This window comes from Condylura cristata, unplaced genomic scaffold (genome assembly GCF_000260355.1).
Source record: "Condylura cristata isolate star-nosed mole 26May11 unplaced genomic scaffold, ConCri1.0 scaffold00011, whole genome shotgun sequence".
NCBI lineage: Eukaryota > Metazoa > Chordata > Mammalia > Eulipotyphla > Talpidae > Condylura > Condylura cristata.
Genome location: NW_004567112.1, coordinates 42517036 through 42589124, shown reverse-complemented (window position 1 = coordinate 42589124; position 72089 = coordinate 42517036).

The window sequence follows — 72089 nt, the reverse complement described above, 5'->3', positions numbered from 1 at the left end:
CCCCAAATCTGCCCTCCCTTCCTAATTCCTTTGAATTCTGTCAAGCAGGATGTATGAATGCTACCTCCATGCCTTGAGGGGTCCTGGTCTCTGAACAGACTATAATAGTGAAGGTTCATGTTTGTAGAAATACAGTGACATATATGTGTGTGCCGAACAATTGAAGATTATTTCAGAAGCAGAATATAATCTATTTAAAGTTCCCTGAGAAGTTTAGTTCATGATAGAAGGAACTGGAAAGTTGGCTGGTTGGAGAGACTTTCTAGCCTAGGTACATCCTAGCAAAGATATTCATATATGGTTTAAACAATATGTCAGAAAGTTCTGAATTTGAGGGTAAGATCGGGGAGTTGAAAGAGATGGAGACAAAAAAAAAAATAAAGGAAATGGATAACAGTTTTATAAATAGCAAATTGGCAAATCGAAAGTAAAGCAGTTCGAAAAATAGTATGTTCTTGAATTGTGAGAATCCAGGATATTAATCTTGGTGCTTTATTTCCTTGCTGTATAAACAGATTCAAATGTTAGCAGCTAATGTCTGTAAGCCTTGGCTTTCTTATCTGTAAAGTGGATACAGTATCAGGTAGCAATGACCTGGATCTGTTGTAGAAATTAGTGTGATAATGCTCTAGGGTATGACCTAGAACAAAAACTCAATATATGCTAGCAATAATCCTCCTTATTGTCTGGCAGCCAGATGCTGATTGCATTGGGCTGGGCAGAGTGACCTTCTTTCTAAGCCCTTTCAAGGTATTCCAAATTAAATGGGCTCTGACTCATTTTATGACGTTTATTGCTTTTTCCTTAAACTTTAAGATGTTTTCTTTCTGTTGAAAGGTTTCTACTTACAGACAGTAGAAGCAAGGTGATTCTATATTTTAAAGCTTCTGAAGGCATTTTGTGTGTGTGTTGGGGGTAGGAGGGGGTTGTGGGTGTGGGTGTTTGAAATGATCTATTATAATAATCTTCTTGGGAAGGCAATTGGCTGTTAGGCAACAGCATTTCAAAATGAGTTTGTACACAAGTTATTACCCACTATACCTAGAATATTTTTAAACTTATTTCCAAAGATAGAATGGGTTTCCATTTTATATCTCAGCTGCTGCTGATTTTTGCCTCGGTAAATCATCCTGCAGTATTCATGTTAAATATTACCTCATTATATCTGCCAATCTCCCCAAGCTTGTCATTCAGCCATTAAGATCTCCCCTGTTTTCTTTTTTCTTGTTTAGAATTATCTTTACATTTCATTAAGGTTATATTTACATCACCTGATGATTCACAGGGATATTTTGTGTGGAAATTACTCTTTCACCAGTTCTAAAACTATACTAGTTATAAATGTTTGCAATTCATAAAAGTTGATTTTAATGCGTACTGCTTTTCCTATGCATGGCAGTTTATTCAAATAAAACTTTTTTATTATTTCTAATTTTTCCTATAGAGAAAATCTGAAAGTCTCATTCACTCATTCACTCTTCATTACTCATTATAAATCAGGCACTTTGCTAGATTCTGGAAACAGAGTTCCTCTTTTTAAACACTAGCATTTTAGTGAGAAAGTAAGACCAGTAACAAATAATAGAATGCAGTGTGATTAGTGAAATTAGTGACTAATTTTTGTATAAACCTCAAGAAGGCAGACATTATCTTCTTACTTAATTTGAAAATGAATTTTAAGAGGTGAAAGAGGATGGGAAGAATTATTTCCATAGCCTGTAATGACATACATCATTCTGTATTGTATACAATATTGTATATTGTAATGTTTTGGCATTACCTAATACATATCTGAACAAGTAAAATTTCAGCCTCCCCTCTTATGTTGTAGTTGAGTGGATTTTCGTCTCTTGGTATATGAGGGCTTATGCACACATCTGTTTGCAGAGACAGAAGATAAATGACAAATTATACAGTCCACAGCACTAGTCTGCAGCTAAGACTCACACAATGTTTTCACTCATCACATTCTTCATTAAGGTCACACCTTGAAGTATTTGCGACATTGCATTGTTATAGATGCATTGTACTAAGCCATTGCTTTCTCGTTTTAGAAAGCAGATGTTTCCTTAATTTAACCTCTGTGTATCGTATCCTATAGTTGCATTTTTAATGGTTCTCTCTTCTCTTTATATTTGACAAATACTCTATGCTCTTCTCCTGAAGCAGTCTCTTATCTCTAGGCAGGAAACACACACACACCTTTCTCCTTTTCGACACTTAATAAGTTACAATGGGACTTTGTCCTCAGTTTATTGAGGTTCTTTGGTACCTAAGCTGTCTCTAGTGTATAGGTTAGACTTATTTCAAAGATCCTAAAGTAGCATGTATATAAATAACTCTATTTTTATGACAATGAATTAATAACTAAAAGATAATATTTAAAATAACATCATTATATGAGGCATAATTGGAATTTAATGATGTGCATGTTAAACTCCACAATGTGTTGATTTGATACAGTGATATATTGCAATATGGTACTATCTTAGTGTTAACTAATGCTGCTATCCATTACATAATTATTGCTTTTTGTGGTGTAAACATTTAAAATATAGTCTCTTGTCAATTTTCAGATATATGACAGTGCTATTGACTGCAAACAATAGATCTTTAGGGCTTATTTATCTTTTAAACTACTGAACCCAACCCCTGATAATCTCTATAATCTCTTTTTCTGAATTGGACTCTTAGATTGCACATATAAGTAAGATCAGACATACTTGTCTTTCTCTGGCTTCTATGTTTCCATAGTCCATCCATGGAATTTCCTTTTTATCTTTATAGCTGAAAAATAAATATATATATATATGTGTGTACAAATATATTAAGTATATTTTATGTGTGTGTATTATACACACATTTTCTTAATGCATTGATATATAGATAAACATTCTAATTTCTATAACATGACTTTTATGAATAGGGTTGCATTAATCATGGACATGTAGCTATCTCTTCAATGTCCTGTTTTAATTTCTTTTGAATGTATACCCAGAAGTAGGATTGCTAGATAATTTGGTAGTTCTTTATTTATTTATTTATTTTTGAGAAACCTCTATGCTGTTTTCTGTAGTGTCTTAACCAGTTAACATTCTCACAATCTGTGAAAAAGTTCCCTTTTCTCTAATCCTGGCTTTTACTATCTCCTATTTTTGATAATAGCCATTCTTATAGGTATGTGAGGTATGTGGTTTTGATTTGCATTTCCTTGATATTTAGTGATGTTGAGTGTCTTTTCTTATATTCAATGGCCACATGTGTATTTTCTTTGGGAAAATATTTACTTTTGCCTGTGTTCATTAAAAAAAATCAGTTTGTGTTTACTGTATCAAATTGATAAGTTACTTATATATTTTGGATATTAACCACTGATAATGTATATTATTTGCAGACATTTTCTTTCATTTGTAGTTGCTTTTTTATTTTGTTGATTGAACTTTTATTATTATTATTATTTTTGCTGTGCTGAAGCCTCTTAGTTTGAAATAGTCCCACTTCTTGTATTTGTATTATCTATGTCATATCCAATTTTTTTTTCCCTAAAGGCCAAATCCAAGAAAATTGTTCCACCATGTTTTTCTCTAGAAATTTTATGGCTTCAGGTTTTATATTTAAAATGTTAATCTATTTCAAGTTAATATTTGTGAGTGGTATGAAATATTCAATTTCATTTTTCTCTTATGGTTATCCATTTTCCAGATTTCCTATTGAAGAGACTATCCTTGCATCACTAAGTTGCACTGACTCCCTTGTCAAATATTAGCACATTTAAAAATCTCATATGCATAACAAAATTTATGAAAGAATTATGTTGACCCCTTGGTTATATGTCTGACTGATAGTATAGATCATGTTAGAATAGTCTCTTAGGTGGAGAAAAGGATAGCACTAAGAACTCTATTTCAAAAATATTAATTTGAGGTATCTAGAAGACATTCCGGTAGTGTCAGATTTCTTTCTTTCATCATTTCTTGACAAATTAAGACATTGTCACAAATAGCCTGGCATCAACATTGGGTTTTCAGAGTAAATCCTGGACCTGCTATTCTTTAGCCGATATCTTCTGTCATATTTTAGTTAATCTCTCAGTCTTGGTTTCATTAGCCACAAAGTATGAATAATAATGCATTAGGTATAGCTACAAAGGAGGAATAATAGTGTATTATGTATAGGGTTGTTTATGGGAATTAATGGACAACCATATGTATTAAATTTTATAAAATACCTGGAATCTGATATCAGTTTAATATTACTGTTCTTGCCCTCCCTTGTCAATATACAAAGACAAAAGAAATTTGGACAGAATTTCAGATATTCTTTTTTTTTTTACTTTTGCTCCCAAAATTGCAATATTTGAAATATTCAAATTAGTAAAAGAAAGTGCTAGCATTGACATAATACAAAAGTACATATTGGGAAAATTAATTTTTTGATTGAATTTGTAATTTCCTTTTAAACAACCATTGTTACTTAACTTACTTTAGAATTATAAGTAAATAACCATTTCACTGGTTTCTTTTTTTCAAAGCTTATTCCATAAGTATAAACTAAACCCATTATTATTATCTAATACTTTATCTAATACTTTATTAGGGCTAACAGATGAGTGACAATGTACATAACACATTTGAGAAATGTTATCTTTTACTAAATATTCAATCTGTTATTTAGCCTGTAAGATTAGATATCTCATGAACTTATAAAACATTTTTATTAATTTCTCAACTTTATGGTTGAAAGACAGTTTCTAAGTTACCCTTGGTTTAGTGGGGGTGGAGGAGAACAGTGAATCCTTCCTATTTAAAATAAGTATAATCTAAGGAGTGTTACTATGGAAGCTTGGTGGTTAGTTGACTTGAAACTAAATAATTAATAAAGCATCCAAGCTTATAACCAGTATTATATGAAATGGTCTTAATCTACATTGAGATTCTCAACATGTTGATGTCTCCAAAAAAGGAATAGTTGGCTGTAACTGAAGATTTTATGAAGAAAGAATTATTAGAACTGTGCTTAGCATGTGAACAAAAAAGTGATTTAAGATTTTACAAATATTAAATTCTGTTTGATACTGAAAAGTAAAAAAAGTTCTCAGAATAAAATCATCCATTCTTTCATTCAGGAAAACTTACTTGACATTTAAACATATTTATTTTGGTTAATTTTCTTTCACTTTTATATGTACAGAAAACTATATTTTAATAATAATTATAATATGTATAATTTAATATATTTTAAAATATATTAAACATTTAATATATTTAACATTTCACATACCATCAACTATTCCTAGAATATATTATTTAAAAAAGAATGTTACATTACTATACCATAATTTATTTAATATTCTCCCTATCAACAATTCAAGGCCCTAAATATAAACACCTTTATTTTGTAGATGATTTCAAATTTTAGAAATGGGTCTGGGATGGGAAACACTGAAGGTAACTGATTGAAGTTAAAGTGTGGCAATAAGAAAGTTTAGAGCATGTTGAAGAAAAATAATGAATAAAAATGAATAAGTGGGTGACAATTAGGTGTATGTAAATAGTTGCAGAAATCATTGTTACTGAATTGAGACCTATCCAAATGAAACTCAGATGTTTAGAATTTAGGTAGACAAGGCAGTTCTAAGACATAATCAGAACAATGCTTCAGGAAAGCTCTACTGCAGAAAGTAATATGAGAGTGAATAGGAAAGAGAAAATAGGGTAGCAGGTTATGTTAATAGGGAAATGTAAAATAATGAGTACCTGAGCCTGGATGATTGTAGGGAGGGAAAGGAAAAGATGTCGGAGAAAGGGAATCTAAAACATTTGCTATAGTGCTCTTTGCTTAATGCAAATTAAATACATTTTGGGATACTTAGGATGGATATTACAGGCCATTTTCTGAGTGCAGCTAAAAGTAGTAAGTGCAATATAATGACACTTGCTAAAATAAAAGTTTTTCTTTTAATGGTGCTGCGGTGTTACAATTCCAATAGTTTAGAGTGACCTACTGAAAGTTTTTTTTTCGCTTTATCACTTTAAAGGCTGTCTTGATAGACTCGGATTTTTTTCTTTTAAATCTTTGTACTGTTGTTTATGCTATTTCTTTGCAGTTGAAGTTTTGCTAGAACAACTTTCCTGTTTAATGACTGCCTGACTATTTCAGGTATTTGATAGTTTAGTAGGAGGGTTAAATCATTGATGGTTTTTCTGCTTATTGCAGTATAATATCACTTAGCAAACATTTCTTTGTAGAAACACAAACTTTTTAGGGAACTTAGGTTACAACTGTAAGAAGAGAAATAAAGAAAAGTAAATACAAGTGGACATTTCTTTTGATGCAGCAATATTAACGTTAGATATTAATCCAAATAACAAAAATATTATATGAAAATTTCTACCTATGCCTGTGTACACAGTGATGCTGCTTAAATTTGCCAAATCATGAGACAAACTGAATTGCCTTATGCAACAGTTGACTGGATAGAGAAACTGTGGAACATATTCAATGAAATATCACCCAGCTATGAAAAGAAAGAAATTGGAACATATATTCAAGGAAATGTTAGACAACTATGAAGAGATGAAATGATGGCTATTTGGAACAAAATGAGCATATCTGGAGAGATTATGTTGAATGATATTTAAAAATGAAAGATTTCAGATGTTTGCATTCATTAGTGGATTATAAATTCCAATAAAACAATTATACATAAAATAGAAAAATTAAAAATTTGAACTTGGCAAAATAACATAATACAGATTATAGAGGTTAGGGTGGAGTAACGTGGGATGGAGATAGATGGAGTAAGAACACAGGTGGTTTGGTAGAAGGAGTAAATAGTCATAATGAATTAAAAAATACAGTTAAAAAAAAAAAAAGAAATATCATGTTTAGGCTAACTTACCACCAGGCACTGAACCTTCAGGATCACAGTTTTCTGTACTTGTAAAGCTGCTTTTAGTACAGAAGCATGGCTGCTACTGTTACTACTTTTGCGATATAACTTCCACAGAACTACTTTCCACATTGCTACTTATCTGCAACCATTTTTATTGTTTCTACTGATAGATGCCTCTCTACCTTTTTTTGTTGGTCAGACACACTTTCCTGAAGGATTTTATATATATATCAGTTTCAACCCTCACATCAAACACTTGAGATAGGCAAAATTATTTCTGTTTTACTAAAAGACTGAAGAGAAGAATTAGTAGTTTACTATGGAAAGTAGTGATTCTGAAAGATAAACCCAGACCTGAACACACTGACTATGTAAAGTTATAAGAAACTTAGGCTGAAACTGTTCTGTTATCAAAGGAGGGTCCAAAATATGAAGTGTAGAGCACAGAAGAAGAAACCATATTTCCTTTGCATCAGAGGACAAAATAAGCTGCATCTTTATCCTTTCTGGGCTGCAGTGTTAACAAATCTTTGGGTCTTTGATCAAATTATTATTTCTGGTAATGCACAGCTTGGACCTTCGTTTATGCTAATAAATTACACACATTCAAAACTAAATTCCTTCCTCCTGTGCTATCTTAAGGGAACTCCTGAAGCATTATTTTATGTCTTAAGTAAACATTTAGGTTGTATGAGTACGTGGTTAGATTATATATTTCCTGAAAATAAGCATAATTTTGTCTTGATCCCTACTTTCTCTGTCAATAAGTATGTGCTGAATAAAGTACTCTTGAGCAGTATATTTTATTTAAATATTTTGTGAAATCTAAACAATTTTACTTTCAAATTGTTGTTCTCCACACTGAAATTGAATGTATTCAAATATCTTATGACTTTTATTGAAATAGTCTTACAAATTTATATTGTAAAAATTAGTAAGAAATTTAGCTTCTGATTCTTAAATTGTTAAGTACCTAAATGCATATGAAATAAATAAATTTTTATATTAAAATTGAACAGTCTTTTAAAGATAAACTATGTATACAAGAATAGATATAATTTCATAACTTGACACTTGAATAACTACCTTTGAAAAATAAAATCAACTTTTTAGAGATAAATGACCAAAATTTGAATGAGGAAATAAGAAAATCTCTAATATCTGTTTACTTTTTTTAATCCTTATTCTTTTGCTTTTTAAAAACTTCATTAAAGTTGAGTTTTTAGTCACAACTTATTAGTTTATTGCTATTATTAATAACATTATAAATTATTGTTTTCTGGTTTAGAGTACTGGAAAGTCATCCTTGTTATAATCCATCCTACTGCTTCAATAGATATTTTCTATACTCACAAACTGAAATAAGATTGACAATGAAGATTTCTGACAAAGAAAATGATGCAGAAAATTGAAGCAATTTTTATTCAGATAGATAGGGCCATAGGAAACCACAATTTTTATTCACTCTCTTTTACTAGCTGTTCACCTAATTAATTCCTTAGGTATGTTTGGGGGGGAAAGTGCTGTTTTCAGATATGGCAGATAAAACTGTTTTGTCCTTATCTTTTCAATAAATAAGGCCTATGAATCTGACTAAAAACTTTCAATCTAAAGACACTTTTCATTGTCTAAGGAACAGCTTCTTTAGTTAACCATAGTGGATATAACTTTTCTTTTAATCCTGATTTAACCATAGTCATGGATTCAGATGTGATGCTATTCACAATAATTTGTGAGTAACAGTGGACATTCTCCCAGGAGGACAGACAATTGAATTGCTCTGGAGAAGTGTAACCTGATGGTCCTTCCCTTGTCTTGTCTGCTTTTTCTGCCTTTTGCCAAATGTTAGCTGTTTGCTTTCACTTCTTGTCACTTTGATGACAACAGCTCTATGAAAAGTGACTTTTTCCTCATAAAAAGCATATCACATCTGGCTATAGCTTATTTAATTAACTGAAAAGTCATTTGAACTTAATTTTTTTTTTCAAGAAGACTAGATTGAACTATGTACATGCACATAGCACAGTCAATCATGCCATTCTGGATGGTTGTCCATTTTTGTTCTCAAATTGCCCACACATCATTTGCATTTCTTCAGACACAGAATAACACAGAATCTTGGCTTCATAGAGGCTGACTCCTTGAAGGGACATGGAAGGAGAGTAGAAGTAATATATGGAAAACAAATTTTTGAGAATACCAGAAGAGGAAGGAAGTAGGTGTGGTAAAATTCCACTTCCTTTTTTGGCTAGTCAATATACTGTGAAAAATATATATATATTGTGATGGCATCAGTATATTTTAGCATGCTTGCCTAAAGTGTCTAAAACTATAATTCATCATCTCATTTCTTAATTTAAAACATAAATGCAATTAATTAATAAAACATTCCATTTACCTTTTCTATTTGTATCTCAGATCAGATGTATCATCCATTTTTTTTTTTGTATTATTTCTTACAAGATCATTGTAATGGGTGTGTTGCATTTTCCCTTCTAGATATACAATTCAAACTTTCCCTACTTTGCTAAAGCACACAGGAGTCTTTAATCTATGGGATGCATCAATAGATTCTTTTGATGCTCAGATTGAGTTGATAATAAGAAGCACAGTCATGAGAATAGAGAGTAGACAAAAAGTAGAGTTATTAATTCTGTCTTATAGGACCATAACCCAACATAATAAAGGCTATATTGGATGAAAATGCAGTTAATATTGTCAGCAGTGAAAACTAGAAACTTTTCCACTAAGATCTTACATGACAAAGATGTCCAATTTGTATATCATATTTCCAACAAGGGGCTGATAAAAGTTTCTACAAAAAGTTTATACAATTCAACAAAAAGAAAACAATCCAATCAAAACTTGGGGACTTCTCCAAAGAAGACATACAGTTAGCCCACAGGCACATGAAAAAACTCTCCTCTCTTATTGTCAGGGAAATGCTTATCAAACCACAATGAGATACTATCTCTCACCTTTGAAAATGACCCATATCAGTAAGACAAGTGTTGGCAAAAATGTAGAAAATGTGGGGAATAAATTAAAGCTTGTACACTGTTGATGTGAATGTAATTGGTTGACCCCTATAGAAAAAGTATGGAAAGATTTCTCAGAATATTAACAATAATCTCCTTAATGCTCTGGCATATTTTCTCTTAGGTATCTACCCAAATAAGACCCAAACACAAATAGGAAGGGATTGCAACACTACTTAACAATGACAAAGCAATGGAAACAACCTAAGTACAAAGACAAATACTGGATTAGGAAGTTTTGTTATACACACACACACATAAACAACACAATGGAATACTAAACAACTTTAAAAATGATGAATTCATGCCATTAGTGACAACAATAATGGAAGTGGAAGGATAATACTAAGTGAAAATTACAGCAGGGGAAATAAAAGTACTTAGATTTAACTTATATGTAGATTACAGAGAGATAATACTAGGACCAAACTAGTAATTACTCCTAGAAATATGACTTTACAATTTAGGCTACCTGGATAGCAGGGTAGAGAGCAGGGTGAAGAGGGGCCCAATTAATGATGGGGAAGGACTGCGGGTGCCTTGGTGGTTCATGAGGTATGCTAACATACTATGAGGAGGTATTACCATAATACCTCTGATTCATATTCAGTGTTGTAAATGAATGTCACTTCAGTAAAAAATAGTAATAATTAAAAAACATATGTTGCTATCAAAAGAGATGTCCTGAAAGACTGTTGACTACTTGATCCTCTTGATATTAAATATATGTATTGCATATTTAACTGTAATTATTTGATTTATTTTATAGATAAGACTACTAATGCTCAGGTTCATAAGGGTTAAGTATGAACATATTCCTTTTTTACAACAAGGCTTTAGGTCATAATTATTGTGTTACAATTTTATTGTGATGACAGTATTGACTTTTCTGAAAAGAGAATGTTTTGGTGATACAGGAGTTGTAGATGACTTGGTAGGAAGACTAGTGAATTGGTATTTTTGATATTATATTTTGGTATTTAGGCAGTGAATATAATCATTGAAATGTTGAATTGATCTGTTGCAGAATGATTAGTAAATAAAAGAAAAAATATTTAGCATTATATGATAAGATGTATAAAAAGATATTGTGCATATTTTGAAATGGGGATAACTTAGCTCAATATGATCTATATAAATTTGTGACTTGTAGGTTATTTTCATGTAAAAGCTAGTGGAGAGAATGATAGTCAATAATAGTAGTAAGGAAGCTCAAACAGCAAAATTTTGCTACTACTGTTCAAGGTTATTTAGGCTACTATTCTTTCATATTATATTATTTAGTAAATTGAAGCTTATTTATAATTTACAAGTATATTTGAATTTTTGAATCTTTATTCTTTACATTATTAATCTATAATTGGGTTGCTAATACCTTTAATGCCCTAAAAGTAAAAATTACTATGGTTATGTACCTAAATTTAGCTTTCAGGTATAAACTGCTATTCAGTGGACAAGAAACATTCTTTTAACTCTTTTTTTTTTCCTGAGAATGCATACCGTCGTGAGTATGCTATTAGTTTTGGTAATTAATTAGCAGCTTTACCTATATTTAAGACAAATATTTTAACTATAGTATTGCAAATGTGTGTCAATTAAAAAAGGAAATTATATTTACAATTCTCTTGCCTAATATTTGGTGGTGTTAACATGCAAAAAAATAAATAAATAAACAGCAGGAAATGAACAACAACAACAAAAATTCACTATTAAATGCTAAACAAAGAGGGCAAGTAACCCAAGAGAAAATACCATTTCCTAATTGCATTTCTTTCTCTCATTTCTACTGCTAGCCAGTCTCCTCTGTTTCTGAGACTCCACATAAAGCATTTTTATTAGAGACAGTGATATTTAGTCAACATAATGATGCCATCAGCTTGGCCAAATACCAAAATCAATGCCCTAGCTATTTGTCCAGCATCTGTGCTGCTGAAGACAGGGCTTTCTGTTGACTCCATAAATTAAAGATCAAGTAGCTGAGGAGGACTGCTCCAGGAGCTATTCCCAGTGAATCTATGCTAGGGTGTTTTTCACTCCCTTCTTTTGTCGTGAATGATTTCTGAAGAAACATCACTCATTTCCTTGGCACAGCTAAAGGGTCAGGTCCATTCAGATCAGCTGCTCCAATGAATGAGTGTAATTATTTGCTAATAAATAAAAGGCTAGTGCATTCAAATACCTCTTACACTCTGTCTAGGTATCTAGCAGAGTATTATACAGAGGGTCAAATACTACTTCTTTTTATTTTAACTTCTGTGATAATGATCTTAGTGGATGTGACCCATGAGTTACCACATGATATCACAATTTTATGAGTGTTCACTGATTTTTCTGTTGCATAGCTAAGACATTATATTTTTTATTTTGTAGTAATATTTTAATAAAATATTTTTTGTTAATAATATAGAAGTCTCCCAAAATGCTCTTTGGGCCTTTTTAGAACTGTAAAAAGTTGATATAAAAAGAATGCCATTGTCAAAATTAACAATTTAATATAAAAAAATTTGATGCAAGATCCAAACTAGTTTTATCAAGTGGACTTTCCTATCAGTTAAAATATGATTCGAGAGAGGTGTGGCAAGATGATGGCAGAGTGAAAACACCGAAATCATTACATCCAAGCTCACACAGGAATATAAGACTAAAAACGGACTATGGAATTACATACTACAAGTTTCAACCGAAATGAGAGCATACTACTCACTAGAAGGAAGTTATACTCACTAGAAGGAAGATAACTTCCTTCTAGTGAGTACAGTGGGACTCAGCAATTGGGGAGTTCAGATAGGGGAGCTCTGATCCAGGAGCGCCCAGGCACCCAGGTGCTAGGAAGTGCCACAGAGGGAGGCTTGCAGTTCTTCCCCTGGCTTGCTAAAGCCCTGGAGATAAAGTGAGGCAACTCAACTTGGTGAGTGGAATCCAGGCTGCAGAGAAAGACTGCATCTCTGATCCAGGAGTGCCCAGATGCCCAGGCACTAGGAAGTGATGCAGACACGGGAGGCTTGCAGCTCTTCACTTGGCATGCTAAAACACTGGAAATAAAGAGAGAGAACTTAGCTCAGTGAGTGGAACCCAAGCTGCAGGGAAAGAACTGCTCAGAGTGGGCACATAGAGTCCAGGAGGTGGGGAGGAGGAACTGGTGACTAGGGAGCTTTTAGTGCTCCCTACACCCCCCCACCCCCACAGCAGAGGACTGAGACTAGGCGACATTAAGGTCTTGGCATCATTTTTAAGGCATGATCAGGAAAACTCACAAAGCCCTGGAAGTAAAAGGGAGGGGAGATGGTTAGACAGGACTTAACCACAGCCCCAACCTGGGGAAACTACAACAACTTTAAGACTCCCCTGACCCTCCATGGTCACATCCTAGCATAGAGAGGTTCTAGGAAATGCCTCAGATGGGAATACTTGCTTTGGGTCTACCCACTTACTGTATCTACCCACAAAAACTTCAGTAAAGCCCTGGAGTAAAAGAGACACAACTCAGCTCTGTGAGTGGACTCCAAGCGGTGGGGAAGGACTGCTCAAGTAGAGACTTCTTGGAGTGGGTACAAAGAGCCCTGGAGGATCAGAGGGAGGACTGGCAGTCTGCTCAGTTGGGAGGCTTGCAGCCCTTCTGGCACTTCCTGCACCCCTGCCTCCCCTGCCCCCAAGCAGAGGCCTGAAGACTTGTGTGCCAGAAAGGCTCATAGTGCTCAGAAAGTAGATAAACCAGTGACCAAATCAACCACAGGCCCAGTGCAGGGAGACCTACAACACTTCTAATGTTCCCCACCCCCACGGGCACATCCAAGAATAGACATTGGAAGCTACAAAGATCAATAGGGACCTAACAGAGACAAGGATTCAACATGTTACTGAAGGAAGCTGAACACCACAAGAGACCCCTGACTGTTACTGGCTGAGATGACAGACCCAATTCCACACAGTGGGGGCTGGAAAAATAGGAAATATTGAAATACTTCTTGATCACATCAACTCTAAATTTTTAAATAATTCTTTATTAAGGTAACATTGGTTAGAACACTACGTCATTCAAATATATAGGATCCCACATAAAACTGAAGGGGACAAAAATCATGAACAGGAAAATGTAAATAAAGGTTTCAGAATTCTCTCTTGAATTAAATAGATGCTGCTCAAAAACTTTTTGTAAGTATAAGACTTAACTGGATGTGAAGAACTGGCCAAATGTGAAAATGGAAGAAGGGACAGTACTATATAAGGATTACCTTAAAACTTGGAACTCTTAAAACACTGTATGTCATGGAAATGTGTGTATCAGTACTGATGTCACTTAAATGAGTGACTTAAAAAAATGTTCAAAGACATAGAAATAAAGAGAATTAAAACACAAAAGAGAAATAAAAAGGAATGAAGAAACACTTCAGGAAATATTTGACTCCATTAGGAAATGAAATATCAGAGTTATAGGAATCCCAGAAAGTGAAGAGAAAGGCCAAGGAATTGAGAAAATATTCAGAGATAATCGAAGAGAACTTTCCTAATATGAAGGAGATGAAAGTAGATATCCAAGAAGCAAGATGAACACCAAAATACCTTGACGACAGGAGAAATACAGCAAGACACATCATAGTAAAACTACCAAGAAGACACGACAAGGAAAAGATAATGAGACGACAAGAGGGAAGAAACAAATAACCTTCAGACTTCTCCAAATAAACGCTATAGGCAAAAAGAGAGTGGAGGGACATACTCAACAAACTCCAAAGCATTAAATGCCAAACAAGAATATTCTATCAGGTGAAGCTCTCCTTCCTCTATGAAGAAAGAATAAGGAAAACAGAAACTCTGCAATTTTGTCATGACTAAACCCCCACTCCAAAAAATACTGCAAGAAGCCCTCAAACCAAATCAACAGAGAAATGAACAAGAACAGTTCTAAACAAGGAATAAAAATACAGAAGACCAAAATGGCAAAAGTAGGTGCCAGTATATCAATAATATCTCTAAATGCAAATGGCTTAAACTCATCAATAAAAAGACAGAGTTGCAGGATGGAGTAAAAAACAGAACCCACCCAATGTTCTGCTGTCTGCAGGAGATACATCTAACTGCAAAAGATAAAAACAGATTGAAAATAAAAGGATGGAAAACAGTTCTACAAGCAAATGGACCATAAAAGAATGGAGGAAAAGCTACATTTATACTAGATAAAGTAGACTTCAAGCTAAAAAAGGTTAAAAGAGACACAGAAGACCACTACATTGTAATTAAGGGGATAATACAATGAGAAGACATAACAATAATCAACATATATGCACCCAATTAGGAGCACCAAAATATATCAGGAAAATACTGTCATCTATGAAAATGTGTATCAGAGAAAATACATACAGAATGGGAGACTTTGGCCCTCCCTGGTGGCACAGCAGGGTAAAGCACAGCATTAAGAAGCTAAAGCCACTTCCATATGAGTTCTATTCCCGCCTCCCCGGAGGTGACCACATAGTGTGGCAGACCTCTCTTGACCTGCCTGCTGCTCCCCTCAGCAGTGTACTTCATCTGTCTGCCTATTCTGCTCCCCACTCTGTCTATGGTTAAGCCTCTCACTGCCCCTGAGACTCTGGCTTGTACTCCAGTTCTGTATGCACAAATAAATAAATCTTAAAAATAAAAAAAAGAAAAAGAATAGGAGACTTAAACACACCACACTACACAATGGACAGATCAACAAGACAAAAAATAAGCAAAGACATTCAAGCTCTGAACAAGGATCTGGGCAACATGGGTCTAACAGACATCTACAGAATGCTGCACCCCAGAAAATCTGAGTGTGCATTTTTCTCAAACCCACATGGATCATTCTCTAGGATTGACCACATGCTGGGTCATAAGATAAATACCAATAGCTACACTAGGATCGAAATCATACCAACTATATTCTCCGACCACGAAGGAATCAAACTAGAAATAAACATATGAGGAAGACAAGAAACCCACCTACCACGTGGAGAAAGAAATCCACACTACTGGAGGAGCATTGGATCTATGAAGAGATCAAAGAAGAAATTAAAAAATACCTGGAGAAGAATGATAACGACAACACAAGTCTCAAAAACATATGGGACACATTAAAAGCAGTTATAAGAGGAAAATATATAGCATTGCAGGTTCACATAAAGAAACAAGAAATAATTCAAAGAAACAACCTAATGTCCCACCTTAAAGAACTGGAAAAAGAACAACAAAATAACCCAAAGCTAGTAGAAGACAGGAAATTATAAAAGCCACATTAGAAATAAATGAAATGGATTTTAGAAAAACAGTCCAAAAAATCAACAGAGCCAAAAATTGGTTCTTCAAAAAAATAAGATAGGCCACTAGCCAGGCTCACAAAGAAAAAAATGAGAGAAAGCACAAATAAGCAATCATAAATGAAAGAGGGGAAATCACAACAGACCCAGCAGAAATCAAAAGAACAATCAGAGAATACTATGAGCAACTATATGCAAACAAGTTTGACAATTTAGCAGAAATGGACAAATTCCTACAACTCTACAATCACCCAAAGCTAGAAAGAGAAGGAATAGAATAGGTAGACAGGCAAATTACAAGCAAGAAAATTGAAGAAGTAATCAAAACCCTCCCCCAAAATCAAAGCCCGGGACCAGATGGGTTTACTAATGAATTTTACTGAACGTTCAGCAAAGAACTAGTGCCTATTCTACACAGACTCATCCAAAAAATTGAAAAGAAGTAAAACTACCACATATTTTCTTGAAGCCAACATCACACTAATACCAAAACCTAACAAAGAAAACACAAAAAAAGAAAACTTCAGATCAATCTTCCTAATGAACACTGATGCAAAAATCCTCAACAAAATCTTAGCCAACAGAATCCAATGCATTAAAAGAATAATACACCACGACCAAGTGGGCTTTATCCCAGGAGCACAAGGATGATTCAGTATCAGAAAATCAATTAATGTAATCCATCACATCAACCGACAGAGAAACAAAAACCATGTAATCATATCAATAGATATGGAGAAGGCTTTCGAAAAAGTTCAACACCCATTTATGTTTAAGGCCCTCAAAATTCTTGAAATAGAAGGAGCACACCTCTATGATAAAAGCCTTATATAACAAACCCACAGACAGTATTATCCTCAATGGAGAAAAGCTGAAAGTCTTTCCCTTGAGATCAGACAAGGGTGTCCATTATCACCACTGTTCTTCAACATAACATTGGAAGTTCCAGCCAGTGCAATAAGACAGGGAAAAGGCATACAAGGAATCCAAATAGGCAAAGAAGAGGTACAAATATCATTTGCAGACGATATGTTAATTTATATGGAAAACCCAAAAAACTCCACAGAGGAACTAATCAAAACCATCCACCAGTTTAGCAAGGTAGCAGGATATAAAATCAACACACAAAAATTAGAGGCCTTCTTATACACAAGCAACCAATTAGAAGAAACAGAAATAAAAAAAAATCCCCTTTTCAATTAAAACAAAAAGTATCAAATACCTGGGAATCAACCTAACAAAAGAGGTAAAAGACCTATACAAAGAAAATTACAAAACACTGTTAGAAGAAATTCAAGAAGACATCATGAAATGGGAAGACATTCCCTGCTCATGGATCTGGAGAATTAACATCATCAAAATGGCCATCCTACCAAAAGCAATATACAGATATAACACCATCCCAATAAAAGTCTCAGTGACATTCTTCAGAGAAATAGAAAAAATATTGATGAGATTCATATGGAACAACAAAAGACCTCAAATAGCCAAAACACTCATGACTAGGAAGAAAGAGAATGGAAGCATTACAATCCCAAACTTCAAACCATACTACAAAGCCATACTAATCAAAACTGCATGGTACTGGAACAAGAACAGACACACAGAACAGTGGATTTGGATAGAAAACCCATATATAAATCCACAGGTTTATGGACAGCTAAACTTTGACAAAGGAGCAAAGAAAATACAATGGAATAAAGGAAGTTTGTTTAGCTAATGGTGCTTGCAACATTGGGAAGCTACATGCATAAAAATGAAACTAGATCACTACCTCACACCATACACAAAAATCAACTCGAAGTGGAACCTAGACATAAAAACAGAAACCATAAAATACCTAGAAGCAAAGATGGGCCAAACTCTATGCAACATACACTTCAGCAGCATCTTTAGAGATAGAGTACCTAATGCAATGATAGTGAAGGCAAGGATAAATGGATGGACTACATCAAGTTAAAGTTACCACCTCACCCCAGTGAGAATGGCACATCTGAAAACAACTAGCAACAACAAATGTTGGTGAGGATGTGGAGAAAAAGGAACTCTCCTGCACTGCTGGTGCGAATGCAAACTAGTACAACCACTATGGAAAACTCTTTAGAGGTTCCACAAACACTGAACATGGAGCTGCCATATGACCCAGCAATCCCACTCTTTGGTGTCTTCCCAAAAGACACAAAAACACCGATTTAAAAAGATACCTGTATCCCCATGTTTATTGCTGCTTTATTCACTACTGGAAAGACATAGAAACAGCTCAAATGCTCAAAAGTAGATGACTGGATTAAAAAGATGTGGTACATATACACAATGGGATATTACTCAGCAACCAAAAAAAAAAAAAGTCTTTTGCAGCATCATGGATGGAACTGGAAAACATCATGCTTAGTGAAATAAGTCAGAAAGATAAGGAAAAAAATACTGGATGGTTTCTCTCATAGCAGGAATATAACAGAACAGGTGAGAAAATAATGATAATGATGAACAGCTATATACCAGAGACATTTTGTGGGGGGTGAAATGGGGAATGGGATCAAAAACAGTGGGGGGAGGGAAATGCACTATTCTAGGGTGATGGTACACGGGTTACTTGGTGATGGGAAACCTGTGGGGATTGCAGCTGAGATGGAAAAATGCACAGAATGATGTAAAAATAAACAAAATGATGTAAAAATAAACATATATATCTTAGTGTATATATATGTATATATACATATATATTGTTATATATATATTGTGTGTATGTATGTATATGTGTGTGTGTGTGTGTGTGTGTGTATATATATATATATATATATATATATATATATATATATATGTTCTGGCTCTGTACCATGTGTTTAGAGATATACTGCAGTGAGTAACTAGTAGAAAATTCTGCTACAAAGGAATCATTGTTAGTTGAAGATGTGAATTTATCATCTTTATATCTGTGAATAATGTAGAATAATGAATAGAACTTGTGTATTAAAAACAACCCACAGATGAATTTCTGATACTTTAATAACCTAAAAATCACTGATAGTCCAATCTTATAGCATAAAAATCACTATGATACATAATACTCTCTGATCAAAGGAATTTGTACTACATTCCTACCTAGTGGCCAAATAGAGTCTGCAAAGGTCTCTTCTCTGCCCTCGCTCCTTTTATTCTTTAATTGTGTTGAATCTGCTTGTAAACCTTTTTCAGTCCCTGAGTGATTATGGCCATGGAGCAATAATGCATCATTAGTATTCTATGACTAGCTCATTTGATGCACTACTTGAAAGAGACAGGGCAGAGCAGTTCCATAAGCAGATCGACTTTAATTATTGAAGGATAGGTAGGCTACTGCCAATGTGTTCCTGTTGGCATCTACACTGATTTTTTTTTTATAAAATTACAATTTACATTCTTAATTTTGGGTCTTTTATTCAGTTCAGCATTTGGCAATGCCCATGCTATTTGCACATATTCTCCTTGGGGCAAATCTTATATTCATCATTATCCTACATCTGTTTCTCAAATTCACATTCCCCCTTGGTATTTTCCTCCTGTGCACAATAAATCCAGCCTGAGTTCTGTCCATCTTTGGAAACCAACTGTTCTTCCTTCCTCTGTGCTACAGTGCAGAAGCATAAAACGTAGCTAAGGAAAACACTTTTCTCCAGTATGTAGGCCTTACATACTGTTGATACTAATATTTCAGTTTCAAACTATTTACATAGAAGGAATATTTCCTCTTGTTTTCTGGTTTCAACTGAACAGGGAACAAATCAAATGAATCCTATGAAAAAATTATAGGAAAATTGCAAATAGTAAAACCTGAAGCAACCATCAATTTCAAGTAAAACTTTTTCATATTGAAGTAGTAAAATCAAACATTAGAATTTACCTAATTTACACTAGTATTAATTACCATCGTTTTTAGTCCTCCACTTTTACTTTTGTTTTAAGCAAATTTATTATGGCAGATTCTTGACAACTATTTGCAAACATACTCAAGATAGGGGAATCAGAGAGGTAGAGAACACAAGAGAAGAGAGGGGAGGGCAGGAAATTGGCTTTTGCAATATACTTTTGTGGTAGTTATATACATACTTTCCCTATAAATGTCTATATTTATTCTATAGTGTTATTCTGAGGACAGCTTACATCATGGCAAAAAAACTCCATTTGTTACTGTCATACCAAGCAACTAGATATGGCTAAATTACTTGAAGGTACACTTTAACCAGGAAAAATATTAATCAAAGTACTTAGAAGAAAAGGCACTATATAAATTGAAGATATTTTTTTTTAAAGAAGCACTTTCTTTTTAAAATGTAGAGGTGTTATCTTCATGCAAATGTTAATGAACTGTTTTATATTTTATGCGATAAATTCAGCATCTCTTTGTGGTATTTAAAATGACATCTTCATGGAAATTTTAGAAATGTTTAATTATAGGATGCTGAGTATAGTGCGTGCTATGCCAGTAGAACATTGTTTATTGCAAACATAGAAAAAATGTCATTTGAAAGAATTTTCAAGCAAAAAAATAAACTAACTCTTTTTCTGGCAGGTTAAAGTTTGTTCTTCAACATTTCCCTTCAGTGTTATTTTTAACTATTTTTTAAGAATTCAATGCTGGGCAAGAAGTCAAATGTCTTTCCTCTTGTAAATATAAGTGTTAATCAAAGCTATATAAAAAAGAGTATCTGAAAGGAGAAAACAAAAAAGCAGGTGTGCATTTGTGGTAGTATTAAAGTAGAAAAGATGTGTTCTAGAGGGTGGAAAATATCTATCTTTGAGATACTTCCCCTAAGTAAATATGACTTCTCCAGTAATTTGGTAAGGATCCCACTGTGGGAAAGAGACAGGTAGTGGGACGAGGCAGGGCCCTGGTGATTTAACAAGACTGAATCTCAGGCTGAATGGTAAGGGTAATTGACTAAGGTATGACTCATATTTCCATATACAACTATTTTTAAAATGTCAGTAGGATATCAGAAGCACACAAAGAGTGGGATACTTTCTAGTCAAGGGAAAAGAGAAATTTCTGCATGTTATAAAATGTAGTTGCATAGTGTTTCATTATATACTTGTAAAATAATTCATTTGAGGAAAACCTAATTTAACTTGTTTCTAACATTTTACTATGGAAAACATGGTTGCAGATACTAACCCTGTACGTGTCATTTTATGAACATGCCAAAAAGATACTTATATTTTGACAGAACACACAAATTATCTCCCATAAGGCATTCCTATTTAGACTCGTACCCACAGTACATGATCTCTATACTCTCTGCAACTTGATTTTTTGATCAACTTTTGCCTTTGTGTATTTTTCAACATGAAAGAGAATGATTAACATTTGAAGTAATGAAGAGCCCTGTGCATTTTTTTCTCTGAATAGTCCATCCATTATTTCTCCTAAAATCTTTTCTATTGTACGTTTCCTCAGATATCAACTAATATTCTAAAAGGAAAGATTCACTTGATCAGAAAGAATATAATGTTGGGGAGGAAGAAAAAAAAATGAGTGCTTGTTTATAAACCTAGTAATTATATTAGAATAGAAGGGATGTGGGGAAAGATTAGCAGGCCCATGATCAAACATGGCTTCCTTCTGCTAAGAATATGGATGTCATGGTGATAAAGAGAGGACACTGATCGTATGTTTTCTTGGCTGCAGAGTCATTGTGGAGTGAATACATCTAGGAAGAAAACATTCAAATTTTTATCTGAATATGAGAAAGACGGTAGTTCTTTTCTTTCTTTCTTTCTTTCTTTTTTTTTTTTTTTTGATCTAAACTTTCTCTTCTCTTCTCTACCTGACTAGTTTTAGAATGGGGCAATTTTTGTTTTCGTGTGTTCATATAAAGTCTAGACCTGAGGAATACTAGCCAAGTGATTGAATTTACTCTCTTTTGAAAAATGTGTATATATTCTATAACATATACATGAATGTATTATACATAATGTATTATTAATAGTGATGAACATGGCATATATTGTGCGAAAAAACATTTTAAGCTGTCAGTGCTTTTATTTCTAATAAAATGAAGTGTTTAGTCTTTTTTTTGTTTGTTTTTTTTTTCCTGGCATCAATCACCTCTTCTTAGAGTGAGATTGTGGAATGTTTCTTAGTTTCTAGGTGAGTTTTTAGTTTTAATTACTTTTCTTTTAGGCTTTTTTAATTTTTCTTACTCAATTTAGTACTCTAATCATAAGTTTACTCTCTTAATGGGACAAAACATAGACCAGTGACATCATTGCATTATTGAAATGAAAAATAAATTTTCTTCATTTTTTCTTAGTTTCTGTGGCATTAACAGTTATTTTTTCCCTTTTAGCCAGTTTTATCTTTTGAAAAATAAGCATGTATTCCCTATTAGCTCTCCTTTTGTTATTTTCCCTCCACCAATTTCTTGAAAACATGCTTTTCATACATTAGTTCAGCTTTCCTCTCACTCTATATACTTTATTTGTATTGCAGGATCATAAAAGTCACTCATGCTATACTGCAGATATGGAGAGAAATTGTGGTTCCCTTGACTCCCATCTGCTGGTTAGAGACAAATTATACTTTAGTTATATTTGCTTTAACATTTGGTGTGACTGATTAGTGTTAATCATCTTTAAGTTGTCACGTATTTTAAGAAGAAGAAGAACTAGCCATCTCCCAGATTGTTTTTGTCCTTACAGCACGTATATCTTATGAGATGTGGGCATAAGGATATGGTTATTTTAACCTTGGTAGAGGAAAAGGGTCATATTCATCAAATGTGTTGTGCCACCACCCCTTCTGTTACCTGCTAACCCTGTGTTATTGACTCCCCAGGATTCACTGGTTTTCACAGTAGGACTCGCTGACACTACAGACTTACCTGAGGCATCTCTATGATCTCATTTGGCTCCTTTGGGTTCACGCTTCCTTATTACCTTGAATTTATGGATCATGAAATTGACAAAAAGCCTTACTATGGGTTATAGGGAGAGTAGAATCACACATCAGTGTGTGTTTGTGGAGAAGGTTCAGTTATTGAGAATATCATGACTACATTTTCAGAAATACTCAGTTATGTGAACTAAATAAGCTCTAGCTATTTGTCCTATAATATAGTGCCTATAGATAACAATTGGGTATTTTTCACTTTAAACTTTGTTGAATGTTCAATGTTCTTATTCCAAAAAATAAAGACAGGCATACCCTCAACCCCTCAAATAGGGCATGCTAAGTGCCGAGCACTTTTCTAGATCATGGAACTATAAAACTATGAATCTAATAATCCAGCTGTCTTCTTCATTCTTATTTTATCATAGCATAAGCTACAATTCTTCCCACCTTCTTCCTAGTCTCTTAGTCATATGAGCCAGACTTGACTTATAGAGTAAGTAGAGAGATGCATTCAAATTGTTAATATAATCCTTTCACTTCCCTGCATAATCCTTTTTAATTGAAGTTGTTCTTTCTATTAAAGCAAAGACTAACAAAATTAGGAACCTAGACCTGATCAAAATCTCTCAAAACTTCATCTCCATTGATCCCACCCCACCTGCTCATTGCAGTCAATCAGACCTTCATTCATTTACTTTTATATTGCTAACTGCATGCCTTCCTCAGGATAATTGCACTGCCTGTTTCCTCAGTCAGGATTACTTTGACCATTGCTTTACCCACTTACCTGATCTGCTTACAATTCAACCTAATGTTGAATTTAAGTACAACTGTGTTGTGTGGTGGGGAAACACTGAGAGCGCCTCCTATTCACACTCACATATTAGCTGAGCATTTCCTTTATAGCACTTATTTTGAGTGTAATTTAATCGTCCTTGGTTTAATTATACAGGTAAAGCCCATTACATGACTAAACCTATCATGAGAATAACAATAACATCTGTCTTTATAACCGATTGTTAAATGTTCCCATATTCCTATCTCATAATTCTTGGCACATCTTAAACAACAATTTTTATTAAAAGAACAAATAAATGAATGAGTAAATGAATGAATGAGTTTTAAAGACTAACATCTAGGGGGTCATACTTTATTAGGGAAACGCTATGTATGTTACATCATTTTATTTTCCATTAAGACTCAATAAGGCAAATGAAGCAGGGATTATTGCCTGTTCAACAAGGAAGAAAACAGAGGCTGCTAGAAATTAACTAATATGATCAAGGTCACATCCACATAAAGGCTGACCTGGTGTTAGGCGCAACATATGACTTCTGCTCCTACACTTTTTTCTTTGTTTCACTTTGTCTGCTTTTAGATCAAGAAGAAGGTAGACAACAAGCTAACACATGGACAAAGACCTGGATAACTCTCTGCTTCCAGATATAGAGAAGAAGATGACTGTTGTGTAAATCTTCCTCCTACACCAAACTGTCTAAGAGCTGCTTTTCTAGAAATAGTAAATGCTGAGATGCAAGCGACCCAAGCTGTTGGAGAAATATATGAAAGGTGGTGTGCATGTCTGTGAACAAAATCTCAGTGTCCCTATTGTTGACAACAGGGCTGATCAGTATAATCCTGTGACTAAATTTTCCTTATATTATGATCCTGTGACCGAGCATTTGACCCAAGTAACATCCTCATTTCAGTTACCCCTATTAAAATTTCTGTATGGTCCTTCTTTAATGGAGACAGTGTTTCTTTTAAAAATTAGAGTTGCTAAAATGAAATATTAACTGAAAAAAGAGAAGTGATTTAGTCAGGAAAATACAGTTAGTGAAGAGTGCAGCTAAGGACTCCAAACTCATATTCTGATTCTTAGCAGTTTATATATATCATTATGACAAATCTAGATTTTATTTAATTTTTATTAATTTTTCCTATTTAAATTATTATTCACAATTCTATACTTTAAAAGAAACTCTGTATTCTGCAGAGAAAGATCTTGGAGAATTTTAATGGGGGAGGTAACTGAAAAGTGGATGTTACTTGGATCAAAATGATCAGTTAAGGCTCCTCTATGTTAGAAAGTTCAGGCAATTGGGGCTCTCCCTGTTTGTGCAACAGGTTAAAGCACCACATTATGAAGCTCTCAGAAACCACTGCAGCACGAGTTTGATTCCGGCAAGAGAGTTGACCCACATGGCGTGGCAGACCTCTCCTGACCTGCCCACTGCTCCCCTCAGCAGTGTACTTTGTCAGTCTCCCTGTTCTGCTCCCCACTCTGTCTCTGGTAAATCCTCTTACCTACCACACCTCTGGCCTGTACCCCAGTTCTGTATGCATAAATAAATAAATCTTATAAAAAAATAAGTTCAGGAAACTGCCAAAGAAATCTCAAAATTCCAATGTGGAGACTCTGCCATCGGGCTCTGGCTTAGCTAGAATCTGGTGAACATTGTTCAAAATTGCCTTCTACCCTCAGACACTATGATTATTTCCCTCTAGAGTGGTGGGTGGTGGTTCTCAGCCTTGATTGCACATTATAATCACTTGGGGAATTAAAGAAAAAAATATTGATGTTGAGGCCACATGCTAAGAGATTCTGATTTAATTTGCCTGGGATGAGACTTACTTAACAGTATTTTGGTAAAGCCTTTTAGGTGATTCAAATGTCAAACAAAGGCATTACAAGATAGATCAATTGTTGGAACCACATGTGTTAGCTTTACCTCCAGATTAAGGCAGGAGGTAAATTGAAGGAATACTGATTGCCTGTGCATAAGGTATTTTCAAAGATAATATAGCACTCTGGGTTGACAATATGTTAATAGTTATATGCTTGAAGATTAGCATAAATCCACTACTTGAGAGGTGGTGTTTAGAAAATGAAACATAATTATGGAGACCACTTTCAGAAGATGTGAAGAAGCCAGTACATAGGATTCAACAATTTAAGTAATATAAATAAGTTTCCAAATAAGCAACAGTTATATCCATATGATTATTTACAGAGGAGTTATTTACTTAGGCTGTTTATTTAAAATAAACAGGGAAGTGTAGCTGTATACTTTTGGAAGGTAAGATAGTTTTGACTACAGCAAATAGCTGTGAATAGGAACTAAAGATGAATTTTTAATTAATTTCAGATCTCAAGCGATCTTGTCAGATCAATTGTGACTATTAAAAGAGTGCTGAGACTCAGTTTCTTGTTTATATATTATTAGTGAAACATGATACATTTTCCCCAGAATCAGAAAAGAAATTATTTTAAAGTTAGTGATTACTTCTAGAATTGGTACAATGTACATTTGATGACTAAAATGATAAGCATTTCTGAATGTCTACTATGGAACAAATACTATGAAAGATAAAAGCAGAGTAAGATAGGGACATTATTTTTAAGAATTTAGAGAAGAGGTGGAGTAACACAATGGGAAAATGGTCAAGACCACAGTATACTACAGGTCAGGAGAACTGAATGCTTTGTTTTTAGTCAATGCTAATTAACTGCATGATCATGGCTGAGATTTCTTACCTAAATATAGAAAATACAGCAGGAACTTTCCCAAGCTTCTACTCTTAGAAAAAATAAAATATGTGTCTGTGGCTATCTTCTAAGCTGAAATGTATTCAATACAAATGTTTTCTGTGAAAGACTAGTTGAAAGTAAATAGGTTTTGGGTAAACAATACATGATTCCCGGTCCTAAATGCAATTTGAATTAGTAAATTAAGATAGTACAATATTGAAAAAAATTATTCAACTTAATTTAACTTGTTTCCAAAATTGATTAATCTTTACTTTTCATTTGTCAATTTATCGCAGTATGGTACTTGAGAATAAAGTACAAACTCAATGTGTTTACACTTAAAAATCTCTAGGACCGTGGTGAACATCTAAGTAAATACAAAATCTGACAGAAATGAGAGAATATGGTAGTTTAGCTTTATTAGTGCAACCTTAGAGAGGATGGGTGCCTTGAAGCATAGTAGTTAATTATTAATTCTAAAATTATGTATCGATGACAACTGTATTAGCATATACAAAGTAGAAGAAGGAACTAGGCATTGAGCATTATGAAATAGCAGTTTTAATTTCAGTCTTAGGAACTAGGTAAGATAAGACAATCAATAACTAAGAAGTATTTGGAAAAGTTAAAATGTGATGGGAAATAACTTGGTGGAATTTTAAAGCAAGGCTGCATATGTGAAATGAAAACATCTACTTAGTTATTAAATTGTCCTCCTATTGCTCCTTTATATTGAGTATATTAAATGTATTCATTTATTAAACAATGTCTGAGACATTAAGCTTTGTAATTGGCTGTATTCCAGAAACATGCCCTATATTTGAAGCACGTATTTCTTGTCCACTATCAGTATCAAGCTTCTAGAAATTTCCCAAGGTGGATCTAAGTAACACTTTTCCTATTATTATTAAATAATAGAATATTAGGTTATAGTTTCACATTTGTTCAGATAACTATTTTTGTCAGATGCTAATGCCATCTTTAATCAATTTAAAATTTAGAAGACAAAATGTAGTAAAATATATCTATTGTGAATCTAAAATATTAAATGTTGGAATTTCTTAGAGTTGAAACCCTTATTTAAATCTACCTCTCAGTCAGTTAGCTCTGTAATTTCTTTTATTTATCTTTATCCTTATATCTAATTTTAGTTCTACCTCAATGTAGTAAATATTGATGGAATCAATTACAGAATTTTTAAACATGGCATAAATTATAATTGTCATAACATCTTATTCTTTTATAAAAAGCATGTAGTGGAAGATAGTATGATCTTAACCATCCTTAATACAACAGATCTCTCCTTTAGAAAGTCACATCATTGAGGATGACAATTTTTATATATGGTATCAACCAGGCTGAGAACTTATAGTTCGGTTCCTATTCTCTAAACTCAATGATACCCTTGCTTTAAACATGTTTCAGTCAATTTGGGCTGCTATAACAAAATGTCATAGTTTGGATATCTTATAAATAGAGATTTGTTTATCAAAGTTCTGGAATTAGAATTCTGACTGACTTAGTGTGTGACATAGTTGGGTTCTAGTGAAGACTCGGTTGCAAACAGAAGTTCTCTCATGGCATTCTCACATGACAGAGTGTAAGAAAGTTCTTTTGGGTCTCTCTGAAAGAGAACTAATCCATTCATGAGGTCTTTACTCTCACAACCTAATTACCTTCTAACTTCTTCTCCTTACACCAGCACCTTGGGGTTTAGACTTTCAGTATATGAATTGGAGGGAACATAGCATTCAGCCCATAACAGAAGACTATTGAGTGAATGGATATAGAGCTAAGGTCTTAGAACAGCTGGGTTTCCATAATAGGTAATATGCTTGATCAAGAATAACAGTTGCACATGATTAAATATCTGTATATTTCACTTCAATATCAAAGCTATATCTCCTTTATATACTGGTAAATATTGAAAGAATATAATAGCCTAATCCTTGCTTTTTACTGTAAAATGGTTATACTAATCTGTGTTTTCTTCATGATTGTAACATTATGTTTTCAGTATTTTCGATATGGGGAGAGAAAGATCCGGGGACTTCCAATTGTATTTTTATATTGTCACAGTTCAATGAGATAAAGCTATTGTTATAATATTAAATTCTAAATCTTAAGACATAAATATTATCTTCTCCCCCACTCACATAATCACTATAGGGATCACAGGTTATCCTTGGAATTATGTTTAAATCTAGGAATCAAGCAGTCAGTAAGGTGATTGTTATTCTTTCCTATGTAAAAACTAAGTGTCCTCTAACATTCAGACTGAGAAGACCAGGTTACATAATATCTGATGGAATAACTAAAAATTGAGTTTTAATTGAGGTATATTCTCATGATACAATCTAGTATGGGTGTTTATCATCAGATGGCTTTCCATAAAGGAGGAAGTGTTCTGTTTCCTCCTGTGACTAATTTCCTTTAACTCAGTGAGTACTTGTAGAAAGAAATATAGCAATGAAGGAGAAGAAGGGAAGAAGAGTGGAAGGAAAAATGATAGGTAGATGGGATGAAGGGAGGAAGAAAGGGATACGATTGTGAAGAGGCTTTTATGACTCAGGACATTTAAGTAGAAAACTCATACTCTCTTGGTCAGATCACATAGCCAAACTGGTGTGCAAGATAAATATAGATCATCAATGTAATCAGGAATTAAAGAGAAATGTAAACTGGAAAAATTGCTTAGGAAATAATTAGGATTCTAGTAGGTCTGTTAAAGAGCTTAACAAGCCAAATTCCCATTTTTCAACTGATTCCATAATTGTCAGTTGTAGTGAGTTAATAATGAGCCAAAGTTAATCTTCCCTGATATATATGGGTCTGAATTTTAGTCCTTTCCTGAATGCAAAGAAATCATGTTAAGTAGTTTCTCGTCCCTAAATACAGATGATAAGTGATAATGAGTTTTTTTTTTTTTAAAGATTTATTTATTCATACAGAAGTGGGGTACAGGCCAGAGATGCGGAGGGTGAGAGGATTCACCAGAGACAAAGTGGGGAGCAGAACAGGCAGATCAACGAAGGACACTGCTGAGGGGAGCAGCGGGAGGGTCAGGAGAGGTCTGCCACGCCATGTGGTCACCTCCGGGGCAGGCGGCAGGCGGGAATCGAACTCATGCGGAAGTGGCTTCAGATTCTCAGTGCTGCGCTTTAACCCGCTGCGCCACCAGGGAGGGCCATGAGTTTTTTTTTTAATGTGATGTATGACATACAAATATTTTATCCCACTCAGTGGTGTGTCCTATGTTTTAATCAAAATCACAGTGAGGTATTATCTCATAACTGAGAATGACTCATATCCAAAAGACCAGAAATAGCAGTATAGGAGAGGTTGTGATGAGAAAGGAACTCTCATACACTGTTGCTGGGAATAAGATGGGTTTAACCTCTATGGAAAACAGTATGGGTATTTCTCAAAATAGGAATGGTAGATCTACCATATTATAAACCAGTTTCACTTTTAGGTATCTACCCAAATAATACAAAAGCAAACATGTGAAGAGATTTATGCACTCCTGTGTTCATTGTAGCACTATTTATAATAGCCAAATTGAGGAAACAACCTCAGTGCCCAGAAACTGTTGACTGGATTAGGAAGATTTGGTGGGTGTATGGGTGTATGTGTGTGTATACACACACACACACACACATATACATATACCAAAATATAACCTCTGTGGGTGTGTGTATATGTGTGTGTGTGTATACACACACACACACAATTAGGATGAATTATTGCCATTTGCATATACACACACACACACACACACAATTAGGATGAATTATTGCCATTTGCATATATACACACACACACACACAATTAGGATGAATTATTGCCATTTGCAGCAACATGAATGGAACTGGAGAGACCAGTGTTATGTGAATTAAGTCAGAAGGAGAAAGATAGTGAGTGATTTCACATTTATGTCGGATATAGAAGAAAAAAAAGGCTAAAAAAATAAACCAATAACAAACTCCAGAAATATGACTGTAGAATTGATACTATCAGAGGAAAAGAGGACAGAACGAAGTGGAGAGGAGCATCGTGGACCTGATGGAGCACTATATCTACCTTGATAGTAGGTGTAGTGTGTGATGTGCATATTAGGAGATGTGATCTTATGCTTTTGAATCACAGGCAATGTTGCAAACCATTGTTACTTTGGTAAAAGAAAAGTCTAGTAACATGCCATTGTGGTTTGGGCATTAAAAAAATTAAATATCGCCCTCCCTGGTGGCGCAGCAGGTTAAAGCACAGCACTGAGAACCCCAGTTCTATATGAATAAATAAATCTTTAAAAAAAATTAAATATCTTTGAAACATATTTCAGCATATGCTCACACTGAGCTTATCATCAATATTGTGGGATTCCCTTAAATGTCATTTAAGGGAACACTAAATCTATTAACAGTTTCAGGTCACATTCTTTGATGCTGGGCTTTTGTGATGGCTTCAGAACTGGATGTGTAGAATTTACATATCCATTTAAGTCTTAGTGTAGCCACTACAAGCTAAATATCTCTTTTGGTCAAGTCATTTAATTCTCTATGCTGGCTTTGTTGCCCAATATGATAATTATGCACATTTCACTACTTATTTTTTTTAAGATTTATTTATTTATGCATACGGAACTGTGGCACAGGCCAGAGGTGCAGGGATGGTGAGATGATTCACCAGAGACAGAGTGGGGAGCAGAACAGGCAGATTGACGAAGTACACTGCTGAGAGGAGCAGTGGGCAGGTCAGGAGAGGTCTGCCACACCATGTGGATCACCTCTGGGGCAGGCGGGGATGGAACTCACGCTGAAGTGGCTTTAGCTTCTTATTGCTGTGCTTTAACCCGTTGCGCCACCAGGGAGGGCCCTTATCACTTTCAATTTAGTGCATCTTCTTGATCTGTGACTCCTTTGGTGTTCTCCTTCCCAGTGAAGGTAGAAAAATCTTTCAAAATCAGCATTTTCCTCTAATATTTTTGGTCCATGAAGGGCTACAACTTCAGTGCTATTAGTAATGGTTTCTATTCCCTGAGTGGCATTATCTGAGGTGCTGGAATGTTCTGTTTCTTGTCCCAGGTAATAATTATATAGACATGTTCCACTTTTATTCACTTAATACTCTGCTTCCACAGATCACTGATGCCTTTAAAACCTTTTTGGCTGTTCAAGGAAACATTTTGGCAAGGCAACTATAACACAATTGTCCAGTGAAAATGTACACTTTGCTCTTAGCTCTGTAGAAAGTAATCCCAAACAATTTATCTTTGTAGCTGAAAATGCTTTCTTTTACTAAGTAACAATACTTTATCTCTAGGAAGTCTTCTCATGAACTCTCCATTACCCTTATCACTCTTTATGTACTTACCTTTTTTTTTTCAATAGTTTTTCACAATCTAAAAAAACATTTATTTGATTACTTTTTTTTCTCTATTTCTTCTCTTTGAATTGTAAACTGCAGGATAACCAATATATACCTTGTTTTGCTTAATGCATCATTCCCAACATCTAGACCCATCTCTGCCTTATGGTAGGCACTCAGTAGGTGTTAATGAAAACAACAATGCCGTTACTTGTGACTCTTAATAAGTATTAACTAAAATAAATAAAATAAAATAACAGAACATAAATAAATAAAGTAACAGAAAAACTGTGTTATCTATTTACTAGATAAATCTACATTTTAGTTTCTGTTACAAGTTAATTATATGTGTATCTTTTGCCTTTTAAAATTCTGTAGTAGTATTAATTAAATGTTTATTTTTGCTTAAATTTCACACTTCAGACATTCCCTATATTGGCATTTATTAACACGCACTACAGTGCTAAATGCTGTCTATCCCAAATGTAATTTAATAGCCAGAGTGAAGTCACAAATGGTATGATTTGGGGGATTTTGACATGTAGCTCATTTGTAACTTCTCCTTTCTCAGAAAAACTGTTATTTGCCTCATGTGCTACTCACTTGCCATAGATCAAATGCTGTCTGAATAATCTAATGCTTTGTACAGTCAGTTCTCCTAAAACACTTGTTTAGAAAACGTTAACTATGTTTATACCAAAATGATCGATCTATTAAGGGACAATTTGCGTATAACATACTGGTTGTATTTTTCCATGATTTCTTAGATGAGTGCATCCATTTGAACAAAGCTCTATAAAAATACACAAAACACACCCCTAATTCCAAACCTGCAACATCAGCCCGCCACTTTATTTCACCAAGTGTCGTATGTTATTAAAATTTCCTGTATGATTGCAAATAACCTTCTGTTCACTATTTCACAATAACCTACAAGCTAAAACCTATTGAAGACCTACTTCCGTAAGCAAACTTCAGGACATTTTCAGAACCAGTATGATATTTATTATAGTATTTATGCATTTTTAAACTGCTTAATATGTAGTATGATGATATTTTTATTAGGTACCTTTTTTAAAAAAATGAATGTTGGTATTTTTATTAGACACCAACATGTGAAATTTTAAGGTATTATGCCCTGACCCCATTTTCAACACAAACACTGAACATCTTTTTGTGAGAAGATTTTACATAATGTTGACATATTTTAGGCATGTGTATTTCACAGATCCTGAGATGTAATTGAGTAGCTACATATTTAAAAATCAATTACTGAGAAAGGAAGGCAGAGGAGACAGGAATGGTTCAGGAGGAATACAGGAAGACAAATTGTGGTTCAGGTTTAGCAAAGCTTCAGAAGGGAATTCCAGAAGTATTATTGTCAAGGTGTCTCCTATTAAATTGAAAAGCCAGAAACATTCCCGTTTTATTCAGCCATCAGGTGTTGGAGGCTCAGAAGAGGTGGCCTCCACACAAGAGAATGTCCTGAAGAAGATGACTCCTAGGGATTGCTTATTGACCACAGTCCCTGCAGTTGAACACTAAGATTTCTCTAGAAGGCGAATATGATTTGAATATTTCACGGTTTAGTCATTTATTTGCTTATCTCAGATTATGTATTCATACTTTAATTTTTTAATTTTGAAATAATGTTAAGCATGTTAAAAACTTCCCCCAAATAGAAGTGTCCTATGTACATTACCTTTCTATCATGTTTGTATCTTCTGTAACTTGTATAATTATCTCAGCTGGTTCAAGTGTCACGATTTGTTTTACTACTTTTATTTTTCTGGACAGGATCCAATTCAGGATTCTGTATTGCATTTATTTGTTATGAATTATATATTTATTATGTGTATTCTTTTTTTTAAGATTTATTTATTTATGCACACAGAACTGGGGTACAAGCCAGAGGCTAAGGGGTGGCGAGAGACTTAACCAGAGACAGAGTGGGGAGCAGAACAGGCAGATCGATGAAATACACTGCTGAGGGGAGCAGTGGGTGGGTCAGGAGAGGACTGCCACACCATGTGGTCACCTCCAGAGCAGGTGGGAATTGAACTCATGTGGAAGTGGCTTTAGCTTCTTAGTGCTGTGCTTTAACCCACTGTGCTACCAGGGAGGGCCCGACCCTACCACATCCAGAGCAGGTGGGAATTGAACTCATGTGGAAGTGGCTTTAGCTTCTTAGTGCTGTGCTTTAACCCACTGTGCTACCAGGGAGGGCCTGTTATGTGTATTATTGATCATACACATCCATCTTTGTGAGACCTTAAAGATAAATATACCAGAATATCCTAACTGCCAGGAAAAATGTTTGGTATATAGTGATTAGATTAATAATGGTAGAGATTAAACTTTGCATACTTTTCAAGGACAGATATTCATTTAATCCTAATTCTGTATCTAATTTGTGTTTTAATAATTTTTTAGCCAGGAATGAAATTGAAATATATAGACTGGGTACCTTTCATGGCAGAAATGATACAGATCAAGCAGAAAAGAAAATCAGTCCCTTTTAGTCACCTGTTAAAGTGTTACATTTGAAATGGAAGAAATATAAATATAAGAGACAACAAAAGAAAACATTGGAGATGGGGGAAGTTGTTTTTAAATCTAATTTTGAAACATGATTAACATGCATTAATCAAAAAGAGAAAGGTTGATGATCCATAGAAGTGCAGGATTAACTCATGAGTAGAAAAGGTGAATGACAGGGTATTTCTTTCTTTTACTGGAAAAACGACAGGAAGACCCTCATTTATTACCTGAATTTTCAGTAAATAGTGCTTATGAGTGGTAAAGTTTTTTCCAGATTTTTGTGGATTTTGCCTGATAGAATATTTCTGCTTGAATTCACTCATTCATTTATTTTCTCCTTCATTCATAGCTTGGATAGCAGAGTGCATCATATAAATTACTGCTTATTGGAGTATATAAAAGCAGATTGGGAAATAAACTTAGAGTGGTGTTTGTTTTTTTTTTTCCTAATCATGTGGTTATTGCGGGAAAAATATACAAGTAATTTTTAAAGTCTTAATCTGAAACAATTTCATCTTAATTTGTTCAGTTATTAACTGTTCAGTTATTGACTTACAGGATATATTCTTGATTCCAATTACTTAAAGGGGGTTATAAGACAGTAAATCAGTCTTATTTTAACAAACACATAGTAATATTTTTACCTTGATGTTGTAACGTATAATTTTTTACCTGGCTAAGAACTTACTTTTTTGATAACCCTCAAAATTTTGGATTTTATTTCAAAGTGTTTGGAAAGCTTGGGATTTTTTAGCTTTCAAAGGAGTGAATTTTACCTTATTTGCAGTGTTATCTTGGGTGAAAGGGATTAGCACACATTGCAGAAAGGAACTGAGTACTTAATGCAGCTACTTTCTATTCCCTGAGACTTTAATTCTCCTTCAAATGATAAGGTGAGAAACCAGTCACCAAAGACTAAATGGCATAATATTTCAGAGCTCTGTACCCTTTTTATTTTTAAAACCACTAGCACAGTTAGTAAAAACAGCAAGAGTATTTTGAATTGTTTGCTGCATTAAAAATATTAGATCAATATTTCTTATTTTTTTAATAATTAAAATAGCTTTTGGTACTAGAAGATATTTTGAAAAATATGTTTTTAAGGGGTAATATTTATGAAGAGAATGTATATAAATATTGTGATTGCTTGCAATAAAATATTTTCAGATGTGCTTAATTTGGGAAAAAAATTCGTAGTCATAAATACTGGTCATGTGTATTTTAAATTAACTTTAAATATCTGATAACTTTAAATAGCTTATACCTTGCAACATAATCCAAATTTATTATCTCTTCCGAAATTACCCACCCCAACTTTCTGTATCCCCTGTCTCAGTTAATGGTAAATAATGTGTTTAGTTGCTTAGCTAAAACACACAGTTGGTTATCTCAATATTTGCCTATACTAAAGAACTTGTATATTGCATTTTTGTCTAACATAGCATTGATAATTATGCATTTTTATCTTTTGTATAAGAATATGCTTCTTGCAGAAGACTGCATCTCTTGATATCAGATCTTGGTCATTATCTTGCACAAAATATACAGTATGTGAGAAGTGGTTTCTTTCTGTCTATCATATCTAGCTATACTCTCAATTCTATTGAATTTGCTTTTAAAATAATTTATCTTGTTGATCATATTTTTCCTTCAATCCTAGGCCACAAAGATAGCTTAAAGCATCTTCAAAAATTGTCAAGCATTTGCACAAGACACTATTATCATTTGTATCTCTGTCACCCAGCCTCTTTCTATTACATGTTTTATATTGTTCCCAAATAATTTTTTTCTAAGAGACATCTCTGAATTTACTTTCTTTGCACAAGTAATTCCCTGGCCCTAATTCTATGCAAGATAAGATATATAAATCTCTGAATCTTTAGTATATTTTCTAAGTCCTGTGTGATTTCAGACTAGTCAGTTTTCTTTTTCACTGTTTCCACTCATGTATCTGCTATTTTATCAACATCCAAAAATATTTCCTTTCTTGCAATGTTTTAGCTCTTTGATTTATGTGAAATATCTTCTCCATTTGCCACAAGACAATTTAGGTTTACAACACTGTATGTGATCCAGAGGCACATTTCATTTTAATACTAAGTAAAAGAATGACAAAAAGTACAATACAGAGAACTAGAGAACCACTTGTTAGTCTTCATGGCTACAAATTTCTGTTCTTTCACAATTTCTCCTTAAAAGTGCCCTGTGTGACTCTCAATACTTCCTATTTATGTGCCTCACCCACTATCTAATTAATGCCTGACTAGAATGCATACCTACAAAGCTTTTAACATCATTCTGTGGTTCTTAATGCTCTGCTAATCTGTATGTCAAAACACAAAACATTTGTAACATAGACATGAAAATCATAATAATAATCACATTTGTAAATATAGTTTATTAATAAACAACTTCTCAGGCAGTTCTTATTACTCATTTATGTTTAAGAATCAGCTATACCTTAGAATATATGCCATCCTTTTAACTTCTTACTTTTTCCCCATTTAAAAATCATAACATGCCTTACCAAGTCTCTCTTGCTGTTTTGAACCTTATTGCTGCTGGTTTTCCTTTTTGGATCTATCTTGCCTGGTATAGTCATTTTTTCTTTGAGTTTTTTTGCAGGCCCTTATGGGATTTTATTGCTAAGCAGCATGGAGAGAAAGAAGGAATGTAAACATGATTTAGTGGAAAAGTTTACTCTAAATTTACATAAATTTTAAAAACTATTTCTCCTATATATTACTGAGGTTACTGACATCTTTAAGAATATAAGAAACTGAACAGAAATAATAGAGGAGGTTATTTAAGCATCGGAAAAATCACTGACATAAATTCAAGTACTGACCAACCATCTTATTCTTCCCTGAAAACAAATCGGTCTTTCACTTTTTACAACTCTTAAATTATCTTTATTGTACCAGAGCAAGCACCATAAAGACCAATAGCTAAAGAAAGGTCTGTCAATTGGGAAAATTATCGAATATTTAAGTAGAATAATGGAAGAATCAAAAACAATCAGTACAAATGTTGGCATTATATGGTTTGTAGGCCATATCCACATACTACTCATTTCTGTAAACAAAACTGTATGAAACACTGTCACACCTATTTATTTATGTTTTGCCTGACTACTTTCACACTAATGTACAAAAGTGCTTGCAACTGAAACCATCTGTTGTTCAAAGCCTAAAACGTTTACTGTCTGGCCCATTAAAGGAAAAAAGTATAATGTGGTCTAACTTACAAAGGATACAAAGGAAGATGTTTAGTAATACAATCCTATCAAAAAATAGAAAGTTTCCTTGACTTATGAGAAAGCTGGCTAATTAGTACCATGTCAGAAAATTATGTGTGGGGCTTATTTGTTTATAAATTGTTTATGTAATGTTCATGAACTTCTCATAGTGCAGAGATAATTTCAGTTCTCTTCATTGTAAAAATGAAACACTGCACATCATTTTTCATTAGGATAGTGCTACAAAAATATCTTCCTCTCAAGAAACAAACTGTATGACAAGACTTCTACATTATTGAAACTTAACATTTTATAAACTTGGTCCAGATGTTTTGCATGTATCCTGTAAGTATGGTGATGAAAAATAATTACTTTGATTATTTTGGTGTTCATAAACTACTTGATTAGTAAGGATTGCATTCATTCTTCTGAATAATAGTCATTTATTTACTATTATAATGAATATATTTGTATTTCTCTAAAGTATAATTATTAACTTATAGTATCTTTGTTCTTCAAAATTATTAGAAACTACCACTACCTTTCTAAGTTATCTCTCTAGTATTACATAGAAGTAAATTTGCACTGTTATTACTAACAATTTGTAGAAGTATTTCCACTTATTTACCTTTTTATGAATCGCTCTTTTATAATCTTTTGCTGACTTTTCTAATTTGTTGTTTTTCCTAATGATTAAAGGAACTCTTCAAAATTGTATACTAGTTCATTGACATTTATATATTTTATGGAAATAAGTAAAAATGTAGACATTTGAACATTTACAACCATGTGAGCACCAACCTGCTTCAACTTTAATTCTACACATACCTTTTTACTATTCATGGATTATTTAGTAACTTTTTCATATGAGGACTGTGTCAAGTACAGAATAATAGGCACTCAAATTGCAATTCTTTGGCTCAAGAGAACCCCTCTATTTAATCAGGTTTTCTGATCAGGAACAACTAAACACATATTTCTAAAAGAAATACTTTATGGAGAAATTAATGTTCTAATCAGCTCAATGGAAATCCCTAGTTAATGCAACTGCCAGATTAGTTGAAATTTGGTATAATAAAGGAGTGTTCATTTGTACCATGGTTAATGTTGTTCAGTCCATACAAATACAACTGAATTGTGGGATTTTAAAATTACAGTCATTTCTCTGATAATAGAAATTTGAAAATGCACCAGTTCTACAAAAGTGAATTTTTTGATGGATATTTTTATATATATATGAGTCATGGGTATAAAATTGAAAACACTTTAAAATCTCTACTTATAATTCACTTTACCTCTTAAAAATAGAAGAATCCGGGCCCTCACTAGTGGTGCACCAGGTTAAAGTACAGCACTAAGGGGCCCTCCCTAGTGGTGCAGCAGGTTAAAACACTTCACTAAGAAGCTAAAGCCACTTCTGCATGAGTTCCATCCTGGCCTGCCCCGGAGGTTACCACATGGCATGGCAGACCTCTCCTGGCCCTCCCGCTGCTCCCCTCAGCAGTGTACTCTGTTGATCTGCCTGTTCTGCTCCCTAAGCTGTCTTTGGTGAAGCCTCTCACCTCCCCTACATCTCTGGCCTGTACCCCAGTTCTAAATACACAAATAAATACATCTTAAAAAAACAAAACAAAGCACAACACTAAGAAGCTAAAGCCACTTCAGCATGAGTTCAGTACCCGCCCCAGTGGTGACCCACATGGTGCAGTAGACCTCTCCTGACTGCCCACTGCTCCCCTCAGTAGTGCACTTTGTCAGTCAGCCTGTTCTGCTTACGTATCCATCTCTGGTGAATCTTCTTACTGCTCCTGCACCTTGGCCTGTACTGTAACTACTTTATTTCTTAAATAATGGAATTCCAAGAGGAATCTCTTGGTTGTAGAGATCTATTAAGATTCTAGAAGCCTATAGTCCTCAGAGTTGTGGGTATGAAATATTTGTGCACTATGGCATTAAAGAGAGATAATTGGATAGCCCCTTGATGAAGGAAAAATTTTTGAGTAACTTAGTAATACTGAATAAGTCTACTGGAGAATTACATTTACAATGTTCCTTGTGGACACAGTGGTGGGATGAATAAATTACCCACATTGTAGAAAATACTATTAGATTATATTAAAGTAAATTTCGTTTTAGTTAACTTAGGCTCTCCATTGACTTTTGAACTCACATCAGGGTTTTGACTGTGTTTGATATTTTCAAATTCCTTTTTCTTACTCAGTTATGAGCTAAAATATACCTAGCTTCATTTGCAGTACATAAATAAAACCTTGAAATATTACAGTCATAAGTATTGGCTTCTTTGCCATAAATATGTTTCAATTATTCATTTCTATGCAAAAACATCATCCCAGAACTAATTGGTTTAGCAAATTATTGCTTGTCAAGTTTTTAAATTCTAGAATTGAGGGTGGTTCTTCTAATCCATGTGATATTGACTGAGATTATTCAATCATTTACATTTCCCTTAATGGATGTACCAGAAGTCCAGCCAAGAATTTCCAACATGTTTGGCTGTTCATTCCTCTCCTTTTGGGTTCTGTTTTTGTTTCATCCTCATTGGGTATGACTACTAAACCATCTTTATAGCATGATGCTTTTCTTCTCTAGAGAGAGAACAGAGCCTGCTAGGCATGGAAGTTGAAGTGCATTACCTCTGCTATATGAGCTAATAAAGTCAAGCTACAGGTCAAATTGAACTAGAAGGAAAATTGATTATAAGGTAGAATGAATAGCAAGTAGGGAGAGTATCAATTACAACATCTTTTAAGACTATGTAGTTGAATGTATAATGACTTTGGTGGCAAAATAAAATTGTCCATCCCACTGGGAAAAGAGTTCTTGGAAGAACCTCAGTCATTACTCTCTAAATTGCTACAAAGAAAATTTTGATACCATCTTTGAGAAAGTGATGAACAAAAAAAAAAACAAGAAACGTCAAATCTGGAAGAAAAATAAGTATATATTTTGTAATTTTATTTAGAATAAAATCTCAGTAGACTATTTAGTAATTTTTATAAAAAGTCAAGTGACATCATACAAATTTTAATCATGCATCATTTAAAAATCATTATATGTATATGTATACCTGGTGGAGAAAACACTATGATCAGCAGTCTGTTTATAAAATAGTTGATAAACTGCTGTAATGGTTAATGTGTCCACTTGACTGGGCTAAGAGATGCCCAGATAGATGGCAAAACATTAGTCTTGGATGTTTCTGTAAGGTTTTTAATTGATGACATGAGCATTTGAATAAAACAGCTTGCCTACCATAATGTGGATGGGCATCATCCCATTCATTGAGGATCTGAGTAAAGTAAAAGGTGAGGAAGTATGAATCCATTCTATTTGTTAAGCCAGACCATTGAAACTCATTTGAAAATGCCTGGTTCTTGGGTTTTCAGACTCAGAGCTGAATTACACCACCAGCTTTTCTGATTCTGAAGTTTGTTGACAACAGATCATAAGGCTTTGGGGCCTTTGCAATTGTGAGACAATATATATATGTGTGTGTGTGTGTGTGTGTGTGTGTGTGTGTGTGTGTAAATAATATGAAGATAGATAGATAAAAATCAAACACACACACATGTATTATGGAGAGAAATGGGAAAGGGAGAGATGATTCCATTTCATTGGAATTTTAGAAAAATCTGATACTTATGCCTGCCTACCAACTGATTAAATAGGTCTTATGAAATTGTAGATGCATTTAAATTGCATAGTTGGACTTTTAATTGCATTGTTAACACTCATATTTGATTACTTTTTCTTTAACTGTTGTCCAATTGTATATATTGCATTTATGATCTATTAAAAAAGTGAAAAGCAACAACATAAAAAAGTTAATTTATGTAGTGTGGTTTGGAATTTGACGTGTCTATTGAAGGTAATCATAATCTTGCTGTAACTATGTTTATTTTTTTGTCTTTTTGCTGTATCTAAAATAGATGTTAAACATTTGCTCATTTGCTCTCTGGGGTATCTCTATCACTGTGATAACATTGCTATGTAACGTGGCTGATGTTTCAGGAAGAGTCGTTAAAGCTGTAGATTCACTTAAATTACCATGTGTGGTGATGATAGGACCTGCAATTTCACACACAGTAGAATTAGGAAATTAAAACATGTAAGGAACTGTAAGCAAAATTTCTCGATTCTAGAACCAGTGCTATTTCTCTCATAACTCAGTTCCCTAAATCTGTTAACTTTTGGTGAATATTCAGACTATGACTCAATAAATTTCCAGATTATACAGGGAAATAACCTGAAAGTTCTTTTGTTTCACTTCATTAGATTTTTTAAAATCTTTCATCATCTAAATTTTCTGAAAGAGATTCAAATCATGCCTTTAGTTGAAACTATATTGGTAAATGGTGTACTAGTGGTTGAGTTGAATATTTTTAAAAGGGATAAAATTGTGCCTAAGGATTAATACATGACCTAACAGATATTCCTTTTGATTATACATGCTTTTCTATTTTTCTTATAGAGCTTGTTTTGATATTCAACCATGTCTTGCACAAATATACTTATTAGGTGCATATAAAGTACTTGTTTTAAAAACAAAATGTCTATTTTTTTGGTGTAGTGGTATATTAAAAATGAGGCAGTAATAGATAGCTATCAGCAGGATTTTAGACATTAATTGGAAAATAACCATCTCATGTAAATGATTTAGATTTACTTTCAGAGGCAACTTTCACTTAGACTTTTTGGAACACTTTTCCACAGTTGTGTAACCAAATACACTGTTTTACTGACTATCTTATTCTTTGACAGAGCTGAAAGTTTTGACAGAGAAAGAATAGTAAGGGAAAGGATGTTGGAAATTTTTGAGAAATTTTCTTAGAGCTCTAAGATTCCACAAATCTAAGGTGATTAAATTAGAGAACTATTAACTTAATTCTCAAGTGAGATCTATCAGTATCAACTGACTATATTCTATTTATTTGCATTTTGAAATCAAACCTTTTAAATGAATACTCATGTGTTGGTATTTGTTTTTAGTATTGCCATGCAGTGTTATTTTTGTTGTTGTTGTTAAGGTGTGATGTAAGATTAAAGCTCAAGGGTAATGGATATGCCACTGTATATTACTTTTTAAATTCAGGCATAATTGAATTTGATATGAAAGAAAGATAATAAATTCATTTTTAAGCTAACATCTATGTCACATAGGTATTTTCCAAAACAGTTTTTTTCCCTCCAAAGATTGCAGGAGGTGAAGAAGTAAGGTTTGTCATATTTTATCTAGAAAAGTTGGAAAAAGATAATTGGCAGATCTTTGTCACTAAATTGTTTTATGGCATTGCCATTTAAGAGCTCAGATTCTTGATCCATACTTCTGTCTACTGACATATACATGCAAATGAAAAGAACATGAAATTGTTTCTCTTAAAGTATTCCAACATATGAATGCAAACTGTTTCTTTAAGTCCATTCACATTTCTTTTTTCAACTGCTTTAATCTTTCATGAAACTTAGTTTCATCTTGAGTAGTAGAGTGTAAGTTTGTATTATTTAAAATTAATTCATTTTCCAAAAGTCCTATGTTCAGAACCTACATTTTTCATAGAAAGTTTGTCTTTAAGAATAAAGAGTGGACTTGCTTTATACTTCCACATGTGGTTTGGAAACAAAGTTTCATGCTGGTAATAGACAGTTCAAAATACTTCTATTTTTTCAGTATCATCCCTTAAAATAACAATTTGCTTTCTAAGTCAGATGGAACTGAATTTATAAACAGTACTGAGGATGATGTTGAGGATAGGCCAGGAGGGCATTGCCTTGGGTATATTCAGATTACCCTTTTCTCACAAAGTGTTATCACAGCACAGATCAGGATAGCTTTGCTTCTGGCTTGGTAGTCTTCTCTTTAAGGGAATCTTCAGTTTCATCTGCAAGCTAATCCTCTGTGAATCAACATGATGTCCAAAGTTTTCCTGCCTTGGTGAACTGGGTAAACTAATGCAGTCTGGAAAAAAAATTGCGAGTGCTAGCTGCTGGACATTACTGACTTTTGGCTGATGGTTGCTAATTCTTGATACAGGATCATACTAATATACAGGTCAGGGGTATGTCATGATGCTCTTCTTTGTTGAAAGCAAGTGTGCTGTCAGATGGAGAGATTTTTGAGGCCACTGGCACTTGATTCTTCAGTCACACTGGCTTTTCAAATTCCCAGTTTATTGAGGTTGGGCTTGCTCTTTTATCATAGGTCCATTTCCTTGGACTCTGATCTTGCAGTTGTGCAGGCTTGAGCAGAGAGAGGATAGATTGCATGACAGAGAGGATGAGTGTTCAATATCACTCCTCACTTTTGATGCAGAGCAGTTCTATTTGTTATCAATTTTTGCATTTGATTCTCTTTTCTCAAGGGGTTAACACTTTTTAGTTTTTCTTTATTCCTTAATTTCTAAAATTTATGCAGTTTGAATATTAGACACTACAGTCTTAAGTCTTCTTGAAATAATAAGACATGCCTAATGTCAGTGAGCAATTAGGTACACATTTTAATTAATGCCATACTAATGATAAAAATAAAAGATAATATTTGCAAAACCATCTTTTTTTTACTATTTTATGTTGAGAGGCATATCAAATAAGAGAAAGGAAGAGAGTATCTTACTAAACCAATTATATTAATCTTTTGCTTAAAAGTCATTTTATATTCTATAATATAGTAGTAGCCTTTCTCTAAATACATAAAAACAATGTCTGTCATTGAAGCAGATATGTTATCACCTAATATGCAGTGCATTTTCTTAGAAATGTATAAGGCAGGTATATTAGTCATAATCAAGGTTCTCTAGAGGAACATATGCATACATATAAACATCTATAACATTTGTATATATATGTATATGCATATACATGTGTGTATGTATGTGTACACACAGGCGAATAAATCAGAATTGGCTTAAACAATTATGGAGGCTGAAGTCTCATACTTTGTTGTTGGCAGGCTAGACACCAGGAAGGTTCATAGCATAATTCCAGTTTGAGCCCAAAGACCTGAAAACCAGAACCAGGAGAGCTGATGGTGAAAGTCCAGGCAAAGAACAAAAAATCAGTACACCACCTGAATCATGCAGGCAGCCTAGCAAGAGTTACTCCGCTTCTTTGTTCTAGTCAGATCTTTAATTGACAATAAGGCCAACCCATGTTGAAGAGGACAACCTACTGTACTCAGTCTACTGACTCAAATGTTAATCTATCCAGAAACACCTTCATAAATGCACTGAGAATAATGATAGAATAATTTCTGGGCTTCCTATTTACCAGACAAACTGACACGTAAAATTAATCATCACAGCAGGAATCCCTGTCAGTCTATATAAACATTAGAGATAATATACTAAACCTGTACAGAGATGCTGACCATGGGATAATTCTTTCTCAATGTAAAACAATAAGTTGGGTGAATAAACTTTAAAAGTGTTAAGTAAAAAAAAAAAGTTAAAAATATTCAAATACAGAATCACATACACAGGAAATTGACTATCAATAAAATGAAAAGGGGAGGAGAACAGAGTGGGATTGGAAGGAGGGAGGAATGTGGAGACTATGGTGATGATGGCTGGGCAAATTGGCAGAGGGCCAGTTTACATATATGACAAGATACTAATATCCAAGACCTACAAAAATTCATATGTTAACAAAGATAATAGAAAAAAAATAACAAGCAAAAGATGAACAGAAGAGCTAGCTAGGTATTTGTCCATAAGAGACATACAGATGACTTATAGGCACATAAAAAGATATTATTATCAGGATAATGCAAGTCAAGCCCACAAGATGCTCTCATATCTGTGAGAATGACACATATCAGAAAGACCAGAAACAAGTGTTGGCAAGGATATGAAGTCAAAGGAACTCTAGTACAGTCGATGAGGCTATAGGTTGCTCAGCCCTGTGGAAAGCGGAATACAAGTTTTTCAAATAATAGGTACACTCTCTCATCCAGTGTTGTAACTACAGTGTATCTGTTTGAAGGATAGAAGCAAACAAGGATATATTCATTCCTATGTTCATCCTATGTAGCCCTATTTGCAAAAATCAATTTATGGAAACAACATACATAACCAAAGTCAGAGGGAAGGATTAGGAAGATATGGTAGATACATGCAATGGAATGCTAGATGTTACTGAACTATCAAAAAAAAAAATAAAAAGGTAACTTCTTACCTTTCTTAACAGCATAAATGTAATTTGAGTGGATTAAGCCAGCAGGAGGAAGATGGACATTGGCGGCTTTTCACTCCTATGTGAAATATAGAAAAACAAAGGGTCAGACAAAAGAACAATAAACTCTGTATATGTAATTTAAAGTGAGGCTATCAGAGAAGGTCTGTGAAGGTGGAGGTCAAAGCTGGTAGGAGGCCCAGTGGACTGTAGAGTCGAGGTCAAAGGGTGTGTTAATGTGGGTGTACTGTGCTAACATATGTCTAAGTAGTTGTGGATAGGTACCTCTGAATAATACATAGTGCTTTAAAACAACACTACCTCAAAAACAAAACAAAACAAAACAAAAAACAAACTCTCAACTGGGAAATATAAATATGTTTCTCTATAATAGTTTGTAAAATGGTAATTTTCACAATTATAAGAATGCTATTTTTCAGCAAACCCATGCTATTCATAGTAGTGTTAATAGGAATTTTAGTTGCAGCAGTCAGATTTCATATTTACTTATGTTGATATTTACAAATGAGTTTTTCTACAGTTGTTTTAGAGAAAATTGATGAAATTCATTTGTGTTTTATACCATAATCTTTATGTTAAATGATTTATCCTTTTAGATTTAGTCTAATATTCAGATTTGCAATACTTGTTTTACAAATTAAAACTCTTTAAAAAATGAATCTGCAGCTACATACAAGAAACAGTAAATCATTTTATTCCCTTCAGGTCATGTTTATTTGAATGTATTTTCTATAAAAACTGTGTGTTGGCATTTTCAGCATACACAATGAATAATGTAACTTATTTTCATTTTTTTTCAACAGTTTGCATGCCTGAGAAGTAGGAAATTTGTAAAATTGACTCAGAAAAATCTCACATATTTATTATAAATAATGAAGGATTTTAAAATGTGTGACAAGGAGTTATATTGAATTGATTTTATTTAATATTTTAAATTTGTGCAGGCTAATCACATTCAGTCAACAGAAGTAGTCATTTGTTTGCAAATTAATGTATTTTGTACTTACTGTAGGGTAAGGTCATATTGCACTAATATTTAATTTTTCAACATGTTTGAGGAGATTACTTCATTAAACCTCTTGCAATTATTTTTAACCTATTTTATTATAAATTGGTTATGATAAAGGAAATGCTCTTAAGACAACTGGAAAGGGGTGAAGGTTATAATTTTAATTAAAAAATAATCTTTGAAGTTGTAGCCAAAATAATTTTTGCAGTGACATTGAAGTTGGAATAAATCAGGATACTGAGTGTACGTCATTTCGTTGACTTAGTTGTCAAGGTAACTCTCCAGATTGGTAAAAAACATCTAATAATATGACATAGAATAAAGATGTTTTCTGTATCTTAGAAGTGAGGTTTAGGAAGTGGAAGGTGAGTATGCAGATGATCAAAATCTTACTCTGATGGTTAGAGTTTGTGATTTGGAATGAAGGGATTATTTATTTTTTTTCAGGTACAGTTTTACCTTTCTGATCCCTACTAAGTATCAAGTTGTATTATATAAATCAACCCATTCATGTATATATAGCATTTTCCTTTTGACATCTGAGTAAAAATTACTCTCAAGAAAATTCTGCAGTTTGTCAATCAATTAAGTAGTGAAGGACAAATTTTAAAAGTATATAGGTATGTGTACAGACATACACACACACATACACACACATATATTTATGTATTTGTGTGCATATTTATATATTTAACTGTAGGAACTTATTTATATTGTTAAAGTAAGTTATCAAAGTTATAAAGAGTAGCACAATGAACTCTTGAGTTCCTACATTGTCCTTAAAAAACGCAACATAGCTAGGGTCACTGATGTTGTATGATTTTTTTTTTCCCTCCACATTAGAGACTATTCATTAGAGACTACCTTTTTAATTTTTTTCTATTTTCCTTTATATGTGCCTTAAGTTGTGTGATTTGCTTTTACATTTTTTACTTTTATATAAAAAGTATCGCAAATTACTATTTTTTTCAATACTACATTTCTGAGTTATAGTAAAGTTGATTTCATAACTTTAAATGTAGTGTATTGTGAATACTTGGAGAGTCTTTAAAATTTTTTGTTTGAAAATGTGGTGTAATATGATTTGCATTTATTTTAATGTTGAGTGTTGGTGTTACAACTTCTGTTCATTTTGGGGGGGTGTCATTCTATGAATTTGTTCTTTTAACCCATTTACATAATGGATTACATTTTTCTTTCATTTTTTTTATGTTTTAGATGTCAATCATTATTTCCTTACTGATTTTATGTTTTTTTTTTTATGTTAGTTTTCAAATATAAAGTCAACTCACTTTCTGCTTTAACACACTTGGCTGTGATGTATTGTCCTATTTCAATATGATTTGATTTTCTTTGTTAAACTAGCTTAACAAACTAGTTGAGAATTTTTGCATTATTCTTCATGAGCAGTGTTGTTGGGTAGTTTTATTTTGTTGTATTATCTTTACCTGTGTTTGGCAGTAAGGTAATAATGCTAATAACATAGAATGACTGGGAAAATATTCCTTTGCTTTTCATTTTTTTGTATTAATTCTACCATAACTGTTGCATATAATTTTCCACAAAAGCTATATGAGCTTAGAACTGCTTTGCAGAAGGCTTCCAAACTACAAATACATTTATTTAGCAGATATTAAGCTACTCAGGTCTTTTCTATTCTTGAATGAGACTTGATAATTTGTAGCTTACAAGGAATTTGTCCATTTCATCTAAACTGTCATATTTATTGGAATAAATGGAATAATATTTCCTTATTGGAATAATATTTCCTTATTATCTTTATAATGATTTCAGACTCTCTAGTCATGTCACTCCTTTCATTCCTTTATGTATGCTATGGTCCATCTGAATGACAGTAAATTATTCCATCAGCATTTCTTAATTTGTGATGTTATCATAATGGAATTGGATAGTACAGATGACTCCAGATATTGCTGCTGGAACTTTGATTGAGAAGAGTAAGGCCAGACAAGGAATGTTGTAGCTTAGAACAAAGATCCTGTCAATACTATTTTCCCAGAACTTTTGTTCACCAGTGAAATTTGTTTACAGCTATATCATACGAGTTCATGTAGGAGCAAAATAAAAAGATAACTTTACCAATTATGACTGACACAGATCAGGTGTGTGTATGTGTCGCTATGTGGTTGTGTGTGTGCTTTTAATCACTTTCATGATAAGACTATTATAAAGTCAAAGCAAAGAAATTCTTTAGGTTCTAACATTTGCTGTCTGCTACTTTGGGTCTATGATTCTGTTTACATTAGCATGTCTGTCTACATTTATAGAAAACAGGAAAGCTTACAGTCAGTTTTAGTTCCAAGTTCAGGTAGAAGGTGTACACTAGAGTGCAGCAGAGTAAAATGAATAGCTGGGACTCCTTGTGGCTGCAGAGAGTGATCAGCATATAGCCCCGCAGCATTTGATTGTGTGATAAACTCTATTGAATCCCATGCCTACAATGAACTGCAGTATCTTGTCTCCTTGCCATTGAAGGGTAGCTGAAGGACAAAAGATAGCGAATTATCAAGCATGCATTATCAACATGGAGCATAATTGTACTATAAATACAGAATTTATCTAGACTGTTAACATTGAAAAGCTCTGTTTTCTCTGGCTCTGTGTCCCAAATATTTATGCAGAATGTAGATTTTTATTTAGCTCTGCAGTTTTTATTGTCTATAATTAGTTATAACATTTATTTTTCCTTCCCAACAGATTTGTTTTTAACTCTCGTATATGTTGCTGTCTCTTTTCATTTTATTATATAGATGTCTATAGCCTATAACTGTATTATAGGTTCATTGCTCTTCAGATGTGTATTAAAGTTTTTGTTTGTTTATTTTTTTCTGTTCTTTTTTTTTCTTATGTTCCACACATGGGTGAAATCATCTTGTATTTGTCTTTCTCTTCTGACATTTTTCTGTTTAGTGTAATGCCATCTATAGTGTTATAAATGTCAAGATTACATGTTTTTATTATAGAAATGTCTAATACAGAAATGTCTAAGATACCACTGTCTAATACAGAAGGGAGACACGGTCACATGTCACATAGTTTTTAAAACTTGTGACCCATGTTACAAATCGATACAGCATTGGGCTACATAATTTCATGTAATGAATATTACATTGCATGTAATATTGTGCTCTGTATCTACAATATCTGATATTATGATCTATATTATGCTTAACTTACAAATGTCTATACCATGTCCATTTGCTTCCCGATCACCTTAATAATTTCTCAAATATCCCCTCCTCCCACGCACATTTTTCTCCAGTTTCTATCTCATGGACTTCTTGCAATAGCCTATACACTATTCCTGTACCTCCCTTTTAATATACTCCTTAATGTACTGACAGTTATAAATTTGATAATCACTTCACTTTTTCCATCACCTACAACTATTCCTCTTCCTAGGGAACAAATTCCAGCGACCTCTTACCGTCCCTTGCCAGTTTTATTTCCAATTTCTTTCAGCTCTTTTTGCCTTTTCTGTGCCATTGCTTTGCATTTTTTATCCTTATCTTCTAACAATCTAATTATCTTTTAGAATCACATTCACCCATTACTTAAGATTTTTACATTTTCTTTATATATCTTACTTTTACATGTAGGTCATTTCTAAGTATACAAAACAGTAGCATTAATTTACATTCACTGTTGTGCAACTCTCACCATGATCTCCAAAACTTTTTCATTATATCAAATTTTAACTCTGTCACTGCTAGGCAGTTATTTTTCATTCCCACATGCTCCACCTCACCCAATCACTGGTTAACATTAATCTATCTTCTGTCCCTTTGAATATCTATTTGACATTCTTTATATGTTATACGAGGTAGTATTTGTCCACTTCACTTTATTCAGTTCACTTTGTGTAATATTTTTAAAACTCCTTCATCTTGTGGCATGCATCAGGCATCACATTTGTTGAGGCTTTATGATATTCTGCGGTATCTAGACATCACATTTATTAGTTCATTAGTCTAATGATGGATACTTTATAATTGCTTCCACCTGCTGAATTTTTATGAGTAACGACTCAATAAATGTTGATGTGCAAGTATCTATTTGATCTCTCTTTCAATTATTTAAGTACCTGGGAGTGTGATTTCTGGATTTCAGGATATTTTGTTCAGCTTTCTAAGCAACTGCCAAACTGTTTTTCATAGCAGTTTTAACGTTTGCTTTCTCACCAGCTTCAAGACTGCTGTCATCCTGGAGGAGCAGTAGTTGAAGTAAGTGGGAATATAAACCCAAGCATTCTGAACATTTTCAGGTAGTTTTTTTCTTCATTTAGTATACAATTGCTTTGTTTGTTTTTACAACATTCTCATAAAGATGATTCTCAAAGTTTGCTTGCTTTTCAGTTTTCTATGGCAAAGCAAAGCTTGTTGGTTTCTATTCCATTATGCTTATGCCTCTCTCATCTTCTTTCTTTAACTTGAGACATGTCAGACTCCCTTTCTTTATCCAGAATGGGTTAAATATTTTGCTTTCTCTGCTCCCTACATATATCTTGTATACATTCCCATATCATTATTGTTATTTTATCATGTATTTGATATCTCTGTGAGGTTGTGATCTTCTTGAGACAAAGGATATTTTACTCATTTCTAATACTTATTTGGTGCTTGCTTGCTTTAATAGTATACAATTTCCACTTTATTTCTAAAATAATTACTTGCAGTGATAGATTTGATACCTAAAGGAAACCATATCAAACTTAAATAATTCTAGCTTCTAAGGTATAGTCCAAAGGGAGGAGATGTATTCCAAATTAGAGCACTTATGTTTTGGGTATGGCTTTAAAGCATTAAAATTCTTGCTAAAGAGAAGCAAAACAGTTGTGAAAATGAAACTGAATTTTCAGTTTGGAAACCTGGTTCTACTTTTATGTCTAAGTCCTCTGTCTTGCTTATTTGTTTTGTTTAGTTTGCTTTTTTTTCTTTTTCTCCAACATTAACAGGTTATAATAAAAATTTTTTATTACATAGCATACAAACACATTAGGGAAAAATTAGATTATTTTAGAATCTATAATGAGGTGAATATATTGCAAATAATATTTTAAAACATGAATAACATATACATATCATAATTTTTCTAAAGATCAGACATAAATGTTTAAGTAAAGGGCAACTACATACCTGCATCATAGATAAATAGAAATTAGTCTCTTCAGTTATCATGGATTGTTTCCTTTACTAAGTTAGTAGATTTTATTTTCATCTGCTGCTCCTGTTGCCAAATTGCTCTTTATCTCACAATAGTCAATAATCATCTCTTTTAGTTGCTGTGAAATCTGGCCTGGAATAAAGGTTTGAGGAAATTGTATATTCGTGATTTAATTAGTCCAGGTCATGTGGCTATATTAGTACCATAGAAAGATGTTTCAAAACTGAGCAAAAAAGCAAGTAAAAAGTTTCACCTACTTATTTTTTTTAAAGATTTATTTATTTATGCATATAGAACTGGGGTACAGGCCAGAGGTGCAGGAGTGGTGAGAAGCTTCACCAGAGACAAAGTGGGGAACAGAACAGTGGATCGACGAAGTTACAGTGCTGAGGGGAGCAGTGGGCGGGTCAGGAGAAGCCTGCCGCCCCATGTGGATCACCTCCCAGGTGGGGATTGCACTCATGCTGAAGTGGCTTTAGCTTCCTACTGCTGTGCTTTAACCCGCTGCGCCACCAGGGAGGGCCCACCTATTTCTTTTGAGTGGATTCCCTACCAGGATTGAAGAAAAAATTACAAATGTTCAAAAAATTTGGTTGGTTACCATAGCTTTCATATGCTTTACTGATTCAGTGCAGGAAATATGCATTAATATTCTCTTATTTAAGCATGGTAAGTAATATGTCATTTTCTGGGATAGAATTGACTTATCTGCTAATGGGGGGAGTGGTTATGTTATTTACATGATTCTACTTATCCTTAACATACTATAATTATCATTTACTTTTTTCTCCATTTACATTATTGGTAACATCTGTCACATTTCACAGAAGATTTTTAATGGGATACTTTATGTGAAATCACTTTGATTAGCTACACTAATAAGGCAGGTGAAATAGGAGTGGAAAACATACCAGCTCTAACTGGAATAAATTATTAAGTCCTGCCTGGACACAAGGAAAATTGTACATGACCCTGATGAGCAGACCAGAGTAGAAACATTTAGTTGAGACCACATGCTTGTGAAGTAACAAGCCTCCACTAAACCCTCATTTTTGAAAAACAAAACAAAACAAAACAAAAAACTCTTGAGATTTCCTTATCATGACTCCTTACTGGGGATATTAGAGAGTTCTTGTATTTTGTGTATACTGGTGTACTTTGAGTACATTACAGTTACTATGACAGATTGTTCTCAAAAATCAAGTACAAAAAATACAAATCCCTTGGTTTTGAGGAAATTAATGAAGAAAACAAGGCAGAGTAAAAGATAGAGGTGCATAGATTGCTGAGACATCCTTATAATACCCATCTGAACCCCAGACAAGAAGTCTTACCTCTTTATTTTATTTATTTTAAAGGTTTATTTATTTATATATACCCAGAACTGGGGTACAGGCCAGAGGAGCAGGGGCGGTGAGATTTACCAGAGCCAGAGTAGGGAGCAGAGTAGGCAGATCGACTAAGTACACTGCTGAAGGGAGTAGAGGGCAAGACAGGAGAGGTCTGCTGTGGATCATCTCTGGTGCCAGGGATCTAACTTGTGCTGAAGCGGTTGCAGCTGGTTTGCAGTACTGTATCCTATTCTGTTGTACCATCAGGGAGGGCCCAGCCTTGTCTCTTTAAAGTAGTCTTCTTGGAGCTGTATCTATTTGCCTTCAATAAACTACAGTGCTGGGTGTTTCAAGTTCCCATTACATTCATATGTGGGATACTCAAGAGCCCACTGGCATGTGCTGGGAATAGGCTTGTAAAACTTTTCATTTAAGAAGTTTAGAGTACAGTAATATATATATATATATATATATATATATATATATATATATATATAACAAACAAAACTCTTGTTATGAAACAGACATGCACACTTCTTGATTCACATGGAGGCAAAAATAGTAGTTTTGAGAAAATGGACTATTGTATTATCTCTTAATTAGTCTTTAGTACTTACACATTTGGAGATTTTGGTATTAACATCTAGCTATTTCAAATGAGAACTTTTGGTTTATATTTCTGTGTGGTAAAAATCAGATGGGATTAACTGTTTGGTGGTGATATTTTCTCTCACTAACGCCACACACACAGTTTATATCTTTCTCTCTGGATGCTTAGTCACTGCCCCACAAACTAATCTTGTCCTCTTACAGAATTCTAGGCGTGAAAGTCTTGTTTTAAAGGCATGGGGATGGATAAGCTAAATAACATGGAGAAGTTACAGTGCTTCATAACTTTCAGTCATATAGAAAACATAAAAACAGTTATAACTTTCTTTGTAATATTATCCCTTTGAACAATTATAGCCTATATTACTACTGAAAAATGAGTAAGTAATAGATATTTTTTATTGCATAACACCTGGTAAAAGTCTAAAGGTTGAAGCTAACAGAATCTAATAAGACAAATAGTTACTAGTTCAAATATCAACTGACCTTTTCAGGAAACAAACTCAGTATTTACTTATAAATTTGTTAGTTATGTAACGTGCAAGGAACATTACTGCAGAAGATACTCCATTTTGGAAAGGTGATGAATCCTAATTTTTAAATGAAGGTAATTTCTCTTTATTCAGTTTATTTGCAAAAATGTTATAAAGTTGCTTGCACCAATTAAGATTCTAAAGAAGTTTGTCAGCTTTCAATAGAGGTGGTATTTTTAAAATAATTATTGTATAGCTGTGTGCTTGAAGTTGTGTTCAATCTATTTCCTTTTACTCTTTCAGATATTTTAAAAATTAGATTGTTGTCTTTTTTCCTTTTAAAATTTATATTGAATAGACTCTGAATGTGAGATGCGAATATGAGGTCTGATTGTTTTCAAGTGTTCTTAAGAAGAGGAATGTAAGACTTGTCAAATTTTCCATTATGGATAGAATTATTTAACTAGGTTCAAAGCATGTAACCAGCTGTAAAAATTTATATTTCATTTGACATGTACAGGATTACCTTAGTATCTTATGATAACTTGGATAGTAAGTATTGAATTCCCACTACATCTTTTTCTTACTTTTACATATTTCAATGCCTTCTAAAAGTATTAAAGGTTTATACATAGTTTAAGTAATACATAATGTTATTCTTCCAAGCATAAGTACAAACTCCATTTTTTTTAAAAGTGTATTTTAAAACAAAATGATTTTCTTTATTTTGAGGCAGTGAAGAGGAACTACATCTATCCTTTGTCATTTCATTCCCTGCCTAACACATAATATTTACTTAATATATATTTGTAACCTCTAGTTAAAGTAAAATCAGTCAAAATTTAAAAGGATAGTCTGCTTGGTTTTTAGAGGTCTTTTGTTTGTTTGTTTGTTTTTTTAAAGATTTATTTATTTGTACATACAGAACTGGGGTACAGGCCAGAGGCTCAGGGGCGGTGAGAGGCTTCACCAGAGACAGAGTGGGGAGCAGAACAGGCAGATCGACGAAGTACACTGCTGAGGGGAGCAGTGGGCGGGTCAGGATAGGTCTGCCTCGCCATGTGGTCACCTCCGGGGCAAGTGGGAATTGAACTCATGCGGAAGTGGCTTTAGCTTCTCAGTGCAGTGCTTTAACCCGCTGCGCCACCAGGGAGGGCCGGTCTTTTGTTTTTATAACTAATTTTTTTTTTTTTGTAAAACATCAATTTAATGTATTTCCATTTTACACAGGGAACTGAGAAAATTTAACCAATTTGTACATCAAAAAGAAAATACACCAAAAATATTGAAAGAATATGAGCCAATTAAAGACATCGTAGAAAAGAGAAATATACATGACAAGATAGGCTACAAAAGAAGAAACATAGATATGTCACACTTTACTCGGTTCACCTTCTAGCTAAGCATGTATAAAGCTTTTTATCACTTGTAAGTCTTTATCAATCCTGCCCTCGGGAATATCGTTTGCCAAAACATGAAGGTCCAACATTAAGTGGAAAAAGAAATATCTGCTCCATTCTTGAAATCCTCAGGGTATAGATGCCATTTCTTGTCCAGTTAATATGTATCAACATTAGGAGAGGAAATATTTATGAAGTGTCTTCTGAATGAAAAGTTCTCTTGTCTACTAATGCTTTCTTTTACTCTTATAAGCAACTATTCATACCAACCATTCTTTAAACAAATAATTTATTATTAATGCTAATTATATGCATCTGTTAAATGCATATTATATGTCAAACAAATAATAAGGATTAATCAATCTTAAATAACTTGGGGAATTCAAAGTATTTTAAATTGAATGTGTTTCAAATTTTATGGAAAATATATATTTAATTATGCTGAACTAAAACTTGTGCTCAACAAAAACAAATTAGAATTTCAGATAAACCCTTTATGGAAATATTTCATCTGATGTTTAAAGGAAGGAGAGTAAAGCAAGTTCTAGGAAAGAAAATGATATTAGTAAAGACATGAAAATGAATTTTGCATACTTGGTAAATTAAAAATAACTTCAGTGATGCTTTCTTTTCAGTTTTTTTTATAATTAGAAAACATTCACCGTATAAGCATTGCATATTTATTCAAAAGTTAGATAATGTATACACATTAAAAACACTAACTGAAATAAACAACTTACTGTTTTGGTAAATAAATATATGATAACAAGATCATATAAGGGATGAAAACATTATTCATATAAATAAAATACCTCACACAAATTAATACTCAAATATACAAATATAAACATTAAGTGCATGTTTCTTTTTAATCTAATTTGCCATATATTTAACCAGTTCCTATTGACAAATAATATATTTGCTTTCAAGAAAATATTAGTACCTACTACTTATGGCTGTAGTGGAGTAGCTAGTGTAAGACCATTACCTCTATTCATATAAATAGAAAGGAGATAGAAAATTAATATGCAAAATAGAAATCACCATTTGTTTGATGGCAGTAGAGAACTGCTAAAGCATCTATGTCTTGTGAGGCCATACTTAGAGAGAAAAAACATACACTGAGGTTAACATTGCCCAATCTAAAAATACTGTTAAATTTGTAGTTCAGACTCTTCTTACAAATACATGTTTCCCAGATGTTGCATTGATTCGGAAATTGGTCTGGCAATCCCAAATGAGATGAATCTAATGTTCTGAATTTATTATACTCTCTGGACTTTTGCTAAGTTATGGCAAAAATCAAAAGCATGAGAATGCAGAGACATAAGATAAAGAATAGAAAAGTAAGAAAAGCTTTAGATGAAAGCTCATGCCTGGAGAATGAAATATTCATATGTGGGATTAGTAAAATATCTAAGATTTAAGGAACTAAGATTTTAGATAGAAGACAGGTATATAGATAACATTTGGCACTTTAAAGTTTCCCTTCTATGCATTTGTTGATTTAGCAAGACAGGGAAAGAGACTATGAAGTCAAACAAAGAGAAATTGAGGTCCCTCCCTGGTGGCGCAGCGGGTTAAAGCACAGCACTAAGAAGCTAAAGCTAAAGCCACTTCAGCATGAGTTTGATCACCACCCTGAGGTGACCCACGTGGCACAGCAGACCTCTCCTTACCCACCCATTGTTCCCCTCAGCAGTGTACTTCCTCAGTTGGCCTGTTCTGGACCCCACTCTGTCTCTGATGAATCCTCTCACTGCCCCTGCACCTCTGACCCATATCCCAGTTCTGCATGTGTAAATAAATAAACTTAAAAAAAAAATTGAAAATCTGAACATGATGTTATGCATTCTCACAGAACTTTAGAACACAAATATTGAGGGGCAGGGATACCAATGTACCAATGATATATTCACTTGAGAACCTTGGAACATCATACACAAAAGGTGGAGTCAATCTAATTTAGATTCAAAATAACACTCAAAACCATATCTTCAATAAACTTGAGTAAAATGGATTGGAAAAAAAGGGTTGGAAAACTTTGCCCCCCTTCTGCTTCTCAAGGATCAGATAAGACTTCTATGGAAAAGCATTTCTTTTTCCAAAATGTCTATAATTTTTCATGGGAAATATTTAGAATTTGAGAAGTAAAAGACACCACAGAAAATAATAAAGATAGAAGTAAATGCACAGAATACTTAGATAATAAAGTTTCAAGGTACTCCCCTCAAATATCTACAGTATTGCAAGCCTTTCACTAAATAAACATATTTAAAAATAAAAAAGAAAGTAAAAAGGCAAGATGCATGTTTGAAAATATTTTTATTAGTGCATTCAAAATAATGAGATGATCAATTTTCTCTTGTAGAATTTTTACTTTATTACTTTTGTGGAGTCAGAGAATTGGACTCCACAAAAGTAATAAAGTAAAAATTCTACAAGAGAAAATATATTAAGGGCTCAAGAGAAGAGTTTACTGTGTTGTAACATGAATCATTAGGATGCATATTGAAAATGGACAAAGATATATGTTCAAATAGTTAGGAATGATTTAAATATGTAATGGGAAATACTACTCTACAAAAAATAAGAAATATTAGAGACTTAATTGAAATGTAGTCTAAATTAATAGAAAGACAGGTATACCTTCAGTTTCTTGGACTTGAATGAATGTATTTTTTACAAATTGAATCAACTGAATTGAGCAAGTGTTGCCACCATTTTGTAAAATCATGTGATCACTTCATATGATGTTAAACTTTTAAATTATTGTTAAGCATAACAATATAAGCACCCAAAGTCAGATGATTAAGAAAATGGATTAAGAAGATGTGCTAGATACACAATGGAATATTACTTTGCTATAGACAAGATATAATCATGCCATTGTAACAACATGGACTGACCTGAACGGGATTATGTTAAACAAAAACGGAAAGATAAGTATTAGATGATTAAATTAACATATGGAATCAGAGAGAAGTTAGTCAAAAGATAGTAACAGCACTCATTAAAGAGAGTGTTATGACATGTAGAGAGTAAATTAAAAAATCCTTTTATATTGTATATCAGTGAATCTTCATCTCCAACTTCTATTTTATCAGGCATACCTTGAACATGTGAGATGGTTTCACTCAAAAAGTAAATTTGCATCCATATCTAAATTGTTAACTGTAAAGTTTAAGACATGGAGGGAAAATAATCATGGTGATTTTGTCTCAGATATGTGGCATAAAAATATATATATAGGTTTTAAATGCATATTTACCTATTCTTCCCATTATTGATTGAGCTTTGTTTTCTTTTTGCTGAATTTTATTAATTCTTTGTCTATTTTGTATACTAACCCCTTGTCATATTGCAATATGAATCATATGCTCCAATTCAATAAGTTATCTTTTCATTTTAATGATACGGTTTTCTTATATGGCTAGTTAATTTAGGACAAAAGTAAAGATTATACAATGAAGAAAGAAAAGTTTCTTCAAGAAATGAGACCGGAAAACAGTATCAGCCATGTACAAATGAATGAATCTAGATCAATATTTTATGCCTTGCACAAAGTTTAACACCAAACAGAGTTACACATTTGGAGGTTAAGACCTGAAATTGTATAGAAGAAAACAAACATGCAAAAACACTCCCTGACCAAACTTCAGGGATGTTTTAGGGACGTGACTGCAATGGCAAGAGAACCATTCTGAATCAAAGTAAAAACTTTCTGCATAGCAAACTGTAACTATAATAAGAAGATATCCACCGTGACCAATTTTGTCTTAGTTTTCTGGTTCTATCTATTTTCTTGTTAAGTTTATTTTGTGGAATTTCATCTCAATTTGGTTAGGAGAGTTCCTTTTGTTGTTTCTTATAAAGGCAGTCTCATGCTGGCGAATGCTTTCTGCTTTTGTCTGTCTGGGAGAGCATTTATTTCTTCCTCCTATCTGAAAGAGAAGCTTAAAAGATAAAGTTTTCTTGCCTTACATGGACCACAATGTAATTTCCTATATTTGCAATTACTGTAACTAAAAGAAAGTAGATATTTGCAGAATAAAGAATCATGGTCTGCTTTCATTAGGATGATCCAGGAATCCTCTCTAAAGAGAAGATGTTTGTGAATAATTCTGAACGTTGAGGAGACTGGGAAGTGAGCTTGTGGAAGAGTATTCTGTACAGTCGCCACCACATATTGATGGGTATACATGCATCATTTTTCTTGATACTTCTGTGCTAAGAGTTTTGAACTTTTATCTTTGGAATCAATTCACCTTAAAACTCTAGATACTTTAAAAAAGTTTTCTCCTAAGTTGTCTTTTTCTGGACTGGCAGCTTTTAAACAAGAAAAGACAATTCTTTTTTGTACTAATGATTCTCTGTCTCTTAATCACTAATTGCTCTCTTTGAAACAGAATTTTTCAGTGTTCATGAAGAAGTCAGTAGGAGTGCTGTCTGAATTATAGGTGCTGTTTTTCAGTTCAGAATGTGCAGTGCAAGAATTCATGAAATGTCTAACTTTCTTTTGTCCAAACTCAAGTGTTTTGACAGTTTTGCATTTTATTATTTGATTTGACTGATTTGATATTGGAACTACTGAATAATTACAATAAAATTATGCATTTTAATTTGAGGCATGGGAGTCTAATGTATTTTAAATTAATGATGATTGTGATTTTACAAGTTAAAGGATGAGCTATCTTGAGAGTAAAAAATCTAATATATGTATAACATATACAAATACATACACACCCATACACACACGCACACACACATATATAAATGAAAAAAAAAATGTTTGCTCTGAGTGTGTTCTTTTTCTCCCTAAAGGGAGAAATTGAGATAGAAAGTATAGTTTCTTTGAAATTTGTTTGTGTTTAATCATAACTAGTTCATCTCCAATGCAGAGATGTGAAAACTCTTGGTAAAGAGATACCTCACTTGTAAATAATATGGGATACTTAAATTATAGGTGTATTAGGGTTTCTTTACTGACCATATTAAGTAAAATAAAATGTAAGTAAAATACATAAGTCATAGTCATAATTATAAAATTAGGAAATAATGAAATATATGAATGGGAAGGAATAAAATCATTTATTCATAATAAAAATGTTTTTCCAATAATGAATTTATTTTCTATATCTGTTCTTACCAGTCCTAGAAAACATTTAAGATTTACAGTAACATTAGACAGTATCAGGATTGCAATTTTTATATGCTGATCTGAGAGTTATTTAAAATAACCTTCAATCCTTTGTTGTTCTAGAAAGCACGATCATACAAATATTAAAAGAAGTGCAAGTAATTGTGAAGGTTATGCGGATACTTGAAACAATTAATTTATTGCTCTCAGGAACTATATGTAATGTTTCCTGAACCTTGTTCATATATGTGATTGATTAATTTATAAAAATCTGTTTTCAGTGGAAGGGATATTTCAGAAGAGAGACTTTGTTGGGGATTTAGGAGCAAATTGTCTGAAATAAAGGAAAACGGCAGGGGTGACCAGGTCAGGCTCTGCAGCATGACCTGAAATGCACACTGAAAATAAGCTGATAAGATGTATTTAACTATACCTTGCCCTCTTTTGTGACCACTTGATTTAATAAGCTTGCAATTGAGCTACAACCCACTTCTATTTTGGAGAAAGGAGAGGTTTCTGGTATAAAGAAATACATTCTCTCATTAGCAACAGTGCTTTTTAGAAATGTTCTTAGAAACATCTGACAAAAGAAGAAAGGGGTTATTAGTCCCAATAATAACAGATATAAAGTCCATGGCTAAAACATTCATTGTCAGTATATTTAGGAAAAGTGGATCATTCTATTTTTATGTTTTTCCATTCTAAAAATGTAAGGTATGGTTCTTATGTTTTTGGATGTAGCGGTAGTAAGCAGACTGTTGCACTTTATGTGTACTGGGAAGAAGGAAAGAATAAAATGAGAGGTGAACGTGGTCTATGGTGACTTCAAATTGCTTACACTTCACGCAGAGTCACATAGTCATAGACACCTTAAACCAGCAGGCAGTATGAAGAACTGAGTTTTAGTTGTGTGTCTTCTGGCTCTAGTTAAAAATAAGAAGTGGAAATAAGAAATTAAATTAGTTAAATAAGAAGTGGAAAAGAAATTTTGGATAGAATGAGTGATATTTTCTTAACGTGACCAGGAATTCTATACTGACTGGAGAAGAAAAGTGCACTCAGGTTAATCATCAACAGTATTCGTTTGTAATGTAGGCGGTGGTATTTTCCCAGGAGTAATGATGATCAATAGTAGTCCAGAACTGCAGCTGTGTTAGAGACTGGAACGCTTGGGTGGCACACTGACGGCGATCAGTATAGCAGAAAGGAACACTTATAGGGCAAAGCAAAAAGAGGTGAAAACAGTAATTCCTATGCACGTATGCTCTTGTATCTGTAGTCCCTCACAGGTGCTTCTAAGAAGGGAAAGTGTGCTACTTTGGATTTAAATCTTGTGGAAACTAGTAATGCATTCTGGGGATTTCTTAAAAATATTTTTATATGGCTTTCTGACTTTTTTTAGCATGTCTTTTATTTATTTGTTTAGATATTTTTTTTGGCATAGAAGAACTGGGATGTAGGCCAGTGGTGGGAGGGGAGTTAGAAAACTCACCAGAGACAGAATGGGGAACAGAACAAACAGATCTACTGACATACAACTACTAAGGGGAGCATCTGGCAAGACTGGAGGTCTGCCATATATAGGTAAGCTCTCCAGCTGGCAGTGAGACTCAGGCTATAACGGTGATAGCACTGAGCTTTACACGTAGGCCACCAGGGAGGCCCTCCATTTTGGGGATTTTTGAGAAGATAGTCATATGTCCCTTAGTGATAGGGATACAGTTTGAAAAATGCATAGTTTGGTCTTTACATCACTGTACTAGCACAATAAAGTATTGTACAAACATAGATATATAGTCTACTCCACACCTAAGACATATGATAGCCCTTGTGGGAATATTGTCTTATATGTGGCCCATCATTGACCAAAATGCCATTAAACAAATATGACTATATCTTAAGAAGCTGGAAAGAGAAGATTCTTGGAAAATACTTCTCTTCATGCAAGATGAGTTCAGTATATCTTGAAGCTTTGATAGTTGAGCTATTATGCAAAATGTGACATATTTGTACTCATAGGCAGATATACTGAGACATGCTTTTATCATTTTGTGCTTGTATTTCTTTTAAAACATATTTTAATATATTAAAAAAGGTAAATAACTTATTCAAATAGATTAGACTGAAAAATATCACCAAGACTTCTTTAATTTATTCCTCTTACCTTGTCCCTAGCCCCACATTTTTCCAGAACTTGAAAATAGAAAGGAAAACCTCATCTGTTGTAAATCATGCAACAAAAGTTGATAACTTATAATTATGAACTTTGGATCACTCTGGAGACTGTTAGATTGGATTTTTTTAAAAGATTTATTTATTTATTCATACAGAACTGGGGTACAGGCCAGAGATGCAGAGGGTGAGAGGATTCACCAAAGACAGAGCCGGGAGCAGAACAGGCAGATCAATGAAGTACATTGCTGAGGGGAGCAGCGGGTGGGTCAGGAGAGGTCTGCCACACCATGTGGTCACCTCCAGGGCAGGCAGTGATAGAACTCATGAAGAAGTGGCTTAAGCTTCTCAGTGCAGTGCTTTAACCCACTGTGCCACAAGGGAGGGCCAGATTAGATTTTTTATTGCCTAATATGGAATAAACTATGTGAAACAAAAACAATATTAGCACTTTTTTATTTGATATTTATTTCAAAGATATCATGAAGTATGCTTGAAACTTACATTATGTTATAATCCATAATATATTGCTGTATACATAAAGGGAAGGGCATACCAAATGGCTTATTGCCATAAATTATATAAAAAGAATTCTTAGATTTTCAAGCAAAACATCTACTTCTATGAATCATTATAGATAGAACACTTTTTTCCTTTACCCTAGTATGATCTAATTAGCCTAGTTTTTTTGGGGGGGAAGGGGCACATTTCATATTTATTCAAATTCCTTTTAATATAATCTTTACTACATCTTTAATATAATCTTTTAAGTGAAAATAACTGTCATCTTTGTTATTACAGAATTACACTTTTCTAAGCTATCACTACATTTCCTTCCATCACAGCTTCAATTACATATATATCTATATCTATATCTATATCTATATATATATATAGAGAGATATATATATAGTTTATTTTTACATCATTTTGTGCATTTTTCCATCTCATTTGCAATCCCTTTGGGCTTCCCATCACCAAATTATCCATGTGCAATCACCATAGTCTAGTGTATTTCCAACCCCCACTGTTTTTGAACCCATTCCCCACTCCACTCCCACAAAATGTCTCTGGTATATTTGATTGATCATTATCATTATTTTTCACCTGTTTCATTATATTCCTGCTATGAGTGAAACCATCTGGTATCTTTCCTTTTCTTTCTGGCTTATCTCACTAAGCGTGATCTTTTCCAGTTCCATCCATGTTGCTGCAAAAGACACATGTTTCTTTTTTTGGGGGGGGTTGCTGAGTAATATTCCGTTGTGTATATGTACCACATCTTTTAATCCAGTCATCCATTTTTGGGCATTTGGGCTATTTCCGTGTCTTTCAAATTGTAAATAAATCAGCAGTATACATGGGAGTACAGGTATCTTTTTGAATCAGTGTTTTTGTGTCTTTTGGGTAGATACCTAGGAGTGGTACTGCTGGGTCGAAGGGAAGCTCCATGTTTAGCAGTTTGAGGAAACTCCAAACAGTTTTCCATAGTGGTTGTACTAGTTTGCATTCTCACCAGCAGTGGGACATCCTCACCAACGTTTGTTGTTGCTAATTGTTTGAAGATGTACCATTCTCACTGGGGTGAGGTGGTATCTCATTGTGGTTTTAATTGCATCTCCCTTATTACAAGTGATGTTGAACATTTTTTCATATACTTGTTGGCCATCTGCATTTCCTCTTTGGAGAATCGTCTTTTTAGCTCTTTTGCCCACTTTTTGATGGGGTTGTTTATTTTTATTGAGTTTCATCAGTTCTCTGTATATTTTTGTGATCAATCCTTTATAGCTAGTTTAGTATGAGAAAATTTATTCCCAATCAGTGGGATGTCTGTTTGTTTTTTTTTTTTTTTGTGACGTCTCTTTTGCTGTACAGAAGCTCTTTAACTTGATACAGTCCCATCTATTTATCCTTGTCTTCACTACCATTGCATTGGGTGCTCTATCATTAAAGATGTCGCTGAAGTGTATGTCATGTAGTGTTGGCCCATCTTTGCTTCCAGGTATTTTATGGTTTCTGTTCTTATGTCTAGATCGTTAATGTACTTCGAGTTAATTTTTGAGTATGGTGAGAGGTAGTGATCTATTTTCATTTTTTTTGCTTGTAGCTTCCCAGTGTTCCCAGCACCATTTGCTGACCAAACTTTCTTTGTTCCATGTATCATCTTTGCTCCTTTGTCAAAGATTAGCTTTCCATAAACCTGTGGGTTTATATCTAGGTTTTCTATCCTAATCCACTGGTCTGTATATCTGTTCTTCTTCCAGTTCCATGCGGTTTTGATTATTATGGCTTTGTAGAATGATTTGAAGTTTGGGATTGTAATGCCTCCATTCTCTTTCTTCCTAGTAATGAGCGTTTTGGCTACTTGAGGTCTTTTGTTGTTCCATATGAATCTCATCAATATTTTTTTCTATTTTTTTGAAGAATGTCATTGAGATTTTTATTGGGATGGCATTAAATCTGTATAACACTTTTGGCAGGATGGCCATTTTGATGATGTTAATTCTCCCGATCCATGAGCAGGGAATGTCTTCCCATTTCATGATGTCTTCTTGAATTTCTTCTAACAGTGTTTTGTAATTTTCTTTGTGTAGGTCATTTACCTCTTTTGTTAGGTTGATTCCTAGGTATTTGATTCTTTTTGTTCTAATTGAAAAGGGGATGATTTTTTTTTTTTATTTGTTTCTTCAGATTGGTTGTTTGTGTATAGGAAGGCCTCTGATTTTTGTGTGTTGATTTTATATGCTGCTACCTTGCTAAACTGGTTGATGGTTTTGATTAGTTTCTCTGTGGAGTTTTTAGGGTTTTCCATGTAGATTAACATATCATCTGCAAATAAGGACAGTTTTACTTCTTCTTTGCCTATTTGGATTCCTTGTATATCTTTCCCCTGTCTTATTGCACTGGCTGGAACTTCCAATGTTATGTTGAAGAACAGTGGTGATAATGGACACCGTTGTCTGATCTCAAGGGAAAGATTTTCAGCTTTTCTCCATTGAGGATAATACTGTCTGTGGGTTTTTCATATAAGGCTTTTATCATAGAGGTATGTTCCTTCTATTCCAAGAATTTAGAGGGCCTTAAACATAAATGGATGTTTGACTTTTTTGAAAGCCTTCTCCACATCTATTGATATGATTATGTGGTTTTTGTTTCTCTGTCAGTTGATGTGATGGATTACATTAATTGAATTTCTGATATTGAACCATCCTTGTGCTCCTGGGATAAAGCCCACTTGGTCATGGTATATTATTCTTTTAATGCATTGTTGGATTCTGTTGGCAAAGATTTTGTTGAGGATTTTTGCATCAGTGTTCATTAGAAAGATTGGTCTGAAGTTTTCTTTTTTGTGTGTTTTCTTTGTTAGGTTTTTGTACTAGTGTAGTGTGATGTTGGCTTCATAGAAAGTATGTGCTAGTTTTCCTTCTTTTTGATTTTTTGGATGAGTCTGTGTAGAATAGGCACCAGTTCTTTGCTGAACGTTCAGTAAAATTCATTTGTAAATCCATCTGGTCTTGGGCTTTGATTTTGGGGGAGGGTTTTGATTTCTTTTTCAATTTCCTTGCTTGTAATTGGCCTGTTTAGTTATTTCTTCTTTATCTAGCTTTGGGTGGTTGTAGAGTTGTAGGAATTTGTCCATTTCTGCTAAATTGTCAAACTTGTTTGCATATAGTTGCTCATAGTATTCTCTGATTGTTCTTTGATTTCTGCTGGGTCATCATAGCTGACAGTAGTTTCTTGATATATTTTTGGTGCTCCTTAATTGGGTGCATATATGTTGATGATTGTTATGTTTTCTTTTTGTATTGTCCCCTTAATCATAATGTAGTGGCCTTCTGTGTCTCTTTTAATGTTTTGTAGTTTGAAGTCTATTTTATCTGATTTATGTATAGCTGTTCCTGCCTTCTTTTTTGGTCCATTTGCTTGTAGAATTGTTTTACATACTTTGTTTTTCAAGCTGTTTTTATCTTTTACAGTTAGATGTGTTTCCTGCAGACAGCAGAATGATGGCTTCTGTTTTTTAATCCTTCCTGCAACTCTGTATTTTTTTTTTTAATTGATGAGTTTAAGTCACTTGCATTTAGAGATACTATTGACATACTGGCACCTACATTTGCCATTTTGGTCCTTCTGTATTTTTATTCCTTGTTTTGAACTGTTCTTGTTCATTCTTCTGTTGGATTTGGTTTGAAGGCTTCTTGCAGTATGTTTTGTAGTGGGGGTCTAGTCATGACAAAATTGTGGAGTTTCTGTTTGTCTGAAAATGTCCTTATTTTTTCATCTGCTTCATAGAGGAAGGAGAGCTTTGCCTGATAGAGTATTCCTGGTTGGCATTTAATGCTTTGGAGTTTTTCCCTCCACTCTCTTCTTGCCCGTAATGTTTATTTGAAGAAGTCTTATGTCAGCCTGATCGGTTTCCCTTGATAGGTTACTGTTTCTTCCCTCTTGTCATCTCATTATCTTTTCCTTATCTTGTCTTCTGGGTAGTTTTACTATGATGTGTTTTGCTGTATTTCTCCTGTCATCATGATATTTTGGTGTTCTATTGCTTCTTGGATATCTACTTTCATCTCCTTCTTCATATTAGGAAAGGTCTCTTCTATTATCTCTGTGAATATTTTCTCGATCCCTTGGCCTTTCACCATCTGGGATACCTATAACTCTGATATTTCCTATTCTAATGGTGTCAGATAGCTCTTGAAGTGTGTCTTAATTCCTTTTCCTTTTTATTTCTCTTTCTTTTTTAATTCTCTTTATTTCTGTGTTTTTGAGGTAGCTGATTCATTCTTCCATTTCATCTATTGTTTTTCATTACTTTTCCCAGCATTCATCTCCTGCATTTCTTCTAGTTCTTGTTTTAATGCCTCATTTTCTTTCTTCTGTTTGTTGATTGCTTGTCTCATAGCCTTTTTTTGTTTGTTTTTCATTTCTTTCATTCATTTCCTTGTCTGCATTCTTCAACTGCCTTATTTCATATTTTTCCTTCTCATCTTCTTTTTGTTTGTTTATCATGAATTCTCCCTCTAAATTCTCTATCTGGTGGACTGAGCAGTTCTTCTATTTCTTTGGCAGTTTCTGCTGACTGATCTTTTTATTTGCTTGAATATTTGTTTGTCTTATTTTCCCTGTTGTGCCTTTTCTAAAACATTGTATTCGTTGAGACATGGTATTGCTATTATTGACCAGCATTTTTTCTGGCTGTTCTTTCTGGGATGGCAGAGGGACTTCCAGATACTTCAGTTGTGGAGGGTAATCTGAGCCTTGTTTTGTTTCAATATCTCCTGTTTTTCCAGCCCCTACTGTGTGCAATTATGTCTGTTGTCTCTGACAGCAACACTCAGTTGTCTCTTGTGGTATTCAGCTTCTTCTGGTAACTCGTTGAGTCCTTGTCTCTGGAAGGTGACTGTTTATCTTTGTAGCCTTCAGATATTCTGGGTTCCCTCTATCCTTGGATGCAGCATGGAAGGTGGGGTGCATCAGAAGTGTTGCAGCTGGGCCTGTGGTTGAGCCAGTCACTGATTTTGTTCATTTTCTGAGCACTATGAGCCTTGAAAGCCAGGGCTTTAGTGGCTCACATGTCTTCCGGCCACTGCTGTTTAGTAACACTTTGAGTCCTAAATCTGAACACCCCCCACCCCAGTTGTGCAGGCTGTCAGTTCTCCCTGAAGGCCTCCAGGGCTCTTTTTGTCCACTCAGAGCTGCCCCTACCTGATCAGTCTTTCCCTACCACCTGGGTGAGTGTCAGTGGGCCTGTTTTTGATTCAGTCTAACCATTTTTTTCCGTCCTTTTTCTCATTGGCTTTGTGAACTTGCTGGCCCTGCCTTAGTGACTAATGCCAGGAACAAGCCTCCAGGACTATGCTGTGGGGGTGGGTGAAAGAGTTGCAAGCCTTGCAGCTGCCCCAGTCACCAAATCACCAGATTTTCCTCTCCACCTCCCGAGCTTTATGTGCCCATTTGCACAGTCTTTTCCCACAGCTTGGGTTCCACTCATGGAGCCAAATGAGCAGGAAGCCTCCGTCTGTGGCACTAGAGCCTGAGCACTCCCCCAGTGGGAGTTGCAGGGTTCTTTTTATTCTATCTGTGGCGCTTCTGGATAGGAGTTTCCTTATCAGAACTCCCCAATCACTGATTCTCCCTCAGTTATCTTCCTTCTAGTAATTCCAGGGTGTTCTCATTGGGTTGAAACTCGTAGCATGTAAGTCTATAGTCCATTTTTATAGATTTCCATGTGAGCTTAGACATAGTCATCTCGGTGTCTTTTCTGTGCTGCCATCTTGCCCGTTCCTGAGCTGATCCATCAGCAGCTTTGGCTAGCACCCAGGTGCTCCAGATCAGATCTGCAGTCTTTCCTCAACCTGGGCTCCACTCACCGAGCTGAGCAGTCTCCTTTCACCTCCAGGGATTTCACAAGGGGCAAAGCGGATCCTGCAGCCCAACCAAACTTTCAGGCACCTGAGCACTCCCAGGAGGGAGTTCTATTATTGGAACTCCCCAATCACTGATTCTCCCTCAGTTATCTTCCTTCTAGTGAATACAGGGTATTCTCATTTGGGTTGAAACTCTTAGTATGTAAGTTTGTAGTCCGTTTGCACCCTGAATTCCTGTGCGAGCCTGGATTCAGTGATTTCGGTGTCTTTACTCTGCCGTCACTTTGCCATCTCTCCCATAGCTTCAAATTTTATATTGCTTTTGTTATTTATTGTCTACATAAATTTTTTGAGAATGTTTGCTTATTTAATTGTAGTTATGTTTAAATTATGTACTATAAATTGTAGTTCATCTTTTGATTTGGCAATAGTTACTTGATTATTTTCTGATAACCTGAATATAATGATTTTCTCAGTGAGGATTAAGTAATACTATCTAAACTCAATTACTATTTGAAAATGATTTATTAATTTATATGAAAATATAACTATTATATTTTGAAAGTATTATAATGCATTGTTACTGCAAAAACAAATTTTAAAAATAGATATTTTGTAAACTAAAAAAAATGTTTTCATTTCCATATGAAATGGTTATGTTTACAGAAAAGTAAAGAGAACTGCTTTGGTATTTCAAAAGAGGTTAAGAGCCCAGCATACTAATGTTAAAATTAGTTCATGGGGGATTCTTTTCTAAAGACTCTAATCTCATTCATGAGGGTCCCACATCCTTCTACTGATTGGAGGTAATAATTTCAATATATGAATTTGAGGTGGTATGGATATATTCAGCCAATAACATTAGTTCTAGAATCTCTCAGTGTTTTAATCATAAACATGTAATACAAAAAATAGAATGTCATCCTTGGTAGTACCTATTGTCTTTGAAGTTCCTATTGTTTCTTTGACTCTTGTCACTGTTTTGTTGTATAAAGTGTATATTATATGAGAAATAATAAATTGAATTAGGAGATACTAAAGGAGAGAGTTTGACTTGGTTTGACAAGATTGTCTTTTAATTGTTGTGTCACCAACCATCAAATGGATGGTTACAGACATTTATTTAATAATGCAAAACCTTTAGAATAGTATCTGGTATGAGGTATTATCCAATGATAATGTTACCTGTAGTTATATCCAGAAACCCAGTTGTTGGCCTTTATCTAAAGGTAAACTTGCTGACTTCCAGTGGTTTCTTAAGTCAGGGGAAATGACAATCTTCATTTCATCAGGCATCTTACTTTTTCTTATCTATTGAATTACTTGGCAGGAAATCTTGTCTAAAATTTCTTGGACTGCATTCCTATAGTGCAATGTGTTAGATCAAGATGAAAAAAGATCTTTTCTAAGGTGACTTAGACTAAAGGAGCACTAGAATTTTTAGCTCTAATGATCAGGTGTTGTTCATCTGCCAGGATTTAAATTAAGATAACAAAATTTTTGTTTGAAACTGGATTCATATTTTAACGTGTCAATATTGTATATTGTATTGAGGTTATTTTATGACATAGTTGAAGCAAGCTTAAGGTAAAATAAATCAGTTGGCATTATTAATTGTAGAAATGTGGTGGTATTTTTGTCCTCTTTAGTTTAGATGGGGGATCCTATATTTCTGAATGATGTAGTATTCTAAACCAATGTTACATTAATAAAGAATTGTTTAAATATCTAGAGTTGATGTGATCAAGAAGTATTTTAAAAGATGATTCTGAATATTGTATGTTAGACTGCTGGCAAGAGGACTGTGTAGGTAAAACTACAGTTTTCTGTAACTAAATTTAAATTGATAATGGTGTGAACAATGCAGTGACTGCAGAAATGGGGAGAATAGGATGCTACTCAGAAAAATTATAAAATTAACATTAATAGAATTTGGTGGCTAATTAGATGTTGCTCATGTGTGGAGAAAAGGAAGGAGAAAAGGTACAACTTTGGTACCACTTTGGTACAGGTCAGTTTAGATAGTATAGGATTTAGTGAAGAAGGATTTTGGGTTTTGAGAAATAAGGTTGTGGAAGGACCATCCTACAAACCAAAATTTAATGTAGAAAAATAAATTTATTAGCTTATATTTTACTTTAATTAATCCTTATTTGAGGGAGAATAATCTTTGAAATGCTAATTCTATGTTTTTATTGTCTCTCTTTGTATGTATATGTTATCTCTGATATTTACCAAAATCATTGTTTATACAGTGTTTTCTTAGTGTCGACATCAAAGCAGATACTTACACTATAAATGTTGATTAATTGACAAAAACAGTAATATGTCTGTAATTAAATACAGTATCACTGATCATTTTGAACTAAGATATCTGAAAGAAATATCTCTTAGCTTCAGGTCAATAATCAATATTCTTTTATATTACTAAA